The 71,433-nt window shown below is 45.5% G+C and overlaps 2 protein-coding genes across 7 annotated transcripts in view; both read left to right on the forward strand.

The window, feature by feature from the left end:
* Nucleotides 1–4,826: 4,826 nt before the first annotated feature.
* Nucleotides 4,827–54,033, forward strand: Su(f) (cleavage stimulation factor subunit su(f)). Of its 4 annotated transcripts, none has more exons than XM_077674182.1 (22): nt 4,827–4,982; nt 5,378–5,473; nt 10,784–10,879; nt 25,859–25,891; nt 28,656–28,753; nt 29,492–29,593; nt 33,821–33,947; nt 35,744–35,902; nt 36,027–36,108; nt 36,662–36,888; nt 37,647–37,721; nt 38,425–38,568; nt 39,786–39,888; nt 40,342–40,411; nt 41,879–41,975; nt 42,586–42,690; nt 44,648–44,801; nt 45,719–45,813; nt 46,658–46,721; nt 48,358–48,638; nt 51,518–51,567; nt 53,015–54,033. In XM_077674182.1, exons 1-21 carry the CDS (start codon nt 4,941–4,943, stop codon nt 51,551–51,553), a joined length of 2,286 nt encoding a protein of 761 aa, XP_077530308.1. In that variant the 5' UTR covers nt 4,827–4,940; the 3' UTR covers nt 51,554–51,567; nt 53,015–54,033. The 4 variants fall into 4 exon arrangements, with proteins under 4 accessions (XP_077530308.1, XP_077530309.1, XP_077530310.1 ...); XM_077674183.1 differs by having other exon boundaries at nt 42,592–42,690; XM_077674184.1 differs by lacking the exon at nt 51,518–51,567.
* A 1,763-nt stretch (nt 54,034–55,796) lies between these two features.
* The window catches only part of Mesr3 (misexpression suppressor of ras 3), a 126,848-nt gene continuing 111,211 nt past the window's right edge, over nt 55,797–71,433 (forward strand). For all 3 annotated transcript variants that reach the window (XM_077674187.1, XM_077674188.1, XM_077674186.1), the window contains exon 1: nt 55,797–55,972. The gene's annotated coding sequence lies outside the window, so the exon portion shown is untranslated. The remainder of the gene's footprint in view (nt 55,973–71,433) is intronic.

A 71,433-nucleotide genomic window follows, 5' to 3' on the forward strand; every position in this document is an offset into this window, starting at 1 on the left:
AGGGAGGCCCAGCGAACGCGGCGTTCATTCACGGCAAATGCACCGTTACTCTTCGCCGGGCGCGAGACGAGTCACGTTGGCCGAGACGACCCAGCGCCGCGTGCATGGGAGGCTGCGGGGGTGGTCCGCTGCCTCGGCCGCAGCGGCGGCGGCGGCGACCGCTGCTCGTTCTGCGCAGAACGACTTAAAACGTGGCCTTGTGCGCAGCGCCGACAGCGAGTCCGGCGAATCACGCGATGCGCTTCGAGGGGTGTGTCGCCGGGGGTGTGTCTCCGGTCAAAAGGTCACCTTGCGCATCCTCCGCAAAATCGCGGGACTAAAGTAGGGTCATTCCATGCCAAACGTCCCAGCCATAAAATCGACCATCACGGATTTGCTCAGTAAAAATTGTGGGTCATCCTCGCATGGCCCATAATGCTCCCTGAAAGTGTTTTTGCCCCAAAAAATTTTGTTCTTTTTCTAGCGGCCCTTTTACCTCCTAGGTTGAAAGCAAACTTACGTCTGTGAAAAAATTTATGAAAAAATAACTTCTGCTACAATGGCCACCATTTTTTGTGAACAGGATGTTGAGGCCCTGGGCTGCTCTATGCCGCATTTTTATAATGTTTTTCTTTTTTTTGCTGTAATGACGCCATTAAGAAAATGCACGATGTCGAGCATTTTAAAACATTTTTAGCAAATACGAGCACATTCTCTCAGCCAATGAAGCGTTTGCACCTGTATCTCAGCATTGTGGAAAATTGATAAAAACTATATTTACACTGAAAAAAGGTGAAATGTGAGAGAAAACGTTTGTCAAACTTGGCAAAATCTCCTTTCTGGCGCATAATCAGCTTGAAATTGCGCGTTGTTGTGCTCGTAGTAAAAATATCAAATACAAGCCATTCACTAGCACAAATGATCGCAGTTTATTTCAGAAAGTTTAATCAGAACAGTTTTTGTTTTAGCAGAGAAAAAAATTTTTCAATTTGTACAGCGACACTACTTCACCCCGTTGTTCCACAGAGCGTCTTCTCTGCACGGTATGCACCTGCCTGCATGAAAGAGGCGCGAGCCAGCGGGTTCGCGCTACAAGAATACCTTTCGCCGCAATGGTATTCGTAGCGTCAGCACAGGAAAAAGGAATATTTTGCGTGTTAGTGGGAAAACTACAACGTTGAGCTAGCGGTGGTGCGCCCATTCCACGAGTACGGGTAACTCAACTGCTGCAATTTTGCAGTAACTTTCAAACTACATTTTTCAAACGTGCGGGTAACATTTAGAAAACGTCGCTTTAATGTCCAAGCGATGCTTCCTACAACGTTACCGTGACTTTATAGATACGTTTATTCACCACGTTTATTCATCAACAGTGTGCGCGCACTGTTGATATGACGTTCAAGCAATGTTTCTCTTACGAAGCAATAATATTTCAGCAATGTACAGGTAACTTACAGTTACAGATATACATGCAGCAATAACTAGATGAAAATAATATAAGATAACTTTTTCCTAGAGAGACGATTGTTGACGGCATGATAATCGAGCAGTTCAAACCACGTCTGCATAAACTCCGGAAAGGTATAAACCGGTATTTTAGACCTGTATATTCATACATTTGATCCCTACACTGATCAACACACACAATTAAGGCAGTCCGGCAAAATAACGAACTAAGAAATAGCGAAATTTTAAAGCAAGGAACATGCAACTAGCGTAAATAACAACATTGACACTCTTTAAGATGAAAGGACATGTGCGTTTTATTTTACTATGAACAATCGTACCGAATACGTATTCTGTTAAAGCCTTGAATTTCGCAAGTACGCTGTTTCAGACGATGTCTTCGTTTTCCTCCTCCTAGGCTTGCTTGTTTGTCTTGACAAGTCAATTTGATGACATACTTGACGGCCATGAACCCAGTAACATAGGGTTGTTACTGCGACGCTTCTGCGAAATGAACGAAAGCTGTAGTTTAGAAGTTACAAAGTTGTTACAGCATAGACAATATCTCACCTCTCAGAACACCAGGAATATGGCCGAATCGATTTTCTTGTACTGGCAGTTCAGATGAGATTCTACAGCCCATTCCTGGAAAACAAACAAGAGGGCACTGCTGTAACACATAGGGTGCTCAAAAACTCACCTGCACTTTGGATGACGTTTGCTGCCAGATGAGCTTATTCGTGTGTCAGTTTTGTGGTGCTGGTAAATCTGAAGGCATTTCTGAAAACAAAACAGAAGTGGTGCAGAAAACTGAAGTGAAGCAAATTTTAGCACATGGGGAAAATCTTACCTTCAGGAAGGAATATAGCAAAACAGGCCTCTCCACTTTCCACTTTGTCTTGCTTGTTTAACTTTTTCTAATGCCTGCGTCAACTAAATTTATGACACGCACATCGCATGAGTGGGTTTGTCAAGCATTCCTGGAAAACAGAAAAGGACAAAAGTACTTAATTATATGAAATACCTCACAGCTTTCTTTACAGGCCATTGAGTAATTAAGTGAAAAGTCTTCAGACAGCGTGCAAGAGAATTTTCAATTAACAAGAGAAGCCGACCAACTGATGACGACGTGGCACGTCGGCAATATTAATTGAAAGAAGACGATAATTGCCTCAGTGCCCATAGACATAAAACACAACGAACAAAAATAAGAAAACCTGTTCTTGTCAAAAATGGAAACATTACACAAATTACAACCGTGTATTTCCTTGGTTGCCTAATTTAAATTTACCGTTTGCTCTCGAAAAATGTGCTTAAAACTGGCAATGAGCTGTTTTTTTTTTTTTCGTATGCCATTTTCTTAAAAGTTATCAGCATCCGACGACCCGCCGCGGTGGCTCAGTGGCTAAGGCGTTGCGCTGCTGAGCACAAGGTCGCGGGTTCGATTCCCGGCCGCGGCGGCCGCTTTTCTGATGGAGGCGAAAAGCAAAAACGCCCGTGTGTTCGAGATTTCGGCGCACGTTAAAGATCCCCAGGTGGTCAAAATTAATCCGGAGCCCTCCACTACGGCGCGCCTCATCGCCTGCGTTGCGTCGGCGCGTTAAACCCTACTATCAATCAATCAATCAGCATCCGACGAACACCAGCTTTTCACATGGAAAGTTTGTGAATACTACAAAGACGTTAAGGCGTTGTTTTACATCGTAAGATGGTTAGCATAAGCAGCTGATAACATGGCTTAACTGCAACGCTAAATAGTGTTCTGGAACAGCATTCCTCTGAAAACTCGCGTGAAATTAAACATGACAACGAAGTTAAACTTATTACTTTTATTTTTCGCGTGCGTGAGCAGCTGTGGCGAGAAGTAAATTAAAAGCCAATCGTACGTATCAAGGTTCTTGCAGAACCTACACTCGATTTCAGCATCATAACAAAAAAACATTGCTTGAACGCTGAAGAAACGTTTTTTGTATGTTAAAAGTGTAAATCTAAAGTTTCTGCAATATTGTAGCAATGTTATCACAATATCTGAATGATACAGGGATATTCTTAAATGTGGTATGCACGTTGCGAAAATGTAGGTGAAAAGTTGCTGCAACGTCACCAGAAAACGTCTTATAAATGTTGTTCAAATGTGTCCCGCACGTGGCTGGAAGGTTGCTCCAAGAGTGGAGCAACGTTGGCGAACGTCAGAAACAACGTTATCCAAACATTAGAACAACACCCTTCAAACGTCGCCCCCATGTTGGAGCAATGCTCATATTATGTTGACGCAATGTTTCTGGGAAACATTGCACTAACGTTAAAAAAAGTGGACATTAGCCACGTTTTGGCAACGTTAAAGGGTAACGTTGCAGAAATGTTCGGGCAACATTTTGTGCTACCAGGGAACCAAGCCGGTTGCGAGCTGTTGGGGAAGCCCCTCTCCTCGCCGCGCGCGGGTGCGTTGCGTTTGGGTCTGAAGCGACTGCTTTAGCGATATTTCATTTTATCCACACTGCTTCTCTTCTGTTTTTTATCGTGAAGTTAAAAGTGTGGTAATTTATTTTTGTTACGCTCACAACCAAGTGACCGCGGTCACCACACTTGGAATTTCGCGAGTGACAGCCGAAACCGCAGTTTGTGATATCCGCGGTTAAAGTTTAGTAACCATGGTTAACCTTAACTGCGGTTACTTCCGCCGTGTAACTAGAGTATAAGTGCGCCGAAATCTCGAACACATGGGCATTTTCGCTTTTCGCCTCCATCAAGTAAACGAAATAGTGGAACACCCTAGACAGTATGGAGGGACAAAAACGAACACTTTAGGGCAAGGAATGTACAGAAATCATTCGACAAGAGTTGTTGGAAATTTCTGTGTAGTGGCCTTCGTCTTTCGGTGGAATTTAAATACTTATAAGTTGTTCTTGCTCCAATTCACCCAAGAAAACCCCAATCAGAATCGCATGAAATCGTTGCTCAGGTAACGGCCCGGATAACGACTCTACGGTACTTTTTCTAGGGCCTGGCTGTGTAGGACTTATGAATCGCTGGCAAGCATGGCGTCGTTGGCACGATCACCGTCGAACAGTTTTCTACAATCTGAAAGGCTCAATCTAGAAGGGCTCATCCCTAATGTGAAGTTTGTTTTTCCCGCCAGTTATCCTACGTAAGGGTTAGTGAGGCAAGCGGGAGAGCGATGCGGGCAAACGAAGCGGGAACGATGTTGGTGCCAAAAAGTTCAAGCAGTGATTCGGCCTATAAAATAGGAAGTGCGAAAATATTTTTACCCTGCTCGTTCTTTCAACATTTGCTGCGCTGCAGTAGTTTTATTTATTAGAGCTGTTGTGGTTTGTTTACTGTAGCGAACGGCTACCGTTTGCAGATGAGCGCAAACGTTACGCGCGTTACCTTGTGGAATCTTTAGCGTTTGGCGTCACTTCTGTAGCCAATCGCAGCCCTCGCTTGACGCACCATCTCGTACGTGGTACGCCTCAGGCTAGGCTATGTTACGTGGTTGATTACGGCTGGACAAAATGTTTTCCAGTGGGAAACGCGACAGCGCAGCCCAAATGGAGGTAAGCTGGGTAACAGTTGTGAAAGTTCGTAGACTATCTGATGTCTCTTGGGGAATCCAGTAGCGTTATTGAACGGCCCTCTAACAATGAACTCGACCGCAATGGCTGTGCTAAGCCTAGCGCACCAAGAGCGTTGTCAAATGTTCCTTTCTTGACGATAATACGACTACCTCGGTAATGTTAACAAAAAAAGAATGTTGTGTCAGGTTCTCTGAGGCAGTTTAGAAGATCTTTTATATTACCGCTGTGCAGTTTCGGGCAAGTTGACGACGCTGCTCGATGGTACGATTTGCCACCATGCCGGCGATAATAAATCGCGCACGTCACGACGGGTGTTGAGGAGCTGAGCCGTCAGTCATTGTGAGCGTTTTCCTGTATTTATTGTCTCGTTTCAGGGCTACATTCCTGACAGAGTTAAGAACGCCGAGAAGCGCCTGGAACAAAATGTCTACGATGTGGAGGCCTGGAGCATTTTACTCAGAGACGCTCAGGTAAATGACCGCTCGTAGTGCGCTCCGCCTCTGTGGCGCTGGTCATTCTTTGTGTCTACTCCAAGGCAACTGCGTTGTTCGTTGTCTGAAATCTCTCAAGCACCTAAATTTCGAAATCGCAACATATCTCACACACGTCTGGTTACATTGTAGATCTCAAAAAATTTTTTTACGCCAACAGGGTGCAGAAAGTGCCGGTAATCAAACATCATGTGCTGTGCAGTTCTGTTCGGTTGGCACTGCATTTCCCAAACTAGTCCTCTGTACTTAAGTACCGGTGTAAACGTCTTGGAAGCCTTTGAACAATCCCACTTTTTTACGGGAATGGGGAATGATATGAGCAATTGTCCGCACTGCCAAATAACAAAGGGAAAATCAAGTATGAGCTTTACAGACCACATGACTAAGGGCAGACTGAATGAATCATCTCAGCTAAAGGGTCAACCACATGCACGCGTAAAATCGACGTACTCACGTAACGACGTACGCCTGCGGCGACATACGCCGCTACGATGCTGGAGAGGGCGAGTAACCACATGTAACCGCAACGCGCATGTAAACGAATGCGCCGGGAAGTTACTAAACTACCGCGGACTCTTCGTTGTTCAACTACATTTTAGCTGAAATATAGCGAATAGTGCCTATTCTAACAAAATTACCTACATTTATTAAAGATACAACTAAAAATGTCCTTGGTGAAGATTTGGTGTGCCTACTTGGCCGGCACAAAACTCTCTGCCAGATTTGGCGTAAACTCCTTTACTCTCACAGTTGCCTCGTGTGCTGTCCGTATTTTACAAATTAGTTTTGTGTCCGTATTTTACAAATTAGTTTTATCACATGATAGTTAAGTTAGCTTATTTATCAATTAGCTCTCTTGTTATGCGACCTGACCACCAGATAACAACACCGCCAGAGGTCGACGTCAATACCGTGCGCCCGAAAGTTTGTGTCGATGTCTGTCTGGCTCTGACTTGGGCATAACAGGCGCGTAGCATTGTATTCGGCATACGCCGGAGTATGCCGGTTCTTTACGCGCTTATGCCGGTTTACGTCGTGCGAGTGGGTAGGTTTTACACGTGCATGTGGTTGGGCCGTTATGCAACAGGGTTCTGTCGGGTCCTAAATCTCTTCTTGTTTTTATACTTTTGAACACAAAACTTGGCCGTGTGTTGTGTGTTTTGAGACATTATACTCTTGAAAATCGCCTAGCTTGACCATTGACGCTGACGCGTTATTTTCAGTGTTTCTTGTGGCGCTGGCGCTCGCAAATAAGTCGATGTGTATTCCAGAACAGGAGAACATGGGTACCGTCGGGTTTTCTTTATGGTCATTTGGAGGTGCTGCTGCAGGTTCAGAAAGTGAACACAGTGAACACGTGTGTGACGGGGCTTGAAGCCAGACCTGAAAGGCCTGCCTGAGTCTTCTGAAATGAATTGAGGCTTGAATGCCAATGCATTTGTAGTGGATAAACTTCATGGCACCTTTTAAGGTTTTGAAAAATGCCGAGACTGATGTTTCAGGATTTTGTGCAGTTTGTCAGTAGTGGTAGATTGGCAAAAAATGGGGGGTGGGAGGTTGATGAGGACCTAAAAGATGTAACAAAAACGCGACGCTGGCACCGTCTGCAGTTAAAATAGCAAAAACCTTGGGTAAGGAATGAAATAAAATCGCTATAAAATCAAGGCACTACAAAATGGGGTGACTTAAAGGAGCACTGACACGAAAATTTTGTTACTTTTATTGCTTTTATCGATGCTTAATGGTCTGGCCAACCTGAAACAGCACTTCAAATACTTCAGCGCGCGATAGTGAATTACATTGAACGGCCTGAAAATCGTTTGTTTCAAATTCCCGCGCTTTCACCCCGAATGGCACATATGACAGACTCCCTGCCTGACCTCACCGCTTTGTGCGGACATCACCGGCGCCCGCTTGAGAGTGTGTTGCGCCCGCTCGCCGCTCGTGGGGCCGCGCGTGTGAAGTGACGTCACGAGTTTTTGACGAGCGCTGTCGCGTCACTTCTTTTTCTTCTCCTGGAGTGATGTCACGCTGATGTCCATTTGCTGAGTGCCGCTCCGCGCGCTGCTTCGTCGGCGCGATAAATGAGATCCAATTGAACTGTGTCCTTCATGTCGCAGGCCGCTCATATTTCAGCCAGGGTATTCTGTTAAGTGAAGGAAGCGAACTGTGCAATAATATTAACACCGAAAATTGTTGTCAGTGCTCCTTTAACAAAAATGGCACTGTGGGATAGCGGAGGACACTTTCGATGTCAACGTCTTCTCAACTCTAGGGCCCCCTGGTGGTCGTATGCCCAGTGTCTCCTACCTTATTTACAAACGTTTGGTAGGTCTTTACAGTAAAATAAGGTGCTGTTAATGAATGGCAGGGTCGTGTGTGTGAAGCACCAGCTGCACTTGAAAACTTCCTTGCCACAATGCGGTAGTGGGGGCTGTTAAAATAGCACACTTCTTCACTGGCAGGCATGGAGTTATGATTTCCTGAAGCCCGTCGACGCTTCGAGCAAATCACAAAAAGTGGCCAGCGCCGATTTTCGAAGGGATGCGCGTGTGACGGTGTTGATAAAGTGCTTACACGTGGTTGTCGGCTGGTTCTTTCAAAATTTCGAGCTCGTAGAAACTGTGTCTATATTTTTGGTGTTTTGTAATTAGCGTAAGGAAGGAGGGTGTTGAGTTCTTGAAATGATGTGGGTGCTCTGTTCTTGCCTGACATGGTTGTGCACTCGCTGTAATGAAATGGAAAAAAAAAACCGGTTGTGTCCTTGAAATATGGTGTGCACTAAAGAAGCCGAATGGGTTTGAACGAGCCTGTAGCATTTTCCTGCAGTGGGAGTGTCTTATACCCGTGTTACACGAGCGTTTCAAAGGCCTTTGAGTCGAATGTCATTTGACTCAAATGACACCTTTGAGCTGCACTACGACATTTTTCAAAGGCCTTCGGTGGAAATGCCATTTGAGTTAAGGGCACAGGGTAAGCCCTATACTTCCCATGCATTTTTGGCCATATTGAGGTACATTTTTCTCGGCATCTCAGATAGGTATCTACATAACTTATATATCATTTTCTTTCAAATTTCGTGCTCGTTTAACTGTACTAGAATTATGAACATTCTTAAAAAATTCAGTTTTTTATAATTTTTTGTTCGTTAGTACCTAAATTTTGGCATTATTTTAGTATTAAAAGTTGTGTACCAAAAAAACTGTTACGTGCATATTTTCAATTCTAGTACAGCAGGTGTGACAAGTTATGTAGATGACAGGGGAAAAAAATCAGCTCGTTGTCTTGGAAGATATGGGAAATAATGGTACCTATGTAAGAAAAAACAGTTTTGAGATAATTGAGTTTAAAGAAAAAAAGAGGTAAAAAACCATACTTTTTTGCCATAAACACCACTGGAGCCATTTATTTAAAAAGCACCAGCTTCATAATCACTGTCAAAGTCATTTTTTTGCTTTTCACCCGGTCGTCTGTCCTTACTTGAATATTTTGTGCACCATCGTACAGATCTGTTCACAAAGTATTTTGCTTGTGGTTAACCTCTTTAAGCCACTTGATGGCGGTGTAGCGCCCAGGTTTTGGTCTGAATGATTTCAAAATGCTGGCTCATGCATTGCTTCATCATTTAATGAAAGAACAGCATCCAATGTTGCAATCATTAGAGTGTGAAGCCCAAAAAAGATGTTTTTTGTGCGCAGCTCGAAGGGCAAATGTGGAAAAAACCTGCAACAGGGTCTTTGGATTGCCCACACTGAAAAATCAGCTATGCAATGGTTGCTAAGCAATTTTCTAATACAGCTGGTTCCAGAAAAGCATTTTGATCTAAAACTGGAAGTTTTTTATGAAAAAAAATGACAATAAACCCTGAGAACATTCTTAAGTGGATGAGGGCACTTGCTACTTGCTTACGGGAAAACTGCTTGTTAGCGAGAAATAAGACTTTTTAAGGCAAGTGTGAATATGGAAAATGTGCACAAGGAATTTAACTTCCCTAATTGCGAAGAAAAACAAAAAGTCATTTTTTCAAAATTTCGCCTTACCCTGTGCCCTTAAAGGAGCACTACCACCGACCTTTGAGGTTCTCAAAGGCTTTTGAATTGCGAACGGCTGTACTCTCTGGAGCAGTTTCTGCATGCTGCAATTACAAAAACAATTATGCAAGGGTAAAAATTTTGGTTTGCAGTACACAATCTTCATAATTTTTCACTTGTTTTTCTTTTCTACTACTCGCTCTGCGATTACACGGTAACTTAGTACACTCACCACCGGCGGTGCGAAAAAAAAAAAAAATCTGGCTGTTTTGTGCCTTTTGTGTGCACTTCTATCAATTTGGTTACTAATAGTTTTCTCTTCCATTTTAGCCCTAAAATTAAATTTTTCTCGAGAACGAAACAGGGCAGCAGTGGTGGCACCATAACTTGGCGGGCGAACGCGGAAACTTTTAACCGTCTGAAAATTGTCGTGTAGGACGGTGGAACTCCTTCCAGGTCGAACGGCATGTGAAATCTCGAAGGCCGTTCCACTGAAATGTCCGTTCGAACGCTCGTGTAGCACAGGTATTATATTCCAAGTGTTCCTTTGGTGCTTTGGATGCACTTATTTGAACACTGGAGATAAAATGATGAAAACGGAGTTGCAGGGGCCACTCCCAAGTCACTTGCCGGAAATTGTCTTGCGACATCACAGAACCGTGTTTGTGCGATTGGCAGCCAGCGGCGCAGGCCACCGCCACGAAACATTACTGGACGATTCTAGTGGGACCTCTAGACGCGCTAAAGTGTAGTTAGTATTCTTGTAGTGATGGCCCATATTGCAGCACCCTTGGCCATGTTGCGTCACTGTAGCGCGAAATTTGAAAATTTTTTGTAATTTTCTTTCATTATTTCGGTTGCAAGCAGTCTTTTGTGGCTTGACTGAGCTACAAAAGGCAAGTTGTTTTAGAATGAGCGTGGTTCTGTTTTGTCTTCGTGGCTCCTTAAAGGCTGGCCTTGTTACAAAGGTACGGGTTACTGCAAATTTTCTGCGCGAATGCTAACGTTAGCTCTGACCCGGCGTTTTTTAAAACTATCATCTATTTTTGGTGTTAAAGGAAGGTAGTAATATTGAATTGGAACGAGGGAGTATGTAAAATTTACGGCTACGTTTGTCTTGGAAGTTGTCGGGCACGTGCCGTTTAGATATGCAGGCGAAACAAATGAAGAGTTCAGTGCGAACATTGTCAACGAACGGTTGCGTGCTAACGACCTCTTTGTCTCTCTTCTTTTTCCCCCTGTGTTCCCCCCGGAGCAGAACAAGAAGATAGAGGAGTCCCGGCCGCTCTACGAGAAGATAGTGACACAGTTCCCCAATGCCGGCCGCTACTGGAAGATTTACATTGAACATGAGGTTTTGTATCTGCCACATTTCTCACTTTTATAATACCTTCGCCGTTTTTCCAACCCTTTGGTTCGATCCGCGCCTCACGTCGGCAGCTGCTTCGTCGCGGACCCCTTGTCTCGTTACCTTCCTGATCTCTTCTTTTGGCCTTGCTCGCTTAGTGTGACCCTGCCGCTTGTGACATTGTAGCTGCGAGCTTCCTTGTTCAAGCTCGTGAACCCATTTGTGGTGTGAATTAGGGTTGAGCGTTGCTGTGTAGTCTAAAATTTCCTTGAAAAGTTAGTGGTGTCAGCTTTTGCCAACATTGGGAAACAGGTGGGCGCAGTAGAGATGTCGCAAGCGGCAGGGTCAGCAGTCCTGTGTGTCGCTTTCTTTATGCCATAAGTCGAAAGTAAAGCAGTTGCGTTGTCTTTTCACGACGGTTAGAGCCATTTTTTTCACGTCGTCTTCATCGAAGACAAATAAACCCTTTTTTCTCATTTGGGCTGCGGGGGTTGAGTGGTGGCTCCCTCAGTAGGGGGCCGTGTGTCTCGTAAGTGAAGCCTGATCATTTGCGCGTCGTTTTGCTTTTTTTAACGGGTGGTCTCCAGTTTTATTTCCCTGCTGTGGTCTCAATTACTGAGTGGCGTCTCAATTGACTCTGGTGTAGCAGTCGCACAATGTCACACATCCCACGACACACTCCCTACACTCGCTGCACATCTGGGGGGCCGTTGTGTCGATGTAAGGTGCTTCCGACTCGGACCGGTGCGTTGTTTGGCGGAAGTGATGCAGCACTTGTCACAAGAGTGAGTGGGTGGAAAAACGTTTAAATCATTGTCAGTCAGTTGGGTTATTTTTTTTTTTAACCCGTTGCTAGCAGTTGGCCAGTATCCCAGTATACCAGTACCAGTATCCCTAAGTGAACACTAACTAGCCCAACTTTCAGCCTTATCCCTTGGGACCTGGCAGCTGCCTGAGCTTGATTGATAATTGTCCGTTTAATCAAAACCTCCCGGGTGTCTGTTGTGTGAGCGCCGTCCGATGTCCGTGGCCACGTCCGCAAATAATCTGAGGGCGGCTGCTATTCGAAGGAGCCCAGTCTTGTACACTTGCTGTAGCATGGCTCGAACTGCAAGGTTCCCGTAATCTAATCACGTTAATGGTAACGACTCCTGCATTGGAGGGTTTAGACGCCTAATTTTGCTAACCTTTCAAATTGCTCCTTGGAGAAATGAATGTTTTGGGAATGGCTGAAGAGATTCGAAGGGCTTTCAATTGAGTGCCGAGCCGTACCAACATAGGTATAGGGGTAATTTGGGGTGAGGGGCAGTGTTTTCTCTTGGGCCGTAAAGTTCAAGTGGCGTCAGCTTGTTCCCGGGGTGGACAAATCTAGTGATGCTGCCTACGGTCAGCCCGTAAAGCTTATTTGGACGGGTCATCTTATCTTTGGCTACTATGATGTGCCCTGACAAGTGCTGTATATGCTACCAGTCCCAGCGCACCTCCGTTGGGTTGGGCATCTTATATTGCGAGCCCCCCGTTCTTAATGCCTCAGTCCCGCACAAATCCCATGTGTGGCTGTGTCGGTGTTGGTATGGCTGTTGTGGGTGGGATGTCATGTGTGTGTTGATGTGAGAGTGTTTGTGAATGTGTGTGATTGGAAGAGAGTGCCATTTGGAAGATTTTTGATGGGATTTGGGGGGGGGGGGGGGGGATCGGATGGATGTTTTCTTGAATTAAAAATTTATGCTTGATCTTCTGTTTCTTCAGTGCGGTATAGTTGACCTAAATGAACTTGGTAGTAAATATAACATGTAGATAGGCTCATGAGTGACCAGGTCAAGAGCAAATTTATAAGTGGTCACAAGATTCAAGCATATTTCCGCTTCGTCAGCCTAGCTTTTCCTTTGCTGAATCTGGCATAGCAAGGATTGACTGTTGCAAACCAATTTGTGATTCTTAATGTGTTTGCTGCACATGTGATCGAGCATCTAGTTTTTACTGTCTTCAAGAAAAAAAAAAGTTGAGAACCCTAACGTAACAGGGGCGGCCAGAGGTACATGTTTAAGGGGTGGGTGTGTTTTCACAACTATACTGGGGGTGCATTGTATCGTTTTGGAACGTGGAACACCATCAAAAAGCTAAAGCAAGCACAACTGCATGACCGAAAATTGCACTCTTAGTTATTCAGGTGTTGTTCAGGTCCGGAAGAAAAGAAATTCAGGATTTAGCTTCTCTTGACTATGTAAAAATGTAAAAGAAGATGCCGTACAAAGCATATCTAAAACGGCTATTAGCCGTGGCCACATACCTACCTACATGTGCTCGCCCAACATGTCAATGCCGCAGTTGAGGTTCTGAGGTTATGTTAACGATCAATTTTTTTTTTTTACTCGTGACGGTTTGGTGTAAAGTAAAAATGCAGTAGATACAGATCGAGCAACAGGCATTTTAGTGCCAGAAATTGGCTGAGCTAAAATAAAACAAAGCATAAATTACTTCTTTCTGCACTTACCTTGCCTGAAGTAGTTTGTCAAAGTGCTTGTAATATTGTTTTTATTATGGCAGAACATTGGCCACGACGTTCGCGTACTAGAACTCTGACCGGGTGGTGTAACTTGGTTTCTGGACACGTCTGCAACGTTATAATTACATGGCAGTCCTTCGTTGGAACACTTATTTGTCCCCTGTAAGATGATTGGTGTGTGTGCATTTGCGTGTGTGTTGTGTATGCTTGTTTGTTGCCCAATGGTATTTTTGCATAGTTCTACTGTTGTTCGAAATGGCCCTGGCCATAAAATTTGCATGTCAAGCGTGCAAAATGAGGGCAGTGCCTTGCTTCTAGCCCTATTGCCAGGCCTGTTCTAAGTGCAGAGCTCGAGCCTGCCGCAAGGAAGTAGAAACAAACAAAAAAAAAAGAAAATTCTGGAGGAGGACAAAAAAAGTGGAATTATAGTGATGGGGTAAACTTTATGGACGCTTAAGTACCACAGCATTGTGTTTTTTATTGATTGGCATCTGCTGCAGGGGCAAAAATTAAGGCTCAACTAGCAAAAGTTTTAATCCCTAGTACTACCCAGGCTTAGCTTGTGTAGAGCACCGAGTTGAATTAGGTTGGAGTGCTGATTTGGCTTGGTTTGTGCTGCTTGCAAAGTGAGATGGAGCACTTAATTAAATTTCGAAATGAAGTAATGATAGTGCGAGAATGTGATGAGTGTGGTTGTGTTGCATACGTGTGCGATTTCAGACTCCCCTAGTTTTGACTTGGCATGTGGTTTAAGGAACACTGAAGACAAAACCAAAGTTGGTTTAAGTAGATAGATTGGCGTCCCCAGAAAAACGAATACACCAGTCTCTGGGGCAGTGCCTTTAAAATAACCTCGTAAATAATCAAAAAATGAAGCTAACAGTTGCCTAGCAGAGCTGTTGTAAACAGTGGCTGACTGGATGTGTCGAGTCACGAACCGAACAACAGAAAGAGAACCACGCACACAAGATCTAAAAAAAAAAACAATGTTTACACATGGACACATATAATTCAAGCTGTGCTGACATTCACAAGCTGCCAAGCAGCGGTGCCACTGGCGGTTGCGATGGTTATCGCAGGTTCGGTGTAGCAGCCGTGACCGAGATGCTTCACTTGGTAGGTTCTGGTTTCCCTGCTAGACCACACCACTGTCTCACTCGCTTCCGGTTACTGTTTTTGTCTCGCGAAACATCATAAAATGGTGCAAGGGAAATGAGTCAATCGGTAATTTCTCCGCACTTTAATCACCTCTCGCCGCCGAATAAACGCTGAGAGGGCAACGGGGCAATTGAACTTTCGTCTGAACCAAACTTGCTAGTTGCCTTCAGTGTCCCTTTAAGTAGTCTGCACTGATGATAACATCCAAGGTGCCATTCTGCTTGACTTTAATTGCGCTCTCTGAAAGTGTGTCACTACCTGTTATATGAACATGCTGGCTGAAGTCTACTGCTGCTACATGTGAGAATGCTGGCCTGATTTGAGACCTAGCAAAAAGGGAGTAACAGAACGTGGGTTAATCTTTTTTTTTGTAATTCTGAAAATGATACCTAGCAAAAAGGGAGTAACAGAATGTGGGTTACACCTTTCTTTTTCTTTTTGTAATCCTAAAATTGATACCTAGCTAAAAGGGAGTAACAGAATGTGTGTTAGGCTTGTCTTTTTTTGTAATCCTGAAATTGATACCTAGCTAAAAGGGAGTAACAGAACGTGGGTTAGGCTTGTCTGTTTTTTTTTTGTAGTCGTGAAATTGATACCTAGCTAAAAGGGAGTAACAGAATGTGGGTTAGGCTTTTCGTTTTGTAATCCTGGAATTGATACCTTGCAAAAAAGAGAATAACAACGTGGGTTGCGCTTCTCTTTTTTTTTTTTTGTAATCCTGAAATTCATACCTAGTAAAAAGGAAGTAACAAGTTGGATTACATTTTTCTTTTTCTTTTTGTAATGCTGAATGTAACTACCAAAAGGGGAGTAACAATGTGGGTTAGGTTTTTTTTTTGCAATCCTCAAACTGATATTTAGTGAAAAGGTAGTAACAGAACGTGAGTTTCTGGAATTAATACCTGGCTAAAAGGGAGTAACCAAACGTGGATTTCTTTTTGCACTCGTGAAATACTTTTGCAATTAAGTATGTTCGCCAGCACATTAGGGCTAAGGCTGCTTGTTTTAGTAGTCGCAAAGTAGGGTGGGGGCCCTGCAAGAGAATAAGCAGATCGTCTCTGTAGTGAATTGGAATGCCGAGGACCCTTCAGCGAAACTGATGATTCTGATCACTGGCCAAGAAGATAATTACTATCAAGGCTCGTGTGAGCAAAATCCGGTCACCAGCAAATGCAGGCAAAAGGGGACTACACAAGGGTGGTTCATCCTCTGCTTATGAAATGGTGCTGTCTGCTGCCCCAGTTGCCGCTTGGTTGCACACAGTTTAATCTATCTATCAAGTATGAGCACAGTAGAAGGAACTTTTCTTTTCTACAACAAATATTTGTCTCGACTGCGACATTCTGATATTGTGGAACACAGCACGAACTGAGTTGATACATTCCTGGCTGTTTTCTTCTATTTGATAAATAATGTACTGACTGTACTTCATTCTGGGGCACCCGCTACAGGGGCCCTTGATGAGACAAGAGTGAATGTGAGTGTGTTTGAAAGCTCAAAAGCAATGCAGCCGACTCTACAAGTGTTGCTCAAGTGGGAAGGGGGGGGGGGGGGGGGGGGGGGTCGCTGAGGCAGTGTACAGTTGGTTGCTACGTTGTTGCGGAGCAACCGGTTGTGCTACGTTGAAAATTTTCCAACTGTTGGTCGCTTGTATGCCACTTTTTCACGGCAGCGACTCCTCCAAGTGGCGTCGGGGGGGCCTTTAGGTGGTGACACAGGTATTCTCACAAGTTCAGCGCATTAGTGCACTGCATGAGTAGCATTACACGGAAAGCTAGTTTAAACATTTGGTCTGGGACTGTGGAGTAAGCTGCCAGCAGTTTGTAAATAAAAATATTCTTTTGTAATATATATATGTATATATTGAAGAGATAAGGCCAGGTAGTCAAGAAAGCCAACGAGAGCAAAGGGGAGAATGTATAGTTCATATCACAAGCTGCATGAAGCACTGTGGAGGCTACATTGTTAATAAAGGCCCCTGAGGGCGCCTAACCCGCTGTGCAGGGGGTTTTGAAAGGCCCTTTCAGTCTCCCCTCCTGGCCGGCTAGTGCTGCATGCAGCTTGTGGTATGACCTGTAGTAGGTCATTTATTATTGTTGAAGCAGGTACAAATATTTGAAAGAAAGAAAGAAGGCATCCACTTTTTTTTCTTCACTTTCAAATATCTACTTGTTTCAAGGATAATAAATGACCTACCGCATTCTCCCCTTTGCTTTCCTTGGCTTTCTTGACTGCCTAACCTTATTTCTGCATTAATACGATGAGCCTCTCATTTTTCTTTCTAATTCACTATATATATATATATATATTTGGATAATTGTGCAAGTCTGAGTGTGCGACCATATTAGCAGTACTGCTGTGCTGAGCAGAATGACTTGTTTTTTTACTAGAGCACATCTGGAGTCGGCTGAATTGCATATAGAGCTTGTAGTGAGTTAGTGGAAGTGTGTGATGTGTGCCTGTGTATGTGCGTGTGTGTGAGAAAGCGAGAGTGAGATGAGAGAGAATGGTTGAATGCAAGGTGTGACCAACGCAAACACACACACTTAAGCACACTCCCTCTACGTCTTCGTTTCCTAGCAGCCCCACATGTTGTGACACTACACGGAACACTTGGTGTCCTGTCTCTTTTCTTTCACCTAGTTCCTTAAAGAGAAGAAAAAAAAAAGACGAAATAAAACGTCATTTGGAGACACATACCTTATGCGTAAACCAATCTCTGCATGACCCTGCAACAGGGCTTCGTTTCTTAAAACCACTCCTACCACTACTACTACTACTACTGCGAGCTGCACCGAAGGGCGAGATCTTCTTGCTGTAGCTCAATAAATGCGTTGTTCTTTTTTGCCTAAATGGGTTCCTTGCTTAATGAGTGTTTGTGGTTTAAATTTCTTGTGTCTGTGTTTCTTCTGGGGTGCACGGGTCCGGGTTCAACGCTGGAGTGTGGCGCTCGGTGGTTGACGGCGATGCTGTTCACGGATGGTCTTTACGGGGGGCGGATGATTTGTTGTTTCTGAAATTATTACGTAAATGCGGCGGCAGTCTTTTAGGGGGATGGCCAGATGAGTGCTTATTGTGGCTGATTTGTTTCAGAAGCCCCCTTTCACCATAATTAAGATAAATCTTTCCCCTTGTATTAAAGGGGAGCGAATGGTCTGATAATTGCTCTGGCTGGAAATTAGCACTTGGGGCCGGGAAAAAAAACTGCAAAAACCAGGTAGAAATGAGAGCTCTTCCAGTAGATTGGACCTCAGATTGTACTTGCAAATTTAATTTCTCAGTAGTGTGGTAAGTAGTTACATTTCGGGGAACCGTCTATTCTTTAACCAATTTTTGCATTTTAATTGGCTAGCTAGGATGCTTGTTCATCGAGTGAAGCTAGCTAGAATTTTTTCAGTTAAAAATTATGGAAAGGTAAGGTTCCAAATAGTGTAGTTAATGTGGAATGCTCTGGGATAGGGGGGTACCTATGCTGCCCGATTGAAGTTAGAAAAAAATGTCCTTATTGCTGCACATGTGGCTCAACATGGCTGCATCCTATGTGAGAGCATTCTGAGGAATGCATTGTTAGAATGAGGCCAATCAGCTATTTTTATTTGGCACATTTTTTCTTGTAAAGGGACTGTTAAGGCCCATTACAAGAAAAAAACAAAACGTGTCTACACACAACTGTGCTTCAATCAAGGGATCACCATGGCAGAATAACATATGTCAAGCTCAATGCAAACTGTACTTAATTAAATTGTAAATTAGGAAAATATAGATCCTCGCAATGACTGGAGGTGTTTCCTTCAAGTGCTGAATAATTTCAGCGGGTGACATCAACTATGGCCGGAAAGGAGAATGCAGTACATAGTTGGGGTTACGAAGCGAGCAGCCTATTCTAAATGTGTCCATTTTGATCCAAATTCCTTTCTAACAGAGGCATTGTCTCCAGCCAAACAAAATTTCAGTGGGGTATAAAATGCCAACCCTTGAATAAAGGAAATTGCCTGCGCCTTTTTTGGTTCTTCTAGAGCGCCGTGAAATCTTCTAGACCAAATTTTTACGAAGAATGCTGCCTTGCGTTCAACATTTCCTTAGATGCCTGCCAACTTCTGACTGTATTCACTTGTTTAAAAAAGTACCTAATTTAGCTTAGCCAATTTGCAATAAATCAAAATGCAGAGAAATGGGGAAGAAGTGACCCATGCCAGCTTGAGAGAATTTGTTTGTTGGAAATTACAATACTTTATTTTTCCATGGGTCCAACTTACCTGAAGCACCCCATATAGGCATAGTGCAATGTCTAAGTTATGAATCAAGATTTGAAAGGGATAAAAAAGTGCATAATAGAAGCTAGAAAACCAATGTATTCAGCTTGTGTTTCTTGTTTGGCGCCTGATTCGATGATTAGTTTACTCATTTGTTTTTGTTCATTATTTTATCTTGTCGCTAGAATAAAGTAGTGTAGACCAACCTTTAGAATACCCAATACAGCTGTTAATGGTGTGCTGCACCCCTTTTTAAGCTTGTTTTGTCCAAAAGAGAAAAAAGAAATCGATGAATATACAGAAATGCCTGGTGAAATGTGGCCGCTTGTCACGAGCACCGTGTTCTTCACCATGTCTTGGAAGAATCAAAGCAGCTGGGATGGACGTCACTGTATTAGGTTTGTGACGCGATATCAAATGAAACAGTGGTGGCAATAGCTGGGCTCTTGCGACTTCAGATTCAGGCAAGGTGTGATGTGTTGTGGTTCAAAATAATGGATTCGCAACTTAACGTAAACAGACCGATTTAAAAGAACAAGGAGGAGTAGAAATGATGCAGGCATTTAGGCTGATGCATTGATAGCATCTGTTTGATATACGGACTTGCCTCAGGAACAGCGTGAATGGAAAGGGGGGCAGGATCAGAAGCCAGCGAACTCTGTGGGGACACTACTTATGGTGCTAAGCAAAAAAGCAAATAGAGATACGTAAACGCAAGTCGTCTTTCTGATAGCTGCTCAGAATGTTAGACTAGCACCGAGGAAGCAAGGAGCTTCGGTTGGGCTCTGGCAGTGCAGTTGGCAGGAACGATGTCTTAAAAGGGCCATGCAGACAAAACACAAGTTCATTCGAGATTGCCTTGTTAGAATCATACTGACACCACCTTTTAACGTTAACTTCGCTCAAATAAGCTACGTAATTAGGGAAATAGGGAATGGCCATGTGACCCACAAGCTCGTTTCCCGCAACGGAGCCCATGATGTTATATGTGCCAGCTCTGCGATTGGCTGAGGCTGGCAAAAGTAAATGCAAATTATGCAGGGCTTATAAGCTTGCCGAACGGGCTATTTGCACTTATATTTAGGGCACATTCTTTTTATAGCAGTAAGAATGGTGGGACAAACAGTGGAAGTTACGAAAGTACACAAACAGAAGTACCGATGAGTACTGCTGTTGGTAGTGTGGCGCTATGGGATTGTCTTGAGACGACACTGGCCGATTGGCGAAACTGATGGTATCTTATGTGACCATATTTGTCGAGCAAACACCATGTTTCACGAAATGAATATTTTCTACCTGAACAAAAGCAGGCAAGGTACAAATGCGGTCAAAAACCAGCAAAGGCAGAAAATGGCCCGCCGCGGTATGGTGGCGCCATCTAGGTTGACTGATGATAAACAAGGCTCCACAGCACTCTACGTTTAGCTTGAAGACCTGATCTTGTGCTGTAATTGCCGACGTCATGAAAACACGATTTGGCAGTAGAATCAAAATTTTAACTTAAATTGATTAATTTCTCGGTGAATAAAGCATCATTTGCGTCCGGACAAGCACAGGAAGGCACTAGAAAACATGAAATCTTTCGAATAATACCAACCTATTTTGTCTGCATGGCCCCTTTAATTTAGAGTTGCTTGATTTGATTGATTGTAGGGTTTAACGTGCCGATGCAACGCAGGCGATGAGGAGCGCCATAGTGGAGGGCTCCGGGTTAATTTTGACCTCCTGGGGATCTTTAACATGCGCCGATATCTCGTACACACGGGTGTTTTTGCTTTTCACCTCCATCAGAAAAGCGGCCGCCGCGGCCGGGAATCGAAGCCGCGACCTCGTGTTCAGCAGCACAACGCCTTAGCCACTGAGCCACCGTAGCGGGTAATTTCAATTTGCTCATCGTCCAACTGGCCATGTTTAGTTGAAAATGTATGTTTCTACTACGCCAGTCAAGGGGTCGGGATGTGAGATGTTCTGAAGCCTCATTGGCACCTCTGGGGATGCAGCACGCTGCCAATCATTCTGTCGAGGATGGAGTGGGCATTTTTAACCATGTAACGTGGCCAAGTATGCCTTGCAGTGGGACTTCATTTTGGCCTTCGGGTCATTTTGCACTGTGGTCAGTGTCTGGTAACCCTCTCCTTTAAAGGCCCCCCCCTCCCCCCCCCCCCCAAAAGAAGAAATAAAAAATGCCGAAGGTTCATATCTGGTGAGCTTGCCAAACCAGTAATGTGGAAAGGAGAGTTACATCCCTCCCTTTTGATTGGCTAGTGGGAGAGTTCACAGTGGAAATGATCCACTGGTCCTTTTTCGGAGTGTAATACGCATACTGTTCCGCTGTCACTTTCGTTATCGCAAAAATATTTATTAGCTTTAGAAGTGGTGCCACTGAGCCGAGTTGCCACACCTTATTTGCCGCGCCACTTGTGATAAGTATGGCTGCTAAGGTCGGGTCACGGTTAAAGCGAGTAGCAATACTGCTGCCCCATAAATTTTTAGCTTGAGCCAATGCTTTGTAGGAAGCTTGATTGAAAGTCATATGCATTTGCGTGTGGGTGCCTTCTGTTTGAGCATTTGTGTTCTCGCACGTTTTAATTTTTGTCTGAAAAGTAAAGGGAGAGGGGTGGGTGTGTCATAGCTGACAGCAAACAGCTGTATCAGGTGGTTTAGTCTTATCTGCTTCCTAATTGCTGTATAGGCCATAGATTGGGGATGACGGGGGTCAAATACAATTCATTAATTTATTGGCCTTTAGAATAAGGAGGGGATATGGGATATTTTCCAAGGCCTATAGAATGAAGAGTAAGTCCAAAGTAATACTAATTAGCTGATCAGCCACTGAACAGATTTAGTTACATGTGGTTTACAAGAAATATAACTGCAAACCAAAGGGCTTTGGTGTCGCACTCTTATTTCACAGCATTTTTTTTATTTGGGTAACGATAACTATACAAAAATATGCATTGTCAAAGCAAGGTAATTTCGTAACTTTGCCACTTAAAGGAGCCATCAAGGTGATGTACAACTTCAGTCAAAAGACGGCCATCACGTATAAAAAGATTTGTCAAGTTTAATTAGGTTGGTTAAGAAGGAAAGACGAGATTAAGGACTGGGTAATGCTGTTAAAAACGAACACAAAGGGACTCGCTCCGTGGGCCTTGTAATATAACATGAAAATGTCGCTAGGCACTATTAGTTAATGCACTGTGCTGAACTCTGCAAAAAAGCAGGCCATGGCATTGACTTTGGAAGCAGTTTAGTTGAATGAGAACACTTTGAATGAAATTTGAAAGGAACACTTGAAAGGAATAAAAGGAACACTTTGGTTGGGAACACTTTGAATGAACTTCTTGTTCGTGTACTTTATTTGTTTTCATGTACAGTGGGACAATGAATGGCACGAGTCAAGCTGCACAACAAAGGTGAAAATATAGTTTGATAAATTGACATCAACACCCTTTTGATAATGGTCAGGTGTCCCAATTTACCAAAAGCTGACTGCTGTGTTGTGCCTGAATTTATTACACTAAATACATGCTTGTGGGATGGTCAATCGTTGTCACCGAGTACCTGTTGGAGCATTGTTGCACATGCTAGCCTTTGCGCCCAAGAACTTAACCGTGTGAAAGCAGAAACTTTGGGAGGGAAATTTTTAAATGTTTATTTCCGACTTGGTCACGCAGTGGTAAGCTGTCTGGTCGCGTAATCGATGCCACTTTCAAGATAGGTACTTTTTAAAAATGTTGTGAATGGCCATTTCGGGGCCAGTATATTAACTGTCTTGCGTTGGGTCGTGTCAACTGAAGAAAACACGTGGGAGGGGGCCAGGTTCTTGAAAGATTCCTTTAGTCACTTGTAGAACACGCTCTGAGGCTCTAGGCTCATTTTCGGCTCGGTGATAATCAACTTAATCGACCATAACGACCATTTTTATATCATAATGTGAGGGTTGTCTGCACCCATATATGCATATATGCAGCATTTGTATTAAGTACTGTACTTATGCCGTACACACTTTAAATACAAACACGGCGCAGTGAAGGTCAATCTATAATACTTTTGGTGCTTTTTAGTTGGAAATATTGTTGCATTATTAATACCAACATCCTACTGCAGTAACGTAGTAATATCGGGAGAGCGAATTTTGTTATATCCGATGTTCGTTGTAACAGTAGAGGTAAAAATCGGCTCTAACAAATCGACAATCTGCTTGCGCGAAATACTTCATACAAAAATGCATTTTTTAGGCTTCAAACCGACTGTAAGCAAGGTAACCCTTACCTTTCTCCTTGTTGCATTTCAAGTTCAAGGAACCGGAACATAAGTACTTGAAATTAAAATAACAAAGTTCACTTGACAGAACAGGCCTGCGTCTTTATTTATTTGGTGAAAGATGTGATCTTCATCTCGTGGTTACTGAAAGCACTGAGCAGGATGAAGTTTTTCACAGTGTTCACGAACAAAAGGGCCTTTATACTTCTGCAGTTTAGATGCCAGAGGGTTTTTCCAAGTAGCTTCGCAGCCTACTGGTCAAGTATTTTTTCGTTATATCCAATATCGCGCGTGGTTCTGACGGTTTCAGTTTCGGTATAAAAGAGTAAGTGTCCTTGAAATGAAGCATGACCAACCAAAGTTCGTACTTAGTTTGCTATAGCCAATAATTCGCTATATCACTGTTCGTTATAACGAGGTTCAACTGAGATTTTTTTCTTTTTCTTCTCATTCATTTTATTGCTACACCTACCAACAGGGAAGATACCAACAGAAGTACACGGATGGAATGGGTGGGAATTTTTCGGGAATGCGGCCGCAGCGAGCGGAATGTGTAAAGTAGCCACTGGCATGGTCACACGACTAACTGAGGAATTTTTAAATGACTAAATAAAGGGAAGCAAAAAACTGGGGACTTGATCGGAACGTTTCGAGGCAGTGGACAGGTGATGCTCAAAGTTATGGATAATCACAACTGCTCTGGTTGATGATGATGGTGAAAGGCTATACCCAAAGTCAGCAAAATATAATAAAACTGTTTTTAGCAGTGGAGCATTTTGTGACAGCCAAAGAGCAGCGAAAGGTTGATGCTGCATTGCTGACAGCTGGATTAAAATTGTAGAGGCAGGGAACTTTCAGGAAATAACACTTGGATAGATTGTCAATGTCGAAGCTTCATTTTTTTGATGCTTCAGGTTGTCAATCTGTTTCCCCGGCAGACTTTAAGTAACAGAATACCGGTTCTCTTTGCTCAAGATAAAAGAGGTGTGTTTACACGGGGATTGGCTTTCCCTTTTGGGTTAAGGAAACTGCTGCTGCTTTCTGCCCCCACCTTTGGGGCTTGTGATTTCACACGCATACTTGCCACGACCACCACTGCCGCACTCTGGCGTTGAATCGGCCATTCTGGGGACGGTGGCGAAACAAATGTGGGCTCAGGTGTTTCATAGCAATCTGCCTGCCTGAACCTGTTTCCAAAGGTCAGGTACTGATGTCCACAGGCATGAATGGGTGCTTGCACAGGGCAGCAAGTCGCTGCCCCCACTACAGTGATGCAACTACAGGTCAGCGGTGGGCCATTGGAGTTGGTGACCATGTTGTCATGTATGTGGTTGGAGATGTTCAGTCGCTGTGTCTGCGACGGTCTTGGTGGGACCATTTCGACTGATTGAATTTTCCTCCTAGGCCTTTAGAAGACATATTGGCAGTTGGATTCAAATATAAACACAAGTGTACTTGCTGAAACAAATACACCTTATGAATTTGTTGGGTCTGAAGAGTCCACACTCACCAGAGGGAAAAGTTGTGCTAGTGGCATCCATGTCACTCCTATAGCACAATTACCGGCTGCATTAAAAAAAAAATTTTAGGGTACTGAACAGACATTGACGGCAACAACAAGTTTCGTTGAACTCTGCAAGATTGCAGCTTTTATCTTAATCTTTGTGTGACTTTGCTTCGAAAGTGGCAAAAGCATAAGAGAAATAATTTAAGCCAGCATAAATTTAATAGTCCGCAATCTGGGAATGTCCACCGACATGTTGCCTGCAGGCTGGCTGCTTTTTTGTTCATCAAACATCAAGGCGAAGTGTTGGTTGTGTTTACCAGTACGCTAAACATTCAATGGGACTGATATCAAACTTCGCTGACTTACGACTTCAATCCGATTATGACTTGAAGGGGCCATCAAGACAAAATGCAGCACTATACAAAATAGCCCTGTTTAGTTTGAAAGAATTAGCTTTTATCAACTGAGTGAACTCCATCCCAGCCCCAAAGATGTTTTTGAATAATAAAAGATGATCAGTAATATTGAAAAACGTACAAATTTTGCACTACACAGCGTCAGCAGTGATGGAAAAGGAACTATACTGAAAAAAAAGTTGTCAGTGGAGATCTTCAGTTATCACTCTCTGGTTCACTGTGGGCTTTCTGAGAAGCAATTTGGCGTTTTTCACATATATTTGTGTGGTGTCTGGAAGTGTAAATTGGAGAGTCCCACATTCATTAGCGTTCGAGTGGTATGATTAAGGGGAAACAGAAGCACCACCACAATCACACAGCCATCTTGTTTCTTTGTACAATGGGCACATTGAACAAAGTCCCTGCGACGTCGTAAGGACCTGTTCGAGAACTGCATGATGAGTTGCCATTACTTCACCTGTTTTCCTTGATATCTAGCTGAGTTGTTAAAAGTTGGCGTTACAGGTAGAAACACCATTAGTGTTTTAACGCAGTCACTTGAGCGAACCAAACTTGCATTCTCTTCATGGCACCTTTAAGTGGACCGTTATGCTGGCCTTATTTATTTCAGCAAGTCATTTTCGCATGAAGATGCATGTCTATTGATAGTGTTTGTTGCAGTTGGTTTTCAAGGTACGTACAGCCAATTATTACTTAAGGGGGATTGTTGTAGCAAGCCCAACAACTACTTGTTTCAATTGCTTTCACTCCACCTGAGCCCGCATTTTTTTCCCCACAGCATGAGAGGGGCCACTGGTATTTCTTTTTTTAATTTTTTTTTTCTGTGTCCATGTGTAACTTCCATTGCCTTGTGTTCCCTCCCCCAAAAAAACACTCCAGATGAAGTCAAGGAATTTCGAGAGAGTTGAAAAGGTAGGTGGCGGTTTCATGACTAGCGGATGCCACATTTTGTGCACGTTTGAGCTTGAAATGCTGCTTTGCTTCTAGGGGAATGTTGGCGAATTGTCTTACAAACTGAGCATCTGAATTTTAGGTTGTAGAGAAGGATCTCTATAGTAATTTCACAAAATTGCTGATGAAATGCATGCTTCATTGTCCCCTGTCAATGGAAATGACCTTGTACCATTGCAAACTTTTCTTTCTAAAAAATTAGTTGAATTTGGAAAGTTAGTTGAATGGGAGGAGAGTTCCTAAGCTTTTATTATTGTAATCGTAGCACACGTACAAATTTAAGCACATAGGGTGGCATCTTTGTACAAGTCGGAGTTCTTGATTGTGAGAGGGGTTACTCAAAGAACTAATGCAAAATTTTTTTCTTAAATGTGATGTTTTCCTGATTGGAAGTGTAAATTGCAGAATGGTTTCTTCTATTCTTGAACTGCTTGCTTTTGTGGACTGATAGACTAATTGTACTGGGGTACCTTGTGTCAAACCTCGAGAGTAATTCCGTAATTTTGAGGGGCAAGCGGAACAACGGATATTGACTGCACGGTTAGTGCATGGTATTAGGCCTAATTGCCTATAAAGTACATGTCCTGAGGCACGACATGCCGCATCATCAAGAAAGTTCAACTGGCAGTCCTAGAAGCTAGAAAAAAAACTACAAAATTTTTAAACAAAAGCAGGCAGAACCCCACTTGAATTTGATAATTACTTTGGTCATAATGGTATTGCCTAAGCTTTGTAGGGTTCTTTGTGAGAGCAAAATTCTTGAGTGGACTTTGAACATAGCTGCCTGTTACTCAACAATGCAACATTCACTGCAGCATCTTTCAGTGTCCGTAATGGGAGCAAAGCAGCATTTCTTGCATCGCTACTGTAGTTTTTGGTTCCGCTTCACCGCTTTTTACAAATGTGCAAGCTAATTGATGGCGCTGAGTGCCATGCCAAATGATTTCACGCCACATGGGCCTTTTGAAAGCGCAGTACATTCTCTTTGTGCACAAAACATTCACCTGTATGCGCTGTGCGTGTTCATAGGTTAGCCAGTTAGGCCCAATTATGGCTAGGCTATATGTGTAGCTGGGTAGCAGAAAAGTTGCTAGACGCACAAAGTGTGTGCAATGTGCTGCTCTATTTGCACACTAGGTTGCGCTAACACTTCTGAGACAGCTAATGCTAACCTCTGGTCGCAGCGAAACTTTTTTTAGGGTAGCCCTGCCTCTTGCGGTTGCAAGATGTTAGTTTACATAGGAGATGGCCTATACTAATCTGCTAATACCGACAAGAAAAATTGTGTTAAACTGCAAGGAACTCCTCAGAAGTGTGTAGTGTGTGAAAGAAATGGTGTAAATATCCTGGAGCTGCCTAATCGCACAACACTTGAGGTACATGCCGCCGTTGTGCCCACTGCACTTGCTGCGCGCACTCGTCAAACAGCTACCAGGGGTGCAAACGAAACCAATGTGTGGCCCTCTGTCAGCAGTAGTCGATGCTTTCCATTCTAGAACGTAGGGGACCTTTCATTCAATCCACTAGTATTGTGAGCTCATACTGTTATAGATCTTAACTTCTAACATTCTTCTTGCATTCTGAGGCAGTGGTTTTTTTTCGGGTGTGAAACTGTCGCAGTCCATTTGCTTGTTGCACTTTACAGCAGAAATGCTTTGGGTGAAGTGATGTGCAGTGGGTCGCTTTACTTCATTACACGGTGGCAGCGCTGAACATTGCTGAATCGTAAGACAGCTCTCTCAGCGTTCGGAAGGAAGATGTATGTTGCGCTTAGGCCTATGCTTCTGTACAGCGTGTTCAAATAGTGGGGAGTTTGGGCAAATAGGCTTCATGTTGTGTGCATTACAAGCTGATCCGTATTCGTTTCTCCTGAAGGCTTGATGTGTAGTACACAGTGCTTTGCGTTTGAAGCTGGAAAATATAGTTTTAACCTGTCTAGAAAATATTGGGCAGCTGAAGGCCTTCTTCTTCAGCATGCAGTTGGGTCCTATTTCGTGCCACAGGCTTGTTATTTCTGTCGAGTTGCTTCCACTTGTTCTTCAAACGTGGTAGCAGACATTGCGTGTGTCACGTCTTGTTGGAACTGCTCGCATGAGTGATATTGAATTGCAGCTGCAATGGGAAAAATATATCGGTCTGTGTACCAGGTAATGGGTGGACAATCGTCAGAAGTTAATGTTTGCACGTTTTCGCTCTTCATTTGGCATGCCAGTTTCACTCGGCAGAATGTGTACAATACAGTTCATCCACACATCGTGACAGTTGCTTCATTGTATCGAAGTGGCAGCGCAAACATTGGTGTGGCAAAGCCAGAGAAGATAGCGTGGTGAAAATGTGACTTTTGACGCATTGCTTGCCATAGTTTGTGTGACTTTGAGCCCTCTGCAAATTAATGAAAGGGCTCACCTGTGGGTCGGTTAAGTTGTAACTCTACAAAGGGCAGCTTGACCGGTGGTGTGCCCCATAGATTTCTTCGTGCAACTTCATGCCATCAATATATTCAAGGAGGAACGTTTTGGGTGGAGCTGAACTTGCAGCATCAACCTCTGGATGCAGGCTTAGTGTAAAAAGGGAGAAACTTGTTTTTCCACCGACCACTACCGGTCATGCTGGTCCTTGTGGACTCCCAATTAGCAGTGGTGTAAAAAATAGCTAGCTTTCGAGCGAACAGTAGAGGCGTTCAGTGCTTGCCTTTCCCAACCCGGGTGTCGTCTTGGCCACACAGCTGTTCCAGCGCTGCCTAATGAAGGTGCTCAACATCGACCTGTGGCGATGTTACCTCACCTACGTCAAGGAGACCAAGGGGTCTCTGCCCACCTTCAGGTAGGCCAGTCCAGCGGTCTTTTTTTGCTTGAGTGGTGCCACCCGACAAGTGGCATGTTTGCTGTTGGACGCTGTTGGCTGTTCACGGTGTGGATCACACGTGATTGAATTAACTCGCCAGTGAGCTGCATGCATTCTTTGTGGTGCCTGCACTGTGTTCATTTCTATAATTTTTCAGGTTTTAATTGTTGTTGTTGCCGCCATTGTTTCTTGCTAGTAATGTCGCTGTCTGTATGTGGTATTGTTTCTTTTCAGTGTTTCATGATGTTATCACTTGAGCTTAGTTTGTGTTGTCACTTTGAACTTAGATTATTGATTAGTGGCATGGAAAATTTTTTTTGCAAGAATTGTTTGAAGCTGTCGCAGCTTCGTCAACGCCTGCTGGACAGTGTAGGGAAAGGTCGTCATAGTTGATTGAGCTCGTTAGAGCAGTTTCAGAGTGAGATAAAACTGCATAGCATGGTGGCGGTGACGTGAAAGCTCCTCAGACTATCCCAAAAAACCGTTTCCGCTGCAGCACTTGCATTAGTTTAAAAAAAAAAGGCGTTTGAGAAATTCGTTTGGAAAAAATAACCGCCGTATGTTTTATCGAGAGTGACGAAACCATCCCCTACGGCTGCACTAAATATTTCTGGTCAGAATCCTCTGTGCGCAGAGTGACGCGTGAAGCAGTTTGTTCTTTTGATTCTCCGCTGTCGTCAGTCGTGGAGAGTGATGTGATCCTTGGTGGCCGCGCAGGGAGAAGATGGCCCAGGCGTACGACTTTGCGCTCGACAAGATGGGAATGGACATTCTCTCGTACCCGGTCTGGACAGACTACATCCACTTCCTCAAGAGCGTGTAAGCGACTGCCGGGAGGAGGACTGTGACTGTAACAGTCTGGAAACAGTCTCCTCTGTGCCTCTCTATCTGCCCGTACATGCATAAACGGCTTGCACTTGTGGGAGCTCCAGTCTCATTTGGTGCATCTGTCTGTTGTGTGTGTCGTTTATTATTACGGTGTGCGCGAACCTCTTTTAAACTTTTGAACTTGACCATTCTCGTAAAGGCGGTTCACCTTTTGGAGACACCGAGTTGTGCGCATTTCTTTTTCTTGAAGACGAACGGAAGTGAAGCGTTTGTTTGAAGGGGGAAAAACCCCCCTATGAACATGTCTTGACGACCTAGGCGCTCCCCTTCTCTTTAGCATAGTGCATGATGCTGGAAAAAAATTGTTTTAAAAGATTTTTGAGGGCAAATAACACGACAAAGAAGTAGAGTGAAAGGAGGACAAGAGCTGCTATGCATTCTACTTCCTTCTTGTGTTCTTCGTTCTCAGAAATTCTTAAAAACTTCATGCCCCAATTGCCCGACAATGCGCTTCGGCGAAAAAGAATTGTTGGCATGTTGCTCCTGCCTGTAATAAATGTCTTAATTATAGGGAAATGGCACAGCGCTTTGGACTGTTTTATTTTATTTTATTATTATTTTTTTTTTCCGCTTTCACGTGTCTCACTTTTTCCAGTGTAAGCTACTAAACGGGTTGTAAGAAGGCAGGGGAGTTCCTGTTGTCGCAACGTGCGAATGCGTTTGACATGTTTCGCCAATCGCTGCCTTCGGCAGGCGTTGCAACTGCTGAGAGCGGATGCTTGCCTTTTTGCGCATTCATCAGCAGCACAAGCAAGCCAGCCAGCCGGCTGGCTGTCTGAATTATGTGACAAAGAAATATAGAAATCTGTGGCTCAATGGCTGGGCTACAGACATTTGAAAGAGTACTGACACGAAATTTTCGTTTTTTTTTTTTTTCTGCAGCTATGGGTATAATAGCTTCATTAGCGTAAACAATCATTTACAGCCCAGTTTATTTGTGTCAGTTTTGGTTTCATTGGTTTCGATGAAATGGACACCAATGCGGCCGCCATGGCAAGACAGATCTCTTGTCGCCACTGTTCTTGTTGCACTGCGGCTTGTCTGAACACGCACGTTGAAGCGAGCGTGTCCAGACCGCCTGTTGTCGCACGCGCCCAGGCAGCATAATGTCAGTTCCAAAACGGGCGTGATAAACAAGGTGGAACAGTGCACGCCAACAGCAGCAAACTTCCTTGGCTACGTCACGGGAGCCCTCATGTCGGCACTTGGAGGCGAGGCGCATGGAAAGGCACCCAACTCGTCATGCTGATGTCGAAACAGTGTCCATTCCAAGCCTTCTTGCGCATGCAAAGATTAAAATATGCTATACTGAATGGTTACAGTTGAAACATCATTGGGGGGTATCACCGTATACAAAGGAAGCCCTTTACATCGTTATATCAGCTTAAGATTTCGTGACAGTGCTCCTGTAATGGGTTGACATGCTAGGCCAGCACAGTGCTTGACACATGTAGATAACTCTCGGGAAATAAGTTTGGGTTAATACCAGTCTGTGGTTAATACCGGTCTCTTTTCCCCAAAGAGACACTTGGACTGTCAAATAGCCCACAAGTTTGCTGCACATTTGCTCAATTTGGTGTGTCAGGAGGGAAGAACCTGGCAAACAAAGCAAGCATGACACCTTGAAAAACAGCGCAAAAAAACCCGGACGTAGAGAGGGTACACAGACACAAGCGCTGAGAGTACACAGACACGAGCAGTGCTCGTGTCTGTGTACCCTCTCTACGTCCGGGTTTTTTGCGCTGTTTTTCAAGGCGTCATGCATACCCAACTAGCCCAAAGTCAAACTTTATTGCATTACAGAGCAAGCATCTTTCATGATGCTGTGCTTGTACAATGCTGTTGGCAGAGGTGCGCAATGTTCACACGCAAACGCATGTGCTCCATAAAGGCCAACCTCCATGCTGCGAAAGACAAATGAAGAAGTGGTGAATGATGGCCATGAGGCTATCAGTGTCAAGGAAAAAAAAAAAAAAAAAAACAGCTGTTTGCCAGCAAATGGCTCAAGCAGCTTGGTGTATTTTGAGGTGGATGCCAAGCTCAGTCTGTGCTCAATCCAGCACTCTGTGCACTGTCTACACTGTTTGCATTAGTCCAGCAGACAAACAGCAGACAATCGTTTTATTCTTCTATGCTTTTTTTTTTGTCTCGTGTATACCGCATCTACACAAATGGACAGGGATGTTACATTTGGCAACGTTATGGCGAGCTCTTCTGTCGCCTGCAAAATGGAGGTAGGCGTTGACTATAATGATGCGGCGCAACTCTACGGCGGCGGCCGTGAGAAGTTAGGCACAAAACTTTGTCGCGCACAGGCTAGCCTTAAATGTGCAACGCCGATAACGACGTACACAGCACGTTTATGTTCAAAGGAGTGCGGACAAAACCTTAGTGGGTGTTTCTCTCCTTGCAAACAATGTAGGTATGGACGCAATAATTGTGAACACATTCAGCAAACCGCAAGTTTTATTGCGGTTTTTCCCGTGTAATTTTGGCTTACATTTGCGGTATTGCAGAGGTCGGTGTTATGTTACATGCCGAATAGTTAACGTCAAAGTAACGTTAAAGGCCATGTGCATGTGACATTGTGCAAGTGGCGCATGACGGGCACAGTGTGAGTTTGAACATGCTTTTGGGACGCTTCACGGCAACACGCTGCGTGGTATACCGCTCGATTCGCTGTGGTTGTGGTTTCTGGGCTGATCGAGAACATTTCACCACACACCTATTCCACATTTTTTTCTTCTGAGTCTACTAAACACGTCCAGGGCCATACACAGAACATATGGGGCCTAGGACATGGCTCGCACGCAGCTGAGCCTAAGGATGTGGGTTCGATTCCCGACCGTGGTGGCCACTTTTCTGGTGGAGGGGAAAAGCGAAAACGCCCGTGTGTTTGAGATTTCGGCACGCGTTAAAGATCCCCAGGTGTTCAAAGTTAATCCAGAGCCCTCCACTATGGCGCGCCTCATTGCCTGCGTTGCGTCGGCGCGTTAAACCCCACAATCAATCAATCAAATGGCTCGTGTGCAGTCAGCAAATTTTGCGGTCTGCACTTCTTTAACATCGATTCGAAGGAATGTGTCGCCGGTTTAAAGAAACATTTTTGCATACTCGTAGTGTGTATGATGCAGCTGGGTAGTATCTTCTGACAGCCAGGTTTATTTTTCACAGAACATAGTAGGTGATGTAAAAATATGCAGTTTGTGGCATCATTTGATTTTGGAGGAGTGCCTTTACTAAGTGCTGATCTGCAGTCAATGCAGCTCGCACTTTAGAAGCCTCGTGTATAGCCTGGCACCAGATATTTTCTGTGCGCATGACAATGCTGCCTTCTCTTCGTTCTGCAATAAAGTAAAATTTATTATCTGTGTGTTGTGGTTGCTCAACCCTGTGCACCCAAAAACAGCATTCTTTTGCATATTAAAAAAAAAAAAAGTCTTGTAATTCTGCTTTAGGCATGCTGTTTCTTTTTTTTTTTTGCACACACTTGTCATCCACTTGTTTATTCTCTACTGACCGAAACACAGTTTATGTAGCACTTGGGCCATCCTACATTCAACGTGTTGTCGCTCGGTTTTTCCTGCGACCCGAGCCTTCGTTTTTTGCGGGCGTCATTCGCACAAGAATCGAAGCGGGTAACGCGTTAATGATTTAACGCGCAAAACTTGTGGGTTCCTTTACTCCATTTTCAATGCTACTGTTTTAATTAAGTGTATACACAGGCGGCCTCTTGGATTCACTAGTCTCGCATAACCTGCGTACAGTCCTGATAACCGCAGGAACTATCGCGTTCAAAATTGGGCCATAAGCATAGTATCACATCCTGGGCATCCCGCGTCGTCTAATAAACTGACAATCAAATAGGCCCTTTTTTTTTTGTCAAACTTTACACTGAGGCTCTTCAAGTACCAGTCATGGACTCGCCGCAGACAGAAGTGGTCCAGCATTTGTTTTTCATGTATATCTTAAGGCATGACAATTCCGTGGACTACTTGCGGACAATCTGCGATGAGTCCGGGACTAAATCAAAGAGCCCCCCTGTGTAGTGTCTGCTTTCTCTGGGAAGTATCATTGCGGGTAGATTTGTGTTTGACGTGTTTGTGACAAATGTGGGTCTTGGGACTGACTCTGTTGTGCCCCCTCGGGTTGTTGCAGAGAGGCGGTGGGGTCGTACGCAGAGAACCAACGCATCACGGCCGTACGCAAGGTGTACCAGCGAGGCATCGTCAATCCCATGATGAACATCGAGCAGCTCTGGAAGGACTACATTAACTACGAACAGGTGCGCTCGCACTCCCTTGCAATCTGTTCCACTGGGAAGAAGAGCTTCTTCGAGGATTTCCTCAGACAGTAACGCATCTTGAAAATAGGCACGGGGAAAAGACGTTGACCAAGAAAAAAAACGTTTTCAAGATGAATCAACACCAACTCACCCAACCTTTCATCCTGTTAAACAGTAATCCGGTTGGCTATTGGCAGGTTTGCACAGTGCGCGTGCGTGCGTGTGTGTGTGTGTGTCTGGTGGTATCATATATCGGTGCTTTTTAGGCGCACTTGTCAACTTTGGATGGAAAATTCTTGCATTTGCTGAAGAGCTGGAGTTGGTCGCCAGCCCTTTCTTTGTGCTGCAAGTTTGCATGGCGCACTAGAAGATGACTGCGTGGTGTGTTAGGGGTGTATGTACCGTATTTTCGTGCGTATAACCCGCACCAAAAATGTAAAAATTTCAGTGGCAAAGTAGGGGTGCGAATAATACGCGGGGTTTTTCCTTCAGTGCAGCTTCACGGCAACGTGCCTTGTGCCGTGAATCTCCTACGCAGTAACACTGACTAAACCTTCCATGACAGCGATTGCGCAAAACATACCAAGGACAAGGAAGAATAAACAAAGGACGAGCTCACTCTAACAGCTGAATTTTATTAATGAATTGTGACTTTCGCCTTGCAGTCAGTGAATTCTACTTGCTAAATATACGCTATTTCTATCTACGCAGCATGTGATGTGTTGCTTGAGCAGTAGCTTTGGTGCAGCCTTTCCTGTATCAAATGTGTGGGAAATACGCGAGGATTTTTTTTTTCTTTTCCGGCGGGCTGAAAGTGGGGGTGCGAGTTATATGCAGGGGCGGGTTATACGCATGAAAATACGGTAACCTGCGGGGTAGTTGTTGGTGCATCGGTGCACCCCCATTCTCTCTATCCCTCGCTCTGTGAGAAGAGCGAGGTTTAAAAGTGGAGCTTTCACGCACCAGCTTTGTTCTAAATATGCGATGCATGTGGTTTCAATACAGATTAAGGACCTAGGCTTTTGGAAGACATGCCCCTTTTATTGGGGCACCTTCGCGTCCCGCCTTTTCTGCACCTAGCGTGAAAAATGTGGCGAAATTTTTGCTTATGCCACTGAATGCATTCCACTGTCATCACTATCATCTTGTGGGGGATTGGTTGGAGAAGAAGCTGCGTTGCTTGCCGATGGACTCCACAAATTGGCTGTTTTCGTAAACGCCCCTGGGTGTGCAACAGCTTCACTAACGTGTTTTTTTTGTTTTCCTTATTTCAACACATGATGGAAAACAGCTCAGAATTCTAGGATATTGAACACAACTCATTTTAGTGGCACACTTTAGCCATGTTCTTTGGTCAATACTTGCTGATGCACAGCTTTGTTGTGTTTGCTTTGAATTTGCATTTTGTGTTGATTCGTGTGTGTTCTTTTCTTGTGTTGAGTGCGTTATCTTGTTTATTCTTTACGTCTTTTCCCTGTCATTACGATTCGAATTACGACTCGAATCTAAGGTCAAAAGTGAACTCGGGCTGGGCATGTAAAACCATCAAGGTAACAGGTAAAACCATCAGGGTAACAGACTGGCTACCAAGACGTATGAGTAGAGGAAGCCCATTAAGTCAATGGAGGGATGAAGTAAGGGAATTCGGAGCCAAAGAACGGACTGGGGCATTGCAAGGCATGAACGGCTGAAGAAACATCGGAGAGGCCTTCGTCTTGCAGTGGGCAGGGTGATGATGATGATGACGAATAAAAGAGGCATTCCTCTTGGGACCAACTCTCAGTTGATTTTCGCAGGGCATCAACATGCTGATTGCGGAGAAGATGATCTCGGATCGGAGTCGGGAGTACATGAACGCGCGGCGGGTCGCCAAGGAGTACGAGGCGGTCACGCGGGGACTCAACAAGAACTCGCCCTCCGTGCCTCCGCAGGGAACACCCGACGAGGCCAAACAGGTCCGTCTCTCAGGACTGTCACTTTGTTTGTGAATGTCACTGTGGCAGTGATTAATAGTACTACCGGGATGGTTCTGCAGCAGCTGTGTGGGACGTAAAAGTCCATGCTTGGGCCGTTTTGCAGGTGGAGCTCTGGAAGAAGTACATTGCCTGGGAGAAGGGGAACCCCCTCAGGACAGACGACCACGCCCTCATCACCAAGCGAGGTGAGCTCTGCGCTTCTTAGCAAGGAAAGAAAATTCCCGGGCCATCTCCACTAACGTGAAACCTGGGTAGGGGGCAAAGCATGCAGTGTGTAAGTGTGCCGTATTTTCGCGCGTATAACCTGCGCCGGAAATGTGAAAACTTCAGTGGAAAAGTAGGGGCGCAGATAATACATAGGCTTTCTTTTTTATTTTTAGTGCAGCTTCACGGCAGTGCGTGTTGTGCCGTGAAGCTCCTACACGGTAACACTAAGCCTTCCATGGCAGCAATTGCGCAAAACATTAACATAAATTACCGCAGAGACAGCGAATTAACAAAAATCAAACGAAGTCAGGCTGCGTGACGTCGTCTCCTTTCAAAACACGCGCTCTTGTTGATATCCGGGTCCATCACTTTGGCAGAAGGATACACTACGGGAGCTATTGCCGTTCTTAATTTGTACCTGAGGATAGTACGTATTGGTACGAAGCCTTATGGCCCTGCGGACGTGGCGTTCTACCAGTGGACGACCAACGTTGCCCCTTGCTCTCGTTCTCCTCGTCGTCGTCGTCGCAGTGATGTTTGCGTACGAGCAGTGCCTGCTGTGCCTGGGCCACCACCCGGACGTGTGGTACGAGGCGGCACTGTTCCTGGAGCAGTCCAGCAAGCTCCTGACGGACAAGGGGGACCTGAACGCGGGCAAGCTCTTCTCGGACGAGGCAGCCGCCATCTACGAGCGCGCCACCACCACCCTGCTGCGCAAGAACACCCTGCTGTACTTTGCCTACGCCGACTTTGAGGAGGTAGGCTTAGCGTGGTGTGGAGGTCAGTCCTGGGCTCTTGCTTTGAGGAGGAGGGACATGGCTCTTCAAACAATTTCTTCTAATTTTTAAGTAAACTCTGTGAGACTTTATCTTAACGGAGGTTAGCGCTTCAAGAAACGAGACACATGACAGAAAACGAACAGGACGGGCGCTGCTTCAACTGATTTATTTCCAAGCTACATCTTCGCATATCTAGCACAAAAAAAGCTGCGCTGCGCATGCTGTTTTTTTTTTGTGTGTGTGCTATATATGCGAATAAATCAGTTGAAGTAGCGCCCGTCCTGTTCGTTTTCTGTCATGTGTCTCGTTTCTTGAAGTGCTAACCTCCGTTATGATGACCTTGAACCAGTTAGCCCAGCAGCAAGTTTTATTAAGCCATCAGGGAAACTTGCCAGTCTTGGTTCTTTTTTTTTTCCACTGATTTCAATTATGCCATTATTTTTTGAGCCAGTCAATTATTTTCCAGGAGAATTCGAGATACCGTATTTGCTCGAATCTAGGCCGATACTTTTTTTTAAAAGTCGTTCACGAAAGTCGGGGGTCGGCTTAGATTCGAGGATGTGGCTTTCCTGACACCGCTAGACACTCAACGCCACCTTGCGGCCACAGGCTTGCAGCTTGCACAGGTCGATGAGTGTTTGGGATGGCAGGAGCTTCTGCCTGTTCTCTTGTGTAGGAAGTGTGTTGGAGGGGTTCCAGCTATGAGTGCAACCAGTGTCTATTTTCCCCTTTTCCAGAGTCGCATGAAGCACGACAAGGTGCACCAAATCTACAACAAGTTCATTGAGATCCCAGACATCGACCCGACACTGGTGAGGCAGTCCCACTAAATGTTTCCCCCTTTTTTTGTTTATTTATCTCCTTTAGCAGTTTGGCAATATTTCAGGAAGGAAAGCAGATTGAGGTGCTTTGAATGCTTTCACCCAGATTTGTGTCTGTCATTCGAAATATTGGTTATTTTTCCCCAACCACACATGTGAAATAAAGAAGTTGACAGTATTGGCAGTTGTAAGAAAAAAGAACAGAACCTGCACTTTTCTTTAATCTTTAATATAGCTGAGGTGGTTGTTCTGAAAAGTACATCGTTACAAACAAATTATCGCTGTGGTTGCTAATAAGTGTATTCGTTGTGAAGAGAAGAAGTTCTGACTGGAAAACGGCAGCTCTTTTTAATTTTCACTGGGTTTGGCCGTGATAGGGAAAATTTCTGACGTTTTATAAACCTTTTCATGCGTTAATCTTTCATAAGATCAGTACATGTCCTGGGCTGTGTTGCGCATGCGCAGTTACATCTTCCTGTCGACTGCGCCAATTATGGGACCGCTAGCACAGCCCACTGATAAAATGGCAGCTCCCAGGACGAAGAAGTTGAAAAGGTCTATAAGAGTCGAGTGGCTCTGAAACCCTTCGGTTACGCCAAGTGAACATTTTTGGTTCTTGTAAACCTTTTGGCAAAGCAACGCACTTGAGGAGGGTTCAACAAGGATTCAACAGAACACCTCCTGTCCGCTGTAGGCGTACGTTCAGTACATGAAGTTCGCACGGAGGGCCGAGGGCATCAAGACAGCACGGGTGGTATTCAAGAAGGCACGAGAGGACCCGAGGAGCAGCCACCAGGTCTACGTAGCAGCCGCGCTCATGGAGTACTACTGCAGCAAGGTGCGTTGCGTTTCTTTCGACTCGCCGGCCTCTGTGCTTCATTTCACCAACCCAGTGCAGTGCTGTGTAATACCCGTGCTACACGAGCGTTTCGAAGGCCTTTGAGTCGAATGTCATTTGACTCGAATGACACCTTTGAGCTGCTACACGACGTTTCTCAAAGGCCTTTCGTTGAAATGCCATTTTAGTCGAAGGAGCACCACTGACAACCTTTGAGGTTCTCAAAGGCCTTTGAAACTGCCCCTCGAGATGTTCAGCCGATATCAACTTGCCCAAATGTTGATTCTCTGGCAGGGGCGTTGTTCATTGGTAGGTTAGCTGATGTAAGCTCTTAACTTTGCCAAAAGTATGCGGAGTTGGTGCAGTAGAGCATATTGTATTTGATTACGCTTCTTTTTTTCTTTGTTGGGAACAAAGGCCTAGTTTTACAGTGCATTGGAACTTTCCTGGCAGGCTTCATTTCTCATGTGGTCCGACGTGATTGGCTCTGCACACAGCTATCCGTGACGTTTTTGTGAGCAGCCAATCATGTTAGACCGTGCCAGAAGTGAACCCTGCTGGAAAAGTTCTGACACTTCCACAGAGTATGGTCCCTGTTGTGAAAAGAAGTTTCGCTTAGTACTCATTTGCTACTTTCTTCACACAAGTGAGTTGGTTGTGGTTATTCCAAGCTGAGTAATTTTTCTATCTATCTATTTGCTTGTTTAGTTTATAATAGTCACTCGTGCCCAGGCTTGCATCAGACTGTCGCAAGACCAGTGTCTACTAGACAGTGTAATGGCCAAACGATGTGCAAAACAACGATCTATGCAGCATACGTCAGATTACACGCTCACTTAGTAGTGCATTCAATTAAACTAATTCATGTGTAGATAGTAAGCAGATATAGCTGTGCTTGTTAATGAAATAATGTAGTGTTGGTGTCTAATTGCAGCATTGAATGACTGTTACTTCTCATCAACATAGAAGTGTTTCAGGTCACAGAACTGCTTTATTTGCAGCGGAGAGCATTGTGAGGTCTGAGGATACATTACAGCCATGTCAGCAAGCTCCCTTGAACCCCTCTGAGCTGCTTATGATCGCCAATGTTGGTTCCTTCCCTGTAAACCATCTTTTGCCCGTGAATGCGATTGTTTAGAGCTGGAGGTTCCTGCTTCCCTGCTTGCCTTGCTGGAAACGGACTTCACAATGTGACACGCGTGTCGAACCTACTGCAGGAAAAGACCGTGGCCTTCAAAATCTTTGAGCTGGGCTTGAAGAAATACGGGGACAACCAGGATTACATCATGGCCTACGTCGACTACCTGTCTCACCTCAATGGTGGGTGGTTGCAATTTAATCCGTGTGCCTTGTTTGGTTGTACGTAGGGCCGTTAGTTTCACGTTCTTCTACGGGTAAATAAATTGTTCCTCGAACCTACCCTTGTAAGGCTGGTTTGTAATGCGAGTATGCGATCAGTTATCATTTGGAAAGAAAACATCCTAGACTTAATAAGACAAATTCCAGCAGTAAATTTGTAGCCAAATGCAGTACCGCGTCCAACCCCGCCCACTTCAAGATTGTTGCCCGGTTTGTGTACCATTTGAGAAGGTTTCGTACCATTTGCATACCATTGCGTACCATTTACGTACCATTTGCGTACCAGGTTTCGATCTACACCGGTTGGATGTTGCAGAAATTAGTTGCAGTGAGTTGTCGGGTGTTCAATTGCTGAGGCATTTTTTTCTCTCTCTCTCTCTCTCTCTCTCCCTCTCTCGCTTTTGTAATTGACAGAGGACAACAACACGAGGGTGCTGTTTGAGAGGGTGCTCACGTCGGGTTCTTTGCCTCCAGAGAAGTCTGTGTAAGTCATCTTATCTCCTTATTATGCGGTTTTGGATCCAGGCTTTGTGTGTTTAACTCGGTGTCCGTGGAACTGCGGTTAGTAGCTTGGAGGTCGCGATGTCAAAGTCGGCTGGTGTAAAAACGTGTGGGGTGAGTAAACAATTCGCTGCCACCATGTGTTGTGTATTTTCACACGTGAGCTGACTAAAGGTGTAAAAGCGAAAATGCCCGTGTGTATGAGATTTTGGCTCATGTTAATTAATTAATTAATCCAGAGCCCTCCACTATGGCGCGCCCCATCACCTGCGTTGTGTCAGCTCGTTAAACACCACAAATAATCAATCAAATCAATCTCACTGAAGGTGTGTGGAATATCACTGTCTGCCCCCATATGAGCATCAACTCGGTTGTGGTGGTGTGCGTACTGAAAAAAAAAATAGTAGCATAACAGTCAGGTCTTCTGTGCAAAGTGTTGTTTAATAGAATATGAAGTTTAGTTTGTACACAAATGTGAAATGTGCGCCATTGTAGGGTATGACTATACTGTATTTCAATTTAGGGTAAAAGCTTTTGAAGGGAATGTTTATTGCAATCAAGGACTGAGTTCTCATACAGCTAACAAAGTTTCGTGTATAGACACGCAGTCTTGAGTACTTGTACATCTATTCAGATTAAAGCACTGCGCAGACCACAATTTTAGGAAATAGGCCAGCCGTTGGCGTACTAAATGTAGGCCTTACTGAGTCCTGCTGAAATGTACATTACCGTTCTGGTTAGAGAGAAGTCAAGGTCGTTAGAGTAAAGGCAGGCTTAGGCTTGCGGGAGGCTCCAGTTCAGGTCGTGATGTGGATATCTCTCTTCGTACACTCCTTGATTGGTCACCGCAAAATCCGAGGTTATTCATCTTGTAAATCTGGCGGGGGGTGTTTTCTGCATTCTTGACAAGTCTCTAGCCTTGACAGCAGACACTTCGATATTTCATAGGTGCGTACACTTGCTTGTATGAAATGTCATCTCTCAGACACAAAGTTGCTATTTTCGTGAAATTCCCTGCCCCAAAGGGACGACAGAAAACATGGTCCCAGGCTGGGCAGTGTTTGTCGGGTTTGCTCTGCTGAATGAGTAGCGAAGCTACAGCATAGTCTTACAGTGTTGCTGGTGAGTTGCAGCACATTCATAGTTTGAAATTGACAGCAATCGGGCGAGTTGACATCAATACTACTTTGAAAAAGCTATCTGAAAACAAACGTATGACAGTGAAAAACTACAAGAGACAATGACTTGGTTCATGTTCTGTTTGTTCTGTATTGGTTCTCAAAATGTGCCAGTTGATAGGTTCCTTTCCTCTTCTTTAGCTTCTTTTTGTCATCATCTTCTTTTCATTTATTTTTTTTATTTGTCATGCGACTGCAGCCCTGGGTCAAGAATGGCCTCTTGGTCTCTTGAAACTCTCGGCATCCTCTGAATTCTTCGCGTTCCCTTGCAGGGAGATCTGGAATCGGTTCCTGGAGTTCGAGTCCAACATTGGCGACCTCTCGAGCATCCTCAAGGTGGAGAAGCGGAGGGCGGCCGCCATTGAGAAAGTGAGGCATTGATCCGTGTCAGCACTCGTCCTTGTTCGCTGCAAGTGTTTTTGACCGTGTGAAAGTGGACCAGGTTGCTGTGTGAACCAGTTTACAGGAAACCACTGAGGCAAAGTGGTAACCGGAAGAACAAACAAAAAGATCACCGTTCATGTGGGTGTAGAAAAAAAAAAGTGAAATGTTGACGTCCTGGCGCCACTATTATTTCCCTCATTTAAGCTGCAAACTTGGGTGAAACTTGGAAACAGCTAGGTTGAGGAATCTTGGAATAAAGTGGACGGGACGTGAATATTAACCGGTGTGGTTGTCCACCAGGTTTTTGGTTCATGCAACAAGTAGGGGCTGCCCATGCTGCCGGTTGGAAAGACCTTTTATTCAGTGATGAAAATCTGGGAAGCCGTTCTGGTTCCATCCCAGCAGGAAAAAAACCATTGAAGGTGCAATTGGACATGTCCGAAACACCATTGAACCAGTTGGAACCAACTGCACTTCCATTCGGCCCAATGGTGTTTCGGACTTGCCTGTTTGAACCTCCAATGGACTTTTTCGGCGGGGATGTCATTTCAGGTGTTGTAGTTTGTGTTCCTGCTCATGTACTCACCCTGTGCAGCTGAAGGAGTTTGAGGGCAAGGAGACGGCACTGCTGGTGGACCGGTACCGGTTCATGGACCTCTACCCGTGCACCATGCAGGAACTGAAGTCGCTGGGCTACCGGGTGAGTCCGTCCTGCTCGACTGCCTCACACACCCGATAGACACCCTAGTAAAATTAGTGGAGGGTTTAAGAGTGTGCGGTCAGATGCCACCTCATGTTTCCATTGTGGCTTATGGGGGCAGTTGGGTCTTTGGGGCCGAAAAACAGTAAAAAAAAGCGTTTTCTCAAAAATGGGATTTTTGGCCTTCACGACCATTTTTCTATCAGTCTGTAAATTTCCTCATCAAAAGGCATCATATCTTGTTGTTATTATATTATAATAGCATTTTAAAGTGCACTCTACAGCTCAGTTAGCGCAGAATTCAATGGTGAAACGGCACTTTTCTTGCAATGCAAAGCTAGCATTTCATCCTCAGATATCTTGGCACCCAGAGCAGGTACAACTTTAATTCTTTTTGCTTCTGATACCGAAATGTGTGGAGAATACAATGTTACAATGTTGGAAACAAATTTTTCAAATGGAGGCTTTGGAAAATTATTATTGTGTTCAATTGGCACCACCTGCGAGCCATTTCTGGCAGAGCGCGGGAGAAGCGAAGTTCCCTGTGTTGTAAAACGACCAAGAATAGCTGAATCAAAAACGTTCTTCCTGTGTTGTATTCTTTAGTCATTTGTCTGCCTAGCCACATGGTAATCGCCATTCTGTATGGAGTGGTTATTTTGTAACTGCGACCCAAAATAATGGCAATTCATCATTAATTAACTCAAAATATAATCAACTAACAAAAAATCTAATGGCAGATTTGAAATCAGCACAAAAAACTCTATAACGCTGTGCAGTTTCACTAAAATTGGTTGGTAAATAAAAAAATAGCTCTAAGACCAGTCTGCCTCCTTATGGTCATCCAAAATGGCATACGGAGTGTCGATGCACGTTCGTAAAACGAAAAATAGATTCCTCCTCCTCCTCCTTCATCTTCTTCTTCTTGTTTGGATTTTGGGCCTGGCTTCACGGCCCTTAAACAGCAGCGAATAATGGACAATATTAAATAGGGGCCTGTATACTTGCTTGGGGAATTACTGCAAATTACTGCACTGCATATGGACTTCTTTTTTAGTGCAAAGCGGGGAAGTGGAGGAGGATGAGAGGGGGAATTTGTTAAGCTTCCCCTTCCTTTCTTGCATTAATGAAGGTATGTGCTGTGGAGCAAGTGAGGGGTATTAATTGGGAGTAGTAATATTGGGTGTAATATTGGGAGTAATTGGGGAGCACGCTGAGTGGTAGAGCATTAAATTTGCGTATCTTTTTGTAGTTAGATCGATAGGAAAGTTGGGAGGGGCGGCTTCCTATGTCCCTGTTCTGTAAATTGGTACCTGCACGCCTAAGAGGAAGATGAAGTTGAAAGCCTGGAGGAGGGAATAACCAGGTTGGTTTTTGCTAGCAAGCTGAAAATGGGATGACATTCTGGCAGGGAGGTTTTCAGTGTGTACTTGGAGACAGGCGAACAGCGCCTTCTGTGGAAGAAATTCTGCATCACGTTCTTGTGGAAGGGTGTAGTACAGGAATTGGTCACTACTTGTCTGTTTCCTCCCTGTGATCTTGATCCATCCCAGGCGAACCCAGTTGAACTTCCGTTTTTCCCTCTGAATCTGTCAGCCTGAGATATTTGGCTGGCATCAACCTGAGGCAGAAACATGCTGAAAACAAATGCGCATTGGTGTCTGGGTATGACCCAGCCAGCTCGAGGACTGAGGAATGAAAAAACCCCTTTGTGTTGCACTGTCGGCAAAGCCTCAGCAAAGCATCTGCTTCTATTTAAATCCAGCGCCCCACACGCACAAAAAAGTCCACTCTTTCTTTTGGAGGAATGATATCCGGCTACAAAATTCATAAATTTAGCCGGGCCTTGATTCAAGGCAGCAGAATCGTGCAGCCAGGCTCGAATGAAAGGTTGGCACTGGTTGAACGCCGCGTACTCGACTGAGCTTGACCTCCGACCTTGCGTGACCCGTGGCAGGAGCTGTCGCGTGCGCCCGTGGTGGCGTCCTCATCTGTGCCAGTGTCAAAGCGGGAGGTGACGCAGCAGGAGTCCGCCACGGACCAGCAGAGCCTGGTGTTCCCACGCCCTGACACGGGCCAGATGATCCCCTTCAAGCCCAAGCAGATCGTCCGTGAGTAGCAGTATTTGCCCCCTCTTGCTTTGCCTCACCTCTCCTCTTCTGCTCTCTCCTGTGCTGGGTACGTACCATATTTTCACGCGTATAACCCGCCCCTGCATATAACCCGCACCCCCACTTTCCGTCGACGAATAAAAAAATATATCCCTGCGTATTGCCTGCATATGTTATACATAAAAGGTTGGAACAAAGCTACAATACGAGGAAACATTACACATTTGTTTATTCAAAAGAACTTACATAGCTGACTATGTAACTAGAGGATTTGCAGCATACATTTTTTCAGGTTGGCATATTGCTGAGCTGTGTGTGCAAAATGAGCACTGTCAATGGGATAACAGTGGCTTAGTCGCTATTACCACTGTAGGGGCATCACGGCCCAATGCGCATTGCGATGAAGCTGCATCAAAGAAAATACCTCGCATATAATCCGCACCTCTACTTCACCCCACAAATTTTCGCATGTTTGGTGCAGATTATACGCGTGAAAATACAGTAAGTGTAACGTCGTGCCCTGCTTGCTACATCTCATACTCTCCTTTACTCCTTTACTGTGAAACCTTACCTTTGTTTCTTGTTGCCTCCTTCCTGAACAAGCACAGTGTATTTGTGAAGATGCCACGAAGGTTGAAGGCTGAAAGGAGTGCGTCGGCAGACTATCTGGCGCACTCTTAAAGGGATACTAAAGTGCTTTGTAAAAACATGTGATTCGAGGCAGAATTTCGCGGTACTATAGTCGAACCTCGTTAGGGGTTCGTCGTAGCTGCCGACAGCTTTCCCATTGAGTGGAACGGCTTTAATTTTCTTTTTTTCCCTCCCTTTCCTGTTTACCCAGATTATTCAGTCTTACTCAGCAGAATTTGCAGTAGCCTTCACGCTAACTGGCCGCAACTGTCTGCTGTTTTTCGCAGCAACCGGGGCACACATCGTGGCGGGTGGCGTGTTCCCTCCACCTCCGGCCGCGTCCGAGCTCATGATGAGGCTACCACCCCCAACCTGTTTCATGGTAAGAGGCTTCTCTTGGCCTTTTCTTAAGTCAGCTGAGTTTCCGTCAGAGGCACCAATGGTGTTGGTATTTTTAAAAGGATGACTTTTGACTTGATTGTGTCGTTGACGTCGTCGTCGCTGGTCGTTGGGACGAAAGTTGTAGGGGCACTTAGAGCACTCGATCAAGATGTACGTGGGGAGACTTTCGTCGACCAGATTCTGCCATTGACGTCGTGGGTGGTAGTCGGGGAGAAAATCATAGGGACCCTTACAGAAAGGGTTGATCAAGACGCAGGTGTGGGAGTTGAGGGATAGTCGCCGTGTGTGCGTCGAAACTCTTTTGATACGGCTAGCTAAGCTCACTAAAAAAAGATGTTTTCTGGTGACTTGGTCACCCAGCTGGTAGACGACGCCATCTGGTGAGAGATTACCCAATTGCCTTTACTGCTGGGGACGCTATGGGCTGTTGCTTCGGCTGGTTCACCAGTACATTCTAGTGAAGACTTCAACGTGCTTGTAAACCCGTCATGCTGTCACTTCTTTTAAGAGACCACGAAAACAAAATTCAAGCACGTGTGCACTATGATGCCTGCTGTTCCTGCATGCTGTTCTAGCCAGTAATAGTTACATGTTGGTTTGACGGTATTCATGAAAGTCCCCGCCCATCAACAGAAAAAGGTCCCTATTTAGTGCTTTGTGCACATCGCGAAAAAATTGCAATGGGTAGCTTAATGACTGACCACAATGAGAGATCATTGAGCAGATTTTGTGACTTCCACATTTATGAAGCATTTCCTTTTTTTCTTTCTCTCATTTCACGCTTGCCTTTGACGATACTGAACGTGTTCCGCTTTCTCACCCAGGGTCCCTTTGTGGCGGTCGATGAGATGATGGATATTTTCCGGAATCTCAACCTACCAGAAAAACGTGAGTTACTTGGCACATTGGTCGTGTGTGTAGGGGGGGCATGCACACTGTTAAAAGCGAAAGCTTTCTTAATGGGTACCGATTGCGTCCTGTTAAAATGATGCATTTCTCCATAGACCAGTTGGCCGACCTAAAATCGCTTGGTCATCACTCAGAAAAAAACGGTCGGCCGAAAATCGCCCGGAAAAAACGGTCACTTGAAAATCGTGAAAAAGGAACGGTTCTAGACAAGACATCAGTCATAAAAAAAGGAGTACAATAGTGCACCTTTATCTCGTAAGCCACGTGTCGGTATACATTTAGACTGCTCGTAGATGTGCTTACCGTATTTATTCGAAAATAGGTCGAGCACGAATATAGGTCGACCCCCTAAAAATTGAAGTCGCCGAAAAAAAAAAATAATATATTCGATTATAGGTCGACCCATACTTTTAAGAAAAAAACTTGAGGAAACTTTTTAAAACTCCCATTTATTTACAACGCGGTCACCTCACTGGTCGGAGCCACACACTGCGTCGTCGTCGGAACTTGCGCCGCATGCGCCGCAGTTCATTACCCACCCCCGCCCCCGACTGGCTTTGAAGGCTGAACGGCCAATCTCGCCTCGCAGCGCTAACTGTTGAGCTTTGGTCTGAATATCTTCGTAGGACACTCGGTGTCCTTTCGCACGCTCCTCTTCCACGTGCAGCCGGAGTTTTTTCTCGAGAGCATCGTGCCTCCCACCACGAAACGCACGACGCAGTCCCCTACAAGCAAAAAGTTCGTCCCGCTGTTCCCGCCATCCCCTGATCAGCTTTTCATTAACGACTAACTCTCGCTGAGCGGCGCAGTTGTTAAAGTTCTCAGCAAACAGGATCACCCGGCGCTTAAAGTCCGACGTGACATCGCGAAATGCGCACGAGAAAAACGTGTGCGGAAATCACAACGAAGCAAACGTAAAGAAAGCGCATGAAACGGAGAACGGGAGATAGTAGAGACAGCGAGCGAAGCAGGGAACGCCGTTCCGTTCACAAGGTGGCTACGCTAGGTGGCGAAAGTCACCTTTACCCCCACCTCGCGCTAGCCGCTACCGCGGCTCCGAAGTCACCAAGCCAAGCCAATCTGGCTCTCTAGCCAGTACGTAAGCTCGCTCGTGCGGTTCGGCCGCAGGTAATGCGCGATAGCCGGCAGTGACTGTGGGTGGTTTTCTTACGCTGATTGTTTTGTTATTTTTTCCTTTATTTTCTTGCCTGTCTTTGTTCTAGATGCTCCGCGCTGCCGCCTCAAATTGAGGAGCGCCGGGCGCGACGGAGAAACGGATCGCTCGGTGCGCTCGCCATTTTTGATCACGACTATAGGTCGAGGTTCTTCGGTCACGATTATAGGTCGACCCTCAATTTTTAAGCACATTTTCGGAAAAAAAAGGTCGACCTATATTCGAATAAATACGGTACTGAGTGCGTTTAAACTCATCACAAGGGTTCGTTCTTTGTTCGTTCTTTGTTTGATTGTGTGATCACTTGAGTGAGTACAGCAGTGCCACTCGTTGCTTGGAAGACTAGAGAAGACGGGAAATGCTGCTGCATTGTGTAAAGGCTGTGTGCAGTAAACCAATACCCGTTGTGCGGTTTCCTCAATTTTCTTTCCAAACGTACAGCTCCCCGGCCGAGCGAAAACGGAGTCTCCAAGGAGCACGCCAAGCTGTTTGAGCACAGCCTGGCGGCCGCACAACAATCCGGCAACCCTGGTGGAGGGGGTGGCGTCAAGCGGAAACACCGAAACGACGGACCCGGCGGCGTTGGCGGAGGCGCAAATGCGACGGGTGGCGGTGGAGGGGGAGGAGGAGGAGGTGGTGGAGGAGGAGAGGAGAGCGAGGAGGACGAGAGTGGGCTCGTGCCGCCCGCGCACGACATCTACCGCGCGCGGCAGCAGAAAAAGGTGCGCTGACCTGTCCGGCGCAAGTGCTTCGCGTCGGCAGTTTGTGGCGGCGTTGTCGCCGCTCTTTTTGCGGTGAAAAGGGTGGCACGTCCAATTTCGGCAAAGGGCTCGCTGCAAAAATATGGCGACGGGGTTTTGTGCTCTCCGTGGTACTTCGAGGCTTTTTTTTTTTTTAACTCTTTTTTTGGGAGGTTGTGAATTGTTCCTGCAGTGTCAGGAGTGCTGGATGTGTGTGGGGAGTGACTTGAGAAAGGATGTCCAATCAAGAAGCAAAATTTTGGAAATTTCATTTTTTTTTTAATTTTTTTTTTTTTGTTACTCTGAGAAGTCGCTGCTAGCCCATGCCTCTTTCTGTTATCTCAAGGACACGGGAGCCGAGGTGAATTTAAATAGGGCTGCAAGCAACATCTGACGCCGACATCAGTTTTGAGTAGTTGAATTTGGTTGTCGCTACTGCTTCAGACTGGAGAACTTGCGGGTTTCAGAAAATAGTGCACATCATTTGATCAGACAGTTTGAAGGCTTGAAGGCTTGGCAAGCACTGCTGAGGCCTATCTGCTGTGGTACTTGGCATGGAGTTGTTAATCTTGCGAAAAGGTGACAGATATTTTGCCACCGAATATATGGTTGTGCCCTCCAGCTCTCCTGTTAAACGGTTCTCCATCCATCACCACCGTTTGTAAACGCAATGGTGCTTTCCATCGAATTTCGTGTGGCCTGATTTGCAAAAGCTTTTTGTGCATCTGGCTTCATGCTTCATGCTTTTCAGTCATGCCATCCATATGTAATCCTCTTTGTTTTTCTGGGCCACTCTGATGCACTGAAGCGTAGCTTCATTCCTGTCCGATTGCTCTCGGGTATCTTTTAATCGATGGAGCCTTTTAGATGTATTCTTTTCCGGTCTTTGTTCTCACTCGCATTGAAAGAACTGAAGTTGCAGAGTAGTCGCTACCTCATTGTGGAAATGCTTGAAAGAATGGGTGGGGGGCTTTAAGCTTTTTTGAAGGGGGATTTTGCCGGAGAAGTTTTGCTTGGTCGTTTGTGTCCTCTCCTCCTTATTCGATGTGCTTCTTGTCGTGTCTCGGGCAAATGTCTGCAAGGTCGACTGTGCTGTTCGGACTGGTCGCTTTACAAGGTGCACTGTTTTAGTGAAGCAGGAAGTCACACAGTTTTGGGAAACCTTACGGAACCATTCGTCCATGTGTGGTTTTTCTTTTTCTGTTTATTTGTTTTTTTTTTTTTTTCTTTTATAGTCATGAATCCGTCTGTATGTTATGTGCCTCCATCTTATCGCCAGAATTTGTGACCGCACTCTGATGGCTTTTTAGAGTCGTGCCTTTTTTTGGTGCGGAGTATTTTTCGACATCACACTGCTGTAAATATTCCTGTAATTGTAAGCTTCCTTACACGCCAATTTTGATGTTAGGACATCATGTTTTCGATGTTCAATGCCTTTTTCCTTTACTATCTTCCAATAAGTTTTACTGACCGTTTTTTCACCCTTTCATTAATTAAATGGGGAGTGTGTTTAGCATTGGCAACATGATGCATTATGGGTCGACAGCCATATGATTGCCGCTTTTACCAGGAGACGCGTCAAGTCTGACGCAGGTAACTTCGTCATGAACTTAGATCAGAAATCTTGTCAGGCAGAGTTAATGCACGTGATATTATTATTACTATTGGTATAAATGGAGGCTTAACCACTGCAAGTGACCACTCTTGCCAAATCTTCTCTAATGTTGCAACTTACTCAAGAACACCGATGTTCGCAAGCAATGCCTGAGAAAATCTTGCGATTGTGGCAACGGCAAAATAATTTTCACTTCGTGGGCAGATGTTTGTTTTATGGGGCCTCTGCTGAGTTTGTAAAGTAGCGCAATGGAGGTCGCAAGCGAAGAAAAGTATTCTCCATTGTTCGAGCTTGTCTTGCACTTTTTTTTTTAAATTTTACGTGAAGTTATCAGCTGTTACGCGCTCTCATCAAGGGGTCAGAGAGGGTCGATGTGCCCAGAGCACTTTACATTAGGCGTATCGACTTTACAAACTTTACTTTGGGCATTGAAGCTGGCTAAGATATCTAACATGAGAGTGTTACATGGACAGGCAAGGGAGTCATGTCAGCACTGGGGACTCGTCTTAGGCCAAGCTTAAGTATTTTTTGAAGGAAGTGAATGTCCGCCTAATTGCTCAAAAACAATCTGCATTGGTCGAGGCTTGCTGAGGTGTCTTTTCGCAAACCTGGGATTGAAAAAATTTTTGTTGAAATTAAGCTTTTATTTCGTCCTTCAAATAAAAAAACGCGAGCGAGGGAACTTTTTGCAGTTTTGATTTGGCAGGGCAGTTGTGCGGGCGATTCACAGGGCATTTTTTGGTGAGAACAGCAAAATGGCGCGCTTACCCAGAATGCATCATGTCCTCCCTGGTGCCCATTCATACTCCCTGTGTTTACACTTTTCGCAGATCTTTTTTGTTGGTGAACTGAACCATTTTGTTTCCATATTTCTTTGTTAGTGAAGTTTATACATATACGACATGCATCTTTGCTTTATTCCGAGCATAGGGCAGTTCGCTAGAATTTTGCTCTACTGGAAGGTATGCTCTCATTACAAAGAAATCTAATGAATGGCCAACTTATAGTGAGGTATCAACTGCCTGATCTTTTCAGTAAAGCAAACAAGTTTTGTTGCATTGTAATGGTTCCTTTTGAAGATTTGAAGTTTATTATTCAACAAGTCTGGTCGCGAACAGTTCGCTAAAGCATTATGTTTCACTTACCCGCTTTTTTGTTGTTCTTGGTTTAACTGTGGCATATCAGCATTAGCATATTGCTTACAACATTGTAGTGTATTTTATCCTCTTGAATTTTTTTTTTTCAGCTCTGTTTTCCTTTTATGGATGAAGGAAGCTTTTAAGAACTTGAAGCCTCGTGAGCTCTAGTTTCTGCATTCTGCATGCGTGTGTGGCATTTGAGTTGTGTCTTGCAGGCTCGCTCACTGCACGAAACTAGCAGATCGTCATTTTACGTAAAGAAAAGTCAATTTTTTTTTTTTTTTTTTTTTTTTTTTGCTTATGTTATTTAAGTTCTAAAAAGTCTAACAAAAATACCTACAAAATTGGGAAGAACTTATGCAGTTTACACATAAAAACTGAGTTAAACCACATTTTTTGAAGCTTGATTTTGAAGTTTGGTGTTAAGGTAAAGGGGGAGGAGTTAGGCTTAGCTACACCGTGTTAACAAGGTGTATTTATGTTGGCTTGTTCGTGCCTTTCAGTGTGTTTTTAACAATTTTGCGGGACTAGGTGAAACGTCTTGAGCACGCACTGAGCTCGAAAGTTCTTACATAGCTTCGTGTGGCCATAAACACAATATTCAGCAATTGGCTGAGGAAGTAAACGTTGCTGAAGGCATTACACAGTGCAGAGATGAGTGTTGGCACCCCAAATGTGCCGTATCTATGTTTTTGAAATTTTGACCTTTTTTTTCCCCCTTGTGCGGGATTGTTTTTGGTAATACAGAGACTGAGTTGTGCTTGCAGGCCAGTTAGGTGACTGCATGAGCAAGTTTTGTGCATTATTAAAAGTAGGTTTCAGTTGTGCCTGAAAAGCAGTGCTCGCTGGCCAGTGTTGCATGCTTTAGCAATTTGAAAATGAAACTCGATCTTAAAGGAGTACTGGCACGAACTTTTTATGTTCCGTTTCTTTCGGCGCTATGGGTGCCTACAAGCCCACTAATCATAGAATAGCACATTAGATTGTTGAGCGCAGCATAAATAATTACGTGCAGCTCCGTTTATTCATTCAGTTTCGGTGAAGGGAAAACCAAGGCAGCCGGCTTGACAGGAAGGCGCATTTGACGTCACTGTTCTCGTCACACCACAGTTAATACCAACCTGGGCGCACACACGCCAGACTGGCCCGACCGGCCGCAGTCGCACGTGACGTTAGTCCCAAAAACTTTGACGTGATGCACAAAGCGGAAAAGCGCATGCCAACAGCACTGCGGCCTCCTCGATACGTCACGGGAGCCCTGACGTCGGCCGTTTGGGTTGAAGCGCAGATGACGTCATGAGCTTGCTCGATGGCGCGGATGAGCTTTCTCGTGCGTGCAAGGTTTAAAATTGATTTAAAATATGTTCTACTGGATGGTTACAGTTTAAACTTCCGAGGAAGCTTTTTATCTCAGCTTTGAAATTTCGTGTCAGTACTCCTTTAAAATGTTGGGGAGGGGGGCTACTTTTGTAATTTTCCGAAAGAGCATTGACGACCTGCTGGTAAGTGTCATGAAAAGTGAAGGGTGCCAAGTTTGTTGATTGTTTAAAAAAGGAGTAATCGAAAGTATGAATCAATGAATTTCTTCTCCGCTTTCTTCGCAGCTCATGGTTTAGAGTGCGTGGTGCGCAGAATCTGAAGGATGTTGAGAACTGTACTGAGGCTCGGGCAAAGACGCGAAAACAGGACTGTGACGACCCTTGCCTTGGTTCCCTTTCATTTTTTTACACCCTTTTTTGCCCGTGTGCCGTTCTTCTCTATCGCCTGTTTTGCACCACAAGGGACTTGCTAGGCAATACTCTGGCGGCTCGTCTCATGTAGCGAACGGTTTGTGTGTTGTGTGGACGCTGGACACTTTCTTGTGTATAACCATCAATTCATAAATGAACTCGAGGGTTGAGGGGAGGGGGGGGGGACCCATCTTAAAGGGAAGGCTCTGCTTTTAATGTGTCTTCATGTTCAGCTGCACAGGACGCACATTACATTCGCACGTAGTGTTTGAAGTGAAACTCTGTACCTTATTTTTTATGTAAGAAAACATCTCTTGCACTTTTGTGCTCCGTTCGAAATTCTTGTTTGATTTTGCCTCGTTATTGAACCAAACAGACTAGTCGCAGTTCAATGTGCTCGGAGTGACTTTAGAAGTAAAAGTTGCGTCGCAGACTGAAAAGCTTGCTGTAAACTGGAACCGAAGTGATTGAGAAGTACTTAAATTTGTGGTGGAAAAAACTGCTCTGGATAAGCATTCTTGCAAAGTGTGGATGTTTGAAGTGCGTCTGCATTGGTTGCTCCACCTTCTTTAAGATCCATCCTTTGCTGCTGCCACGATGTCATTGCATTCATTCCATCGCGAGCCTTGTAGGTTAAGCGCATATACCGTTGTAAATAGATATGCTGAGATGCCTTTCCGAAAGCTGGCTTGTCGTACTGTGTGCATTCCTATTGTTATAGAATAAAATGTCACTGTACACTTTTTCATTCATCCAAACCCCATGATGGGCCATTGAAAGACTGTTGTGGAGTGTGCTAGCACTTTCATATGTGTCGCCATTATGTCTCGAGTTTATTGTGCATTGTGTTCTCTCGTATTTTTTGCTTCAATAAAGACACGTTGTTCTGATGATGTGCTGACTTCCTGTCTTTGAATCAAGGAAATCTCTATTGTACGTGAATTCTTGAAGTCACTGTAAACAAATTAAGATGGAAGGCTTATGATGCTTCTTCACGTGGAGAGCTGTTGAATTTATTTCAGAAAGAGTGAAGTAAGGGAAGCTGCGGTGAGTTCCGCCATAAGCCCGTCATGTGCCAAAACTGTATTGCGGCAAAGTCAGCTTTGAAGCGAAGGCAGCAACATTCGCAAATCCAACCGATGAAATCACCCACTGTAAAGTCGGAATTCTAAACAAGCCTGCCTGGCATGTGACACTCATAGCAATGTCAAAGGCGCCGGCTTGAGAACTTTGTTGTCGGTGAGAGCTGGTTGGTGTAACGACAGTAACGCTGAAACGCGCGCTAGTTGGGGACAATTTATAACTGACTTGAGCGCACAAAAAACGAGGACTGAACAAAAAAGAGTCTTTGTGTCTTCGTGTCTTTTTCGTAATGTCGTTTTTTGTGCGCTCAAGTTACGGTCATGGTGCAACTACATATATGAAAACAGTGCCAGAAGTAATGTTGCTGGAAGCGGTGGCATTCTTTGTGTGGCGTCGTCACTTGTTACACCAGTGCCATCAGGTGAAGCAGCAGAGGGGGCAGGGCTGTAGTTGGCTGTGACCCTTGAATATCGAAAAAAAAAAGGCCTAATGTCGCATAAATGTCTAACTAGTGTTTATTGACAGCTTTTGCTGAACTTATAACATTCGGCTTGTCAGTTTTTATTTAGTTGTTTTCGGTCCAGCCCTCAATGCCTAATTTTTCGGGGCCTCGAGAGATTGGTATTTTGCTGCTGGAATTAATGCCAGCCCTTGCAGGAAACATTCGCTTTGTGCAGGTAACAGCTCATTCGTAACCATGTGAAGCATTATGCAATGACTGTAATAGTACTTTCATGGTGGGTTTTTATTGCCAGAAACTTTAAAGTGGCAAGTTGAATGATGTCACGCTTGCTGAGTAACAAATTTGTATAGTGGCCGGGAATCGCTACTAATAGTGAGGGTGGTAAGAACAGTGCTCTACATTGCTTTCTGAGGATAATTACCTTTTGCAGCATTGGTTAAAAGACCTGGGATGGGTGCTACCATATTGTTGGTTTCGCAGCATCAAGGTGATCTATGATCAAGTTGTACATGCTGCAGTAGGCATACCGGGTCCTGCAGTCAAAGACGGGAGAATGCCCAGGCTTTGAAAAATGGCTTGTGAAATATCTCATTCGATTGCGACCAAATTGAAGTTGCAATTCATAAACCAATGATTTCAACAATGGTGCCAGATGCTAAATATTATCGCGTGGTTGATTGTCTCTCAAACGTGTAGAGCCGGGATTGGCGAAAGCTTGATGAAGCACCTGATCAAATGAATAATTTTTATCAAGAATGTTAATAGTAATATTAATTGCTGATGCTTAAATTTGCTGCCCCTTTGAGTGTTCGTCCAAGGTTTTGACCTGGCTTGTTTTGGCTGCAAATATCAAGTTTAATGCTTTTCTAGCTGCTCTGTGACTGAAAGGCCCCGTAAAAAAGTAAGTACGAAAACTCTCCCTCAAAAGAGGTTTTTTTCGCATCATTCTAACGGGCAAGACAAGGTACCAAGGGCACCTCAACCAACGTTTTCGTGTTCGGCCTGTTCAAATGTGGCGCTCTCCGGCTACGTCGTGACGTCACGGAGTCCCGCGTAGGCGGAGCCGTGACGTAGTTCGTGTGGTCAGCTGCCGCTGTTGCTGCTCCGTTCCCGCGCGCCCGTTTTGTCAGTCGAGTTTTGACTGCCGTCTGCGATGGGATACGAGTCGGCACGCGCGTTTTCAAACTTGTGAAACTGTTGTGGTACCGCTGCTGCTTGGATTTTCGCTTCGTCTGCCTTCGGACTCGCTTTAGACCGTCTGCGACCTGCGCTTCAACTGCAAGCAGGTGAGTTAGCTTGTGAACCACTCCACGTTTTGGACATGTGCGGCTACCAGCAACAATTCGCGCTTGCACGAGTAGAAAGCACGTTTTAGAGCGCAGTCGTAAGAGCGGTCTCGGTGCAGCAAGCCCCATGCGCTTGTCATGCACTTGCGGATTACTTACGCCAGTTTAGACAGTTTTAAACCTCTGGAAGCGGCAGAACGCGCACCGAAAGGTACTGTTCAAGCGGATTAGACACGATATCAACGACCCGTTACCGGCCTGACGCGTTTATAATTTAAACATTTTAAAGGAATTCAGAGGTATAACTTTTTATACAAGTAATTGAATTACATAGAAGCAAAATAATCCCGCGAAAATCATGCTGGTCGCAGCTTTGTGTTTACGGGCCATCGTCAACAGTTCAGTGAACGGGCTTATCAGCTGCGCCCATTTGGTTGGTAAATATACGTAGTAACCACATGTGTATGCATCCGTTGCGATTAGTTGGCCCATCGAAAATCGCGTCGTTGGAGTTAATAAAACGTTTGATAGATGGGCCGTTCTTCCTTATTTGTTGCGGTGAGGAGGGGAAAAAATGAGCAGTGTTCGTACTGCAGACGACAGTAAGTAGAAGAGGCAGCCTATGTCGAATAACGGAATAGGGAGCCTTCGTTTGCATGATGCCTTCTTTAAGGGACTTCCTAATCGGAAAGTTCGCATATACAGGGTGTTGCGACGATAATTGGAACACTAAAAAATTTTCCTGAGCGAACCGCCGCTCTGTTTCTGTTTGCGCTCAAACTTGCTACGAAGGCCGCATTTTGTGGTCTGTTTTGTTTGACGCCGGGAACAACGACGGTACTTACCTGTTTATCCTGAAAATAAATAAAAACGATGTTCGCCTATGTAAAAATGGCGGCTGATTTGGACGTGCGAGCGCAAGTTGATGTTGGAACGACGGAACCACCTGCAGAGTGAAACGCACGTTTGGGATTCACGTACGGAGCCAAATCGTGCAGCAGACGATCAGAAAATGCACCTAGAAATGAGCTAGCAGACGATCAGAAAACTCGGTTTTCGGGCTCGCACGTCCAAATCAGCCGCCGTTTTCCCGTAGGCGAAAATCGTTTTTTATTTATTTTCAGGACAAACAGGTAAGTACCGTCGTTGTTCCCGGTGTCAAACAAAAGAGTCCACAAAATGCGACCTTCGTGTGAAGTTTGAGCGTGAACAGAGCGGCGGTTCGCTCAGGAAAAGTGTTCCAATTACCGTCGCAACACATTGTACCTAAACCCGAACACAGCGCAAGCAGTCGGTGAGCACTGCGAATCAAGTCTGTGGTCACTAAATCCCTGGTTGCACTGGCATCCCATTGAAACCAGGCCAGGGGCGATATTTTCTGTACCGATATATCTCTTCGACAAAACTGTGTAGCCCTCAATAGTTCAATATTGACAGTGGGGAATTTTAATAAACCAGTATGATTTGTACTCAGTTCTTTTTAAGGCCGTTTCGTCAGTTCTTTGAACTATGTAAAAAAAAATCATCAAAATAGACGAGCGAGGACTGACGGGCACCACCTGAACCGCGGGTTGTTTTGAACAGTACGGAGCGCCAATTCTACAATATGACGGCAGTGCTAGTACTGCCGATCCTCATCTCCGGAACCCACCCGCTGGTGTGCAGGTTAAAATTAAAGTTTATTCAACATTGCACGATGTTTGGGGGTACGGGCAAAGAGTTGTAACACTGGGTCCGTACATCCATCTGGTTTGCAAACATGTCACACAGCGTGCTGCAATACTGAGGGTTAAGAAATGTGAATAAGATGAATGAATAAATAAATATGAATATTAAGAAATACGCGTTCGTATTACGAAACAAAAAAAAGTACTTATTCATATCGCTGAATGGAGGGTAATGTAAAAAGAAAATAAGAAAAGAAAATAAAAAGAAAAAGAAAATAAATATACATGACTGAGCAACTTCACAAGCGTTTCAAACAGCCAACTGTATTTAGTGCCCGTGTGGAAAATGTCCGTTTGAAAACGCGACGTAGTTGCAATTGGGGAAGCTTTCGACCTGCACCACTGCAGAAACTTGTGTCGGATGCGTGTCGTCTGCTATCGACCAATCAGAGCTCGCCCTTCTTTTAACGGACGAGCTCTGCCGGCTACCGCGAACGTGTCTGACTCGGTATCAGTGCACGATCGTGCCAAGGTGGCGACGTTCCAGGTGCCAACAGAAGACGAGAACAAATCAGATAAAAGGAAAGTTCTGGTTAGACTGCATTTATAACATCTGCAGGTTCTGATCGCACCATACCGCTAGCTCATTTTACGTGCTGCGCGCATATGTACCCCGTGACACCTCGTCGACGATGCGTGTAGAATACGTACTACGCTGTCACCCCATCGTTCGAGCTAGTCGGAGTGTATTTGAAGCGCTGTACCGCTCAATTAGCTCTCTCTTCTGTAAATGTATCGTTTTTGTATTTGTTTTTATCGGCGTTTGCTTGTTATTTGTTAGTATTTATAGGTTTGCTTTGTGGAACAAAATTAAAACACTGGACTCTCACGCTCCACCGTCTATGCGTCTAGTCCTGTGTCAATATTTTTGAACTGGAGTGTACGACTTTTAGGTAGGGTTTGTCACATTATTTATTTATTTATGATTATTAATACTACTGCTACTGTTACTACTACAGTATAGCCCACTTAGACCGAACCAGGTTCTAACGAAATCCCGGCTATAACGAACAAGTCTTCGTTTCCCGTTACCATTTGTGTCCATATATTTTATGTCCAGATATGGCGAAAAACGGATATGACGAACTGATTTCAGTTTCCCGGTGTGTTCGTTATAAGCGGATTGCACTCTACTTTTATTATTATTATTATTATTATTAGATGTGCACGTCTTGCGTCGCCTGTTTTCTTTTTTTTTTTTTTTTCTCGTGCGCCACCACAAAGGCCCTCCGGCTGTTCCTGGACACACTAATAAACATTGATTATTATTATTATTAGTAGTAGTTTGATGCGTAAGAATTCTTTGGCGATTCACGCGAGAAATGTGTCTGGTCCTGCTAATGCGTGACACGAAGCGCTCCATAGGATGGCATTTATGAGTAAAAGTCCCCCTAGGACCTCCAAGACAAGCACACGTAGACAAGTGTGCGCGTAGATGAGCCCCTGGAAAGTTTCCATTCGGGAGTTAGCACAATTTTTTCTTGTCACACATCTTTCACAAGAATGCACTTATACACCGCATGCTCCGCCCCTCCCCAAGTTTCACGTTAGTGGAGGTCGCCCGAGATTTTCTTTTTTCAGTGCATTTGCATTTGTCGCGTGTTTTCCGGGTTCGGAAGAAATGTGTTCTCAGCCGCTCGACGTTTAACTGAGCACTGAACGAGAGTCTGATCTAAAATTTGAAGATAAAAAAACAGACAACACTGGTAGATTGCAGTGCGCTTGGGTAAACGTGATGCCGTTATCCGGCGTGAAAGTACACTCGAAAACGGGTTGGGGGAGAGTTCGTCGACAGCACAGCAATCTCTCGTTCCGAGGGTTGGCACCAAGTACCACGAACGCAGAGAAACGGGAAAGGGGGGGGGGGGGGGGTTGTGTCAAGTCGCTAAGGCTGTGGGTTCTAACCCAAATGACACTGCTCATTTTGTGTACCTGCTGCATGGTTCGTCTTCCCTTGTGCACACACAACAAACAAACAAAGAACAAGCTCCCGTCTTGAGATCCTGCTCCAACCACTGCAACAAAGCGAGGCTTGGGAAAGGGGGAATAAGCTGTGAGGGGCCTTTTGTGAGGCGCGAATATTTGCGATGACAGCCGAAACGACGCTGCGTTTTATTTTTCCACCGGCCATTCTTCGCCACATTGCCATGGGGGCACGGTCCGCGAGGAATGTTTCCCCCTTACCCAAGAAAACACTCGCCATCCGCTTTCGCGAAATTCCCTCTTGTTCCGGTTAGGGCAAGTCGTTTTTCTGCGCGCCTACCTTGCTGTAAAAGCACCCCTCCCGCTGGCCCGTTGCTATGCCACACCTAGCCGGCTTGTGGAGTTCATAGTTTTTAGAGAGTGAATGTGTCGCTTTGCGTGTAGTACGTCTTAACGACGGTTTATTGATGTTTTGAGGAGGACGAGTTGGTTACTAGAGCAGTGGCACATACTTGGACAGCGCCGTAAAGGCGGAGATTGTTTCACGGTTTCGGGACGCCCTTCGACCAAGGTGTTCTTAATGTAATTTTACGTTTTTTTTTTCTCTAATTATCTCTGAGTTAGAAATTGGAATTTCCAATTATTTTAGACGTTTGAATTTCTTTTAATTTCGATCATTTCTATTAACAAAGATAGTTACAAGGATAAGAATAGGGTGGAGTGCATTCGGCAGGCATTCTCTCAATTAATGAATGGCAGCCTACCATTGTCCCTGAAGAAGAAAGTGTGTACGACAGCTGCATCTTATCGGTACTCACCTTCGGGGCAGAAACTTGGAGGCTCACTAAGAGGGTTCAACTTAAATTGAGGACGACTCAGCGAGCAATGGAACGGACGATGATGGGTTTAACATTAAGGGACAGGAAGGGAGCGGAGTGGGTCAGGGAACAAACGCGTGTTAAGGACATATTAGTTGAAAATAAGAAGAAGAAATGGGCGTGGGCAGGGCATGTAGTGCAATGATGATGGTGATGATGATGGTGGCGACGTTTTTCAATTTGACATTGCTTTCAGCGTTAAAAGAGGCAGCGAGAAAGCGCTCAAGATGTGATGGCGCTTCATTCAATTCTCTGCTTTCCAAGCGTGCCAAGAAGAAGACACCGCTCCTATTTATTCATCCCGCGTCTTCCGCGTTGAGCGAACGTTCCGTACTTGTCTCTCTTTCTTTTCGCGTGTGGGTGTCTGCATACTTAGGCGTACATTTTCAATGGCAACGTCGCGGTTTGCCTGACGCGGTATCTGCGCGCACGATCGCCAGGCCCGCTGGTTCGATCCGTTCGTCCGCATTAAAACTGGATCCCGTTCACGGCCGCCGATTGCGCCTGTTTGGGTCTTCAAGAGCGCGCTCGAGGTAGTAGCGGCGCTTTCGTTTTGTAATTCCCTCGACCAAAACACGCGGAAGGTATGTAGGTTTTACGGCGGTAACTTTTAATTGCTTTCACGGCATAGAGAGGCGCCTCTTGCGGCCTATGCGCCTTGAACGGGGTTGCCGCAGCGGATTGAAACGGAGCGCCAAGCTCTTTGCCGCGACTTTTCTGCTGCGGCTGGTGCGGTCAACGTTACATTTCCTACAAATCAACTCGTTTATAAGGAAATAGATTTATTCGGAGTGTTTCGTGGTCCGCTCGCCGTGCATAGAGAGAATACCGTCTTCGCTTCTAACCGAGTTTCGCAATAACGAAGTTTCTCTTTCACAAACTTTCGCATATAACAAAGTTCCGCTTGTAACGAAGTTTCTCCAATATCAAAATTTTGCTTATAACGAAATTTTGCTATTTACGAAGTTGCTCTGATAACGAATTTTTGCATATAGCGAAATTTCGCTTTTAACGAAGTTTCCTTTATAACGAAGTTTCGCGTATAGCGACGTTTCGCTTTTGACGAAGTCAGTTTCCCGTTCCGGGGACTACGCTATAGCGAGGGTTTACTGTAATTAAGTGTGGTGTTCAGGGGGGGAAGGGGGGGTAATAACCGTGCTTTCTTTACCTTCGTGTTCATTTCCCGTACCCTATTGTTGTACGTCTTTAAGGATTTGGCTTATTAGAGCTGATTGCCTTGCGACGTCTTCCTTCCACGCCTTCCCGCTACTGAGACTCACTAACAATCGTCGTGATAATCATCATCATCAGTTTATTTCTCTCCATGGCCTCTACCAGAGTCTTCGAACCGCTCCTGTCTTGCGATGCCCGAAATGAGTCTCACACGATGAAACAAATGTGCTACTCGTTGGAGGTTTCATGTGATCGATGCGAAATGAACGGGTGGGGTCGCGGGGATGACCTTTTTCCAGTACCGATCCTCCTAGCGGCCGCCACGGCGAACTAAAATTGGCAGCAATGCACGCCCACAAAGAGTCGAGCTTTCGTAGAACTCGTCCACAAAAAATATCCTGGTACTGTAGCCCCTTCCCCACCAACCGGTCACCCGTGCCTTTCACGTGAATATCAAGGTAGCAGGCGTCGTTCCCGTGACTAATTTGCAGGGGTCGAAGGGCCCCTTCTTCTTTACTTTTTTTCTTTTTTGTTACTCCCTCATTGGTTTCCGTGTGCTTTCAGCGTGGTCAGCCTCAAATGTCCCTGTCCCTTTTCCTAGAAAGCCCTTTTTGTGTGCACTTACGGACCCACTTGAGCTGTTGAAAGAGAAAAAATAAAAACGCGCAGCGCTGGACAGCATAGCCTCTCCCCAAACTGAAAGCGAGGGGGGGGGGGGGGGCTTTTGTTTATTTTGCCCGAGGCGCCTGCCAAGAATGGCGAACCGGCAGCCCGCGCATGCGCAGAACGCTACTGGAAAAAGGTCCATTATAACCTTGAACTGGCGAAGTGATTAAAACAATAATTGCGCGGGGAAGTTGAGCAGGCGTGTGGATGGAACGAGGGCGGATTCAGAGGAACTTTATTGGGGTGGGGCGGGGCCCAGGGAAGAAAAATGACGGGACCGGTTAGTTCTTCCTTCGATTTCGAACGGCTGGCAGTTCCGAGAGGGGCGTATGTTCCCAGGGCTTATGTGGGCTTTCTGCATGGAGGCTTCGAGATTTCGTGCGCCGATCTCACTGCGAACGCAGGCCCAGGGCTTAGTCTTCCCTTAACTTCCATGGGAGGTTTACGGGCTGTTCTCTGTTAACGAAAGCTGGGAACTCTATTAGATACCAGAGACCTTTTGCGTTAGATATTAAGGCGAAAGTCTTAGGTGTATCATTAAACACGAAAAATTAAGAGAAGCAAACACAATCTAGCAGTAAAGAAAGGTCTTTTATAATCGCTAGACTTTGTTAATCGGTAACCTGTTTGGCCCAAAGTTCATGGTTCCTCTGTAGTTAAGGAATTCTTTTTTCGTTTTTTTTTTTCGCGATTTGGGGCATCACTTCAGAATTTATTTCCTACTTTGATATTATTCTTCGCTGAACGTCTAGTTTTTTGTATTTGTAGTTTTGTATGTATTTGTTTATGCTGACTTGGAACGCTGTGCGTGACAGTGCTAGAAAAGGCGTTCGAGAACCCCAAATGTCTCTGGGTGCTCATATGGCTCGAATGTCGTTTGAGACGAATGACATTTCAGAACCCAGTGGAGCAGCACAACTTCGCGTTTGAGTCAAATGACATTTGGTTCAAATGACTTTCGGACGCCAGTGTTAGCAGGGGTATAAAACGCGCAAACAACAAAATGGCGGTGCCCATGAACCGTCGCAGCCTAAACAAATGTCACGCAATGCGAACTGACTATTGGTCATGGCGGCGGCACGGAACAACAGGAGAAAAGTGTCCATACTCTGTACACTTATCTAGTGGCACTGTAGACTCTCTTACCTCCTTTAATGCCTTCCCCATCCCTGACCTTGAGTCACCCTTTCTGAATAAGGAACTATAATAATAATTCCTCCTCCTCCCTCTCTTCGTCCCTCCCCAACCTTTTCTTCCATTGTGACCACTGGTCCTTTTCAAGTAAAAAAGTTGAAAAGGCTCAATGCATCGGTAGTTCCGCACCACTGAACGAACAATACTACGTGACTTGGCCCCGTGTTATCAACAACGTGCCTGTCTTTGCTCGACGCATTTCGTGTTCTGCGCTTGGTTTCTGTTTGCGCGCGTGTTTGTGCCCTTGCTCGCGGGAAAGCACCGCTTCCCGGAGTCTAGCTTCTGTCGCCGGAAAGACTATCCTCTCGCGCACCTAGCTTGCACGTGCGAGCCGATTGTTCGGGGCGGAGACGTTGTCTTCCTGTTTCACGCGTCCGCGGCAATCCCACCGGTGCGTCAGGGCTGCCAATTACTTATAAAGCGTTCGATGGGTGACGAAACGGCCTGAATGGATGGAGGGAGAGGAGCGGAGTTTTGCGTTTTTGTTTAGCAAGGAGGAATCGTTGACAAACGAAGGATCTTTGTGTAATGACATTTGGCAGTGTTGCAGGTTACCAGTGACGCCATTATCTTTTATCCGTCCTTCTTCCATGGACGTCCATTCATCCATTCATCAATTCGGAGTCCGTCATCGGCTCAGAGTCCGTACTCGGTAGAGGCCTTGTTAAACTGCATACTTCTACAAGAAACCGCGAAATTACTACGGATACAATGGATCTTTTTCCAGTATCGGTCCCTCTAGCGGCCGCCACGTCGAACTAAAAATGGCAGTAAGGCACGCACCCAAGAAAGTTTGGTTTTCGGAGAACTCGTGCACAAAATATCCTGGTCCTGCAGTCCCTCCCGCACTGACCCGTCACCAGTACTATTCACATGAATGTCACGGCAGCAGGAACACGTTATCGTGACTAATCTGCTGTGTTTGAAGCGCCCCCCCCCCCCCCCCCCAATTTTTTTTTTTCGTTTTCGTTACTCCACAACTGGCAGCCATGTGCTCGCAGCGTGGTCAGCCTCAAACTTCTCTGCCCGTTTTCTTAGAAAGCCATTTTTGTGTGCACGTGCGATCCACACCAGGAGATGTGGAAAGAGAGAGAGAGAAAAAAAGAAAAGCAGAAAACTGAGGGGCGTCCTTTTGTTTATTTTGCCTGAGGCGCCTGCCAAGAATGGCGGACCGGCAGCCCACGCATGCGCAGATCGTTACTGGAAAAAGGTCCATTTTCTTGTTGTCTCCGTCGTACTTTTGCGCTTTCTTGTAGAAGTATCTATGTCGTGTTAACTCGCCTCAAGCTACTACCCTCGCTCGTTAAACTGCTTCGGCAGACAGGTCGGTAGGAAAGCTATGAATAAAAGAGGTTGCATATGGCTTTCTCTTTTTGTGGACTCGTTGCTTGCCACGCATGACGCAAGTTACTCCCTTGGCGGAGTCAAGTTTTTCTTACGGTCTATACGTGGAGAAAAAGAACCTCACATGGAGTAAATTCACTCTGCTGTAAATTTGCGTTAGTTGGATTTGAGGCAAAATATATACATAACCGAGAGTGCCGGCGGTCTTTTTAAGAATACACGTTACGAGGATACGGTAGAAGATGAAGTACAACGGCAACAGCGGAATAAAAACGGCGTCGAAGAGAGGCAAGATGAAAGTGAGCCCTAAAACAAAACATGACATCTCGAGCTGCTCCAATACAAACAATTAAAAGACGAAAATCGATGCGCTGGCCCGACGCATGGCGCGCGAGCATTGAGAACGTGCCTGAATTGAGTTGAATTGAACAAACGTTCATTGCATTCACCAGCGTGTCCTGGTACATATTTTCGTGTCCGCATTTCATTTGGCCATGACTGTACCTGCAGACGAAAATACACCAGTGCGCCCAGGGAAGGGGAGTAAATTCTACTCCCGCTCTGTTCGGCGTCATTTCAGCATCGTCTCTGAGCACGGCGGTGGCGGTGCTCGTCGCTTACAGCGGCGCACGCCATCGAGGACACAATAAAGCACGTCACCGATTCTTTTCGGGCGCACAGGCGCCCGAGCGAGCGTAACGCGCACGCCCAAGAACCTCTTAGGTTGTACGGTCCGTCGGACTCGAGGAAGGAAGGAAAACGTTGATGCGAGCGTGTAATACGCCCCCACGATTCGTTCTTGCTGAGACCGGGTATAGAGCGCCACGAAGCACGCACTTGCGCGGTCAACGCCTTTAAGTGAAAGCGAAACAAAGGACGGAAGGAAGGAAACAGACGACGACCTCAATCCGTATTTTTCAGACTCGGAAAGCAGAAGGTAACGTGTATATTGTGTGTTCCATCCGTGTGGGTAGAACCAGAGTCCTTCAAAAGGACTCTGGTAGAACTTTTCATCTTTAGGGCTTGATAACATCTTGGCATGTTCTGGACTGTACAGCGCGTGCGCAGGTGGGTTATGCGTTGAGGCTTGAAATGGAGAGGTGTAAGCCGTGTGTTCTGTCCGTGTGGGTAGGCCTTTTCATTCCGTAAATCTTGATAACGTATGGGTATGTTCTGGAGTGTACTGCGCATGCGGTGTTATACGTTGTCCGGTTTCTCCTGAAAAGATACGCACGCGAATTTTTAGCTTCGTCGTTCCTGCAGACGCCGTTTTATCAATGAGCTGTGCTGGCGCCGACTTGGCGCAGTCGACAAAACGACGTAACTGCGCATGCGCAGAACAGTTAAGAAGAGCATGCCAATATATTATTAATGCGTATTGAATGAAAAGGCCCGTGCTATGTGCGACTTCGGCGTACAGAACGGATGATGACACGCGGTGTACTTCAGGGCTCGGGTTTGGCCCCCGCACTTTTCTCGGCATTTTGGTTTTCGCGGCGTTTTCGTCGGTACCCGTATACGCCTAGATTTAGTTACTGTGGTAGGATGGTTGGTATAATAAATTGCAGTCGCCCGTGTGGACGAGATTTCGGCGCACGTTAAAGAACCTCAGGTGGTCAAAATTAATCCGGAGCCCTCCACTACGGTGCGCCTCACCGCCTGCGTTGCGTCGGTGCGTTAAACTGCAGTAGGCTTACCAGGTTCACCTTCTTTGCAAACGTACAGCCTCCCAAATTTTTAATACCATCACGGGAGCGACGACCGATCGGCATGTCAGCTCCTTATCAAGGTACCCAACGGCGAACTATGGGAGAGAACGCTGCTCTCCGTAGAGCAAATTAACGAGGCCGTTTCACCCGGCGTTCGTTTCACCAGCCACCAAAGGTTGCTAAGCAGCGTAAACATTCCTGATGCCCGTGATATGCTAGTGATATATATCATAAAAGAAAACTCGAACGCGCGTGTGCTTCAAATAAAGACAGAGTTTCATTATAACAAAGTCATGCCAGTACTGTGGCAGGGAGTATAGCGCTCTCAAGAAAACATCGTAGCAGGTGATGCCCTTTTGCGCATGCGCCTATTTCGCAGGTGGCCACGGTAATAAAGCACTGACACGCCAATGGGTCGTCGCTCCCGTGATATTATTAAAATTTTGGGAAGCTGCATACCACCTTCATCATAAAGACAGCAATCATACTTCGATGCTCTAAATAGCTCCGGGCCATGATGATGCGGGCTGCTATTTCGGCGGGTACAGTTCCGTGATTCCTCCATTGATTCCCTTTTCCCCGTAACTTGGTCCAGAGCGTACGTCTCGAGTATCAAGTCTTGGGCAGAAACAGAAGTGAGAGCGTCAAACGAGCTTTTGCTTTCGGCGCCTCTTCGTGCCTCGGCCCTTGTTTCTCCGAGCAGCTTCATCGTCGTGAGCGACACTCGCTCACGGAGGCCGCGACCAACGAGCGCTCTCTATTGTGGTCAAGCGGAGAGCGCAAACACACTGTGGTCACGCGGCGGACAGTCGAATGGATTTTTACGTCTTGTAGGGCCTCAACGCGTCGTGAGAGACGCTGCGGTTCCGGGAACGAGCCAACACCGCGGTGCGTTACTTCCGGTTGCGTTCTCGCCCGTGGGCGGAAGTTTTACGCGCCTACCCGTTGTTCTAACTTGTATGGTCGAGAGGCGGATATATCTAACTCGAATATTTCGAAACACTGGTTATAACGAACAGCCCGAACACGGTTCGAAAACGGCTGAAACGAATATGTCAAAGTCGGAAAGTTCGAAGTACTGGTTATAACGAACAGCCCAAACACGGTTCGAAAACGGTCGAAACTAATAGGTCGGAGCCGGATATTTGAAATGCCGGTTATAACGAACAGCCCAAACACCTGTTTAAAAACGGCCGAAATGAATATGTCGAAGTTGGATATCTCGAAATACCGGACATAACGAACAGCTCAAACACCTGTTTGAAAACGGCCGAAACGAATATGTCGAAGTCGGATATTTCAAAATGCCGGTTATAACGAACAGCCCAAACACCTGTCTGAGAACGGCATAATGTGGATATGTCGAACGTAGATACTTCTAATTATTGCTTATAACAGACAGATTCATTGATTGCAGGGTTTAACGCGCCGACGCTACACAGGCGATGGGGCGCGCCGTAGGGGAAGGCTCCAGATTAATTTTGATCACCCGGGGATCTTTAACGTGCGCCGAAGTCTCGAACACACGGGCGTTTTGCTTTTCGCCTCCATCAGAAAAGCGGTCGCCGCGGCCGGGAGTCGAACACGCGTCACTTGGCTCAGCAGCACAGCGCCTTAGCCACTGAGCCACCGCAGCGGGTGCTTATAAGGAACGGCCTAACCCCGTTCTGACTTTGCGTATCGCGTTATCGGTTCTATCCTCTCCGGTCCCCTTCGAGTTCGATATTCGAGTTCTATATAATATATCGGACCGCGAAAGACCCAACGCTGACTACGTTACTTCCCCGCTTTTTTCCTGTTGCATGTTCACCGCAGGCGGAAGTTCACGCGTCCATGCTTTGTATGCGCGCTTATATCAGATATTTTGAATCATTGCTTGCTACGTACAGCCCAAATGACTGCTTCAAACGTTTTGTCCTGTATCCATTGCGTGTTTTGCATATCTCATTACCGATTGTATCATTGTCCGCTTCGAGTTCGATACTGAATCTGCAGGTTCCGTCACGAGATATGGTTCTGTTAAAGGAAAAACAGAGGGGTAATTTATTCAGCGCGGGTTTTTGGCAGTATACGGGCGGAGGGGAGAGCGGTGAGATTTAGGCAGTATTTTACGCGCATAACCCGACGAGGATAATGGACCTTTTTTCCTGTAGCGCTCTGCGCATGCGCTGCCCTCGCTCCAAGCGACCGATCCGCCATTCTTGGGGGGGGGGGCAAAATGTAAACAAAACGACGCCATATTGGATTAGCCAGTTGCGAACGCCGAGCCAGCTTAGTGGTGCTTCGTATTCTGCGCCCTGAAAACGGCCGACAGATAGGCGTATACGGCTGCCATCGAAAAATTTCTCTGTCACCAAAACCATTCGTGGAGGCTGGGACGGCTTCCTCACCTGCGCAGGCAGGCGGAAGAAAAAGGGGCGTGTTCTTCTGTAATCCCCCACTTGTGGTTCGGGTGGCCGCCGCAAGAGGGCTACGCTACTGGAAAAAGGTCCATTGTCCGTATATGGGAATCACGTAGCGGGAAGAGCAAGCGCGAGAGAGGAACTGCGCACGGGCGCGCCCTTAATTTATACGCCCAGATTGTTTTGCTTGTCTGTCTGTCTGTTTTTTTTTTTTTTTCCCGAGAGGCGCGCACTGCCACGTAGTATATGGCTATCAATACGGTTATCGGGTGCTTCCGCAACCTCTGGCTTGAGACACTGAGGGTATAGGATTCCGCTGTCGCTAATTTGATCAGTGCAGCGAAGAGAAAAAAAAAAATGCCGGAAATTGTTACAATACGTGAGCGAGACTATAATTTCGACCAGTTTTCATTATCCGCCTTTTCAGCGTGGATTTGTCGCCTCGACGCAGACAAGCTAAGTAAGTATAGGCCACTCCGCAGGTTAACATTGCGCTCTTTGCTTAGCGTTTATTCGCCGCTCGGGCTGCGATAAACTGGCAAAGGCAGTCCTCGTTGACGATGAGCTCGCCGAGCGAACGTCGAGCCCATTCAATGGTCTCTCTGTACAGGGAACGAAACCCTTGGTGTGGAGACGGGCACTGTTCGAACTTAAACACAACAGGGCATGAGAGAGCCGCATGACAGTGTCTACGAAACCTCCCGAGCGCAGTGGACTCTGGATGAATTAATACCGCCAACGCTTAGCGCCGTCGTTAACTGACACGCTATTGTGGCGCGTCGGTAGAGGCGATGTATGCAATGATGTCGATACGGTATCCGCGGTCACATACGAGTGTTCAATAAGGGGGTTGTTGCTTATATACACTTAACCTTCACTATAACGGAGCCAACCGGACGAAAAACTGGCTTCGTTGCCGGCGATACTTCGCTAAAAGCGGGGATATTTTGCTTCCGCTGCACTACAGTAGAAGCGGAAACCGTACAACACTTCGAATAAAGCGATTTTGTTATAACGGGAATTCAATGTGCTGTAACACACTTGCTATACCGCAGTACCCGTAACAGAAAAAAAAAAAGGCTTCGTTATATGTAATACTTCTTTAAAAGAGGCTACGATTTACTCTTTGTGCTATGGGAGCTGTGGAAGAGTTCGAGGGTAACTAAATTTCGAATAAAGTGATTTTGTTGTAGCGGAATTCAACGTATATATATATGTGCAACACGCAGGGCGCACGAAAAATAACCCATCCGTGGGGGATGGGCTTTAAAGGGACACTGAAGTGAATTTGTCAAGCTCCCGTTTTTGCTTGCACTGCGTAGACTGGCTCAAATTAGCACACTTTTCATCGTTTATTCGGTTGACAAATCGGTAATTATTTTACAAAGCGTGAAAGAAGAAAAACTACCATGCGCGGTTTGCGGCGGCCGCACCAACTAAAGCTGTGACGTTAGGAGGAGCCGCACCGTGATTGGACGATGCCCAAGGTGAGCAACCAAACAAGTTTCGGTTTCGGTTTCGGTTCTGTAAAACACAACGGTTGGCGTTGTCGGATGGGCATTCTCAATAACTCAGTAATCATCGTACCGCGCTTCTGCCATGTTGTCAGCTGTAAAAATGCATAAAGATAAGCCTCCTAGGACGGATTGGAATCGTAGCATTCACTAGCCGAAACCTATGCAGTGCATGAACGCCCTCCGCGTACCCGTCGTAAAAAGCGTGTTCGCACCAGGCCAAGGGTCTGTTCATTCTGGCCTGTGCCCACTGCCTGCAAGCAGTCGGTGCTTATGGCAACAGCACGCCAACGAGAACTCGCTAGCGCGCCAGTGCCAGCCTGCGCGCGTTTTGTGGACTAGTTCGTGGAGCCATGAACGTTGCGGCCCAAAAAAAGGTGAACTCAATATAGAAAACATCGGCGGAAAACGAAAAAGTTAACTTACAAAAAAGAAAAGCACGTACCCGCGGGGATTCGAACTCGTGACTTGCAAAATACTTGCGTTGGCACACCTAGCAACCCAGACCGCTCGGCCACGAAGCGGGCTCGGCTGGCACCGGTAATATAGGGTATATATTGTATAACCAGTTTACACTTTTCTTTAGTTTTGACATTTCAAGCAGCTTAGGTGACTATTTGTTGTATTGCGCTCGTGCAGTAAGCGTCGCCCGAGTTTCCACGCGACAATAGCTCACGTCTAGCAATTGCATTTCGTAGACGGAAAAGCGTTCGCAGATGTGTAGTCGTGCTGCTGACCGCTGTGCTTGTTCGCCCAGCGCAAAAAAGTGCTTCCCGCAACCTAGTTTTACGCTGTACGGTAAAAATATCAGTTGATTTTATTTCCTTAGTACCTATATTGACTTCGCTGACTCTTCTCCCGCCTTCAAGAGGCCTTATATTTTCCTACTGGCATACCAGTCAGCGAAGCGCCGCATGTGCGCTTGTGCAGC

Source organism: Haemaphysalis longicornis, unplaced genomic scaffold (genome assembly GCF_048455015.1).
Source record: "Haemaphysalis longicornis isolate Haplotype H1 unplaced genomic scaffold, Haemaphysalis longicornis Haplotype H1 scaffold_6, whole genome shotgun sequence".
NCBI classification, from domain to species: Eukaryota; Metazoa; Arthropoda; class Arachnida; order Ixodida; family Ixodidae; genus Haemaphysalis; species Haemaphysalis longicornis.